The sequence below is a fragment of the Adiantum capillus-veneris genome, chromosome 9, assembly GCF_014529385.1.
Source record: "Adiantum capillus-veneris isolate H3 chromosome 9, ASM1452938v2, whole genome shotgun sequence".
Lineage (NCBI taxonomy): Eukaryota > Viridiplantae > Streptophyta > Polypodiopsida > Polypodiales > Pteridaceae > Adiantum > Adiantum capillus-veneris.
Window position 1 is genome coordinate 101,861,107 of NC_140939.1, and position 72,089 is coordinate 101,933,195.

A 72,089-nucleotide genomic window follows, 5' to 3' on the forward strand; every position below is an offset into this window, starting at 1 on the left:
CTGTGCTTGGGCCTCTTCCGCTTTGTCATCCTGAGTCTTCGTGGATGCGTCACCCTTTTCTTGTTGTGTAGAGGTAGAAAACGCCCTATTAGGAATTTTGGGAATTTCCACTCAATTTGGGGATGTTTCATAAAAATGAATCCCATGAATTTGGGAATTTCATTAAATTGGAACTAGGTAGGCTAGGGTGTTTGTGTGCTAACATGCAAAAATGGTCAAAGAGTGATAATATCTTTAATGGGTGGTGTTCATAAACACCTTACTTTTGATGATTGGGTCCCATAGGAGATACTTTTATTCAATAGACCCTTGAAGACTTTCGTTGGCTTTTAACGCAACCTTTGGTGGAATCTTTATTTTTTTTGGATTTTTTTCACTTTTTGTCATCCATGAGAAAACAATACTTTCTACTGCTTCCCATCGTTCAGGTTCGTTCTTATTACACGTCCAATATTTCTCCCAACAATTTGAATACACCTCTTGGATTGTAGCCTTTTGACGCCCACAAGTTGGCGCCCAATATTGTATACGTATCTTTTTATAGATTTTTGATTTTGGATTTGTGTCTATGTCACTTTGTGCAACTCTAAGCCATATAGGATAAATAATATCCGAAGGTCGAACAAGTACAAAGTCACTTTTATTCACATCCACCATTGGTTGGAATGCATCTTTTGGTCGCTTGCTCAAAGGCCCACAATAATGGTCATTCAACTCTTCAAGACCTGCAAACTGATCAATATCATCCACTTCTAAGGAGATTGCTTCCCCTTGTGTTAGTGGCCAAAAGTCCTTGAAGATAGTCTCCTCATTGAGATTTGGTGTTTGTAGAGCGTGGATCATGTCTTTCCAATAGTTGACCACTGGTGTTATAAAGTTTGTGAATTCTGCTTCTGGACCTTGTACATTTGGCCATCTTTCCCAATACTTCAAGTAGTCTTTAATTCCATTTACTACTTCTAGATGGTCTTTAACATAATCAAGCATTGGTAGTAGCTTTGCGGAACCCTTTGGAAGAGTAGTTTTTCCTTCCATATCCCTCTTCCACAATTCAATACCACCTTCCCTTGGCAGCCAATCAATTGACTTTGGATGCATCTTGTCTTGCATAACTGGCACATATCCTTGCATATAGAACCTAAATTGAAGACGTTTTGAGTGCCCAACAAGTGCATCCTTTGAATCGCACAAGTATCCATCAATATAGCTCTTGAAATCAGGTACATGTGTCAACAAAAAAGGGGCAGGTCTTGTGGTTTGACAAGATTGAAAATGTTGCATCAAGTGTGGAGAAGTAAATGTCATGCTTGTCCTTAATTTTTCTGAGAACTTGCTAAACATGGCATCAATGTCTTCATGTGTATGACCTACCATGAGGAGCCCCACTTGGATCATTTTAAATGCACCACGTGCAACTAATAGTGAAAGATATGCAAAAAGATAACGATTCTTATTTTCAGAACCACAATTATCTAGTTGTAATAGCAAATTCTCCATTAGTGGTTTGTACCCACTATGACCATCTTGCGCCACACCTTCATCCATACATCTAGCACTTTGTAGAATACCTTGATGATGATCTAATGCCCTCCTGGAGTTTAGCGCTTTGAGCAATATGGAAGGAGATCTTGGCATTCCATGTAGTTGCAAATCATCATTTTCATGCTTATCCAACCACTCTAAATGTTTGAAGCACATAGATAATGAGCCAATAGTAAAGTTGGGATCATGAGGCCACAAATCAAGAGCAAAATGATCATATCTACCTTGTCCATGTCCATGTGTTATCATTCCTGTCAAACAAACTGGAAGTTGAGTAGATCTCTCTGTTTCCTTTGATCTTAACCTCAACCTAGAGATTGCAGTATTTTGTTGGTCCATCTTGTCATGGATGATGCATAGGTTCTTTTCCAGATTCAATTGTAATGCTAATCGCCAACCGTAGTTTATGTTTCTACAACTTTGTTGTTGTAGCATGTGGAATCGACTCTTTGGCAGAAGGACATTATGCTCTTGAAGGCATTTTGTTGATGCTAGTTGTTCTTTGATCTCTGAACAAATGGAACACTTGGAGAATTCACTTGTTTTGGCAAGGCTAACATGCTTGAACTCAATGTTCCATATGCGATTGAAAGTAGACATCTGCTTGTATCCTAGTTCCTCTAATGTCCCGTTCAAATCTGTCCATGTATCTATTTGTTTATAAACATCTGGGATGACCAATTGTGTTTCCCTTGATCCATCTTCCATTGGCCTACTTTTATGTGTCATTTTCTTTGCATTCTTGTCTACAAATTCCCTTAGAATTGCTCTTTCCATTTGGGTGTGATCCCAAGATGCTCTAATTGCCCCTTTGTTTCCATGCATTGCTCTCCTTATACCACTCTCAAATTGGGACCTATACCTGTAAAATGAGGTCTTTGGAATACCATGAATCTCATACCATGCTCTTCCACCTATGGCCTTTCCATTGAAAAGAAAGGTATATTTTCTTGTGCCCACACTATCAACGTGACATGAAGACTCGAAAACATCATAAACATAGTTGGTACGGTCCTCCGATTGTAATCCCCAAAAGTGCTTTCGTAATTGGTGTAATGCTTCTCTATCTGCAAGTTGACAACATTTATCTGCACAACAATCAATAGTTGCAACTTGTGAAATAGAATCCATAGAGGTTCGTAAATTTGGAGCTTTGAGGGAAAGAATTTTGGGCTTTCTATTGGCCATACAATATGTTCTCTTTCAAACAAAATTTGATTTTTTCCCTGAAAGAAACTCATTCTCTTCATCACTCATGCTGTCCTGTGTCATGTCACCAAGTACGCAAGTGTCCTTCAACTCTTTGTGAAGCAATGGTGTTCCGTCCTCAAAGGTGAGCCTTTTAATGGGCCATCTCACCAAATTGATGCAAACTAAATTGTCATTTGTAGTTTGTTAATGTCTCTGCATCATACGTCATATCAACAACTACACCAACATCTTCTTCCCCTAACAAGTCAAAGTTGATTACATCATATGGGAAAGACAAAAGTGTAACCCCAGTGCCAAGGAATCTCCTGTTTCCTTCATTCCATAGCATGAGTGTGCGCTCCCTCCAGATTTCTCAAAGCCTTACCCCATCTTCAACATCAAGCATTCCATTTTGTGCTGAGATGGATGTAACTTTACAATATTTACCATGTACCTCTTGTGGAATCCTTCTTTCTTGTATAGCTTCAACATGTTGTATATCCCATTTTGTAAACCCACCAACAACTTCATTGACCATAGATGCATCACCCATTGGAAATGGAAAGCATGCCTCAATGTCAATGCATTTGTCAATTGAGACTGACAAAAATCCATCCCCAAGAATCTTCCCATGGCACAAGTCACTTGGTTGTGTAGCTTGCCCCCTTCCAATATCAACAATCTAATTTCCAATCAATAAGTATACAATGTCTCCACAATGAAAGGCTTGCTGGTCCATGATCCCTAAAGACATAGGGAAAGTAGCACAAGAAGAAGTTAGGTTTTTTTTCATTTTGTTAAATGTATTGTGCACAAGATAGTCATTATATACATTGACAAAAATGTATGGATATACGTATAATGATAATCATAAAATGGATATCACTCTCATATGAGTTTTTGCCACAAGGTTAAATCTTGTTACTTTGGTGGATTTCAAAAGGTGATTGATGGAGCACAAAATTGTATGGCCATAAACAAGTATAATCAATCAATGATTTGTACATTGTCAAATTTCTTTTGACCATTTGATTAAATGTCATGTACATGATGTATGTACTATGTCCATGTAAGTTTTGAACACTTGGCCAAGTCTTACCTACACAATATATGACTACATAGAGTAGATGAGTAGTGATCTAAATGTTGGTAGTTTTTGGACTCTTGGCCAATTCTTATGTACACAATACAGAACTATGTAGAGTAGATGAGTGGTACATTGTCACGCATGTTTTGACCACTTGGCCAAATCTTATGTACACAATAAAGAACTATGTAGAGTAGATGAGTGGTACATTGTCATGCACATTTTGACCACTTGGCCAAATCTTATGTACACAATACAGAACTATGTAGAGTAGATGAGTGGTACATTGTCACATATGTTTTGACCACTTGGCCAAATCTTATGTACACAATACAGAACTATGTAGAGTAGATGAGTGGTACATTGTCACGTATGTTTTGACCACTTGGCCAAATCTTATGTACACAATACAGAACTATGTAGAGTAGATGAGTGGTACATTATCATGCATGTTTTGACCACTTGGCCAATTCTTATGTACACAATACAGAACTATGTAGAGTAGATGAGTGGTACATTGTCATGCACGTTTTGACCACTTGGCCAAATCTTATGTACACAATACAGAACTATGTAGACCCAGATTCATGGTACATTGTCACGCAAGTTTTGACCACTTGGCCAATCCTTATGTACACAATACACAACTCAGTGTAGACCTAGATTCATGGTACATTGTCATGCAAGTTTTGACCACTTGGCCAATTCTTATGTACACAATACATAACTATGTAGAGTAGATGAGTGGTACATTGTCATGCAATTGTTAACCACTTGGCCAAATCTTATCTACACAACATAGAAATGTATAAAGTAGATGCTACGTGTCATGTACGTTTTGACCACGTGGTTAAAAATTAAGTAGAGGAAATGGTGGCCAAATGTATTGGGACAATGTACACATGGCCCTATATGTGGTGATCACTTGAGGAAATCAAAATTTGACCATTAACCCAAGCCCTTGGCACAAATAATCTACTTATACAAGTCATAATTTGGAGGTGCTTGATTATATTAATAATATAATTATTAATTAATAATATATTTTATTAATTAATGTAGTGATGTGTTAAATTTTGGTGGTATGGGGACATCTCCACTGAGAGGTTTGAGAGAGGGGGAGGTACGGGGATGGGATGCTCTTAGCAAGCGAGTCTTGGGAACAACACCCCTAGTGGGGATTTGGGCATAGCGTCTATAGCGAGGGACCATTAAATGACCATACATCCCATGACCATGTCCATGTGTTGTCATACATGTTAATGATACTTGCAATTGATATGCATTTGCATAGTCTTTTGAGTTCACACGCAACCTAGGTATGTATACATCATATGGCCTTATAGCCATAGAGTGCTACATTAAGAGGACATATATGTCGAGGGGCGGCAGCCCCCGCGGGGTTTGGGGCAACGCCCGAAGTTTTTTTTTTTTTTTTAAAGGTATGCTTTCCTTATTGTTATGACCAAAATTCTTCTTCCTACACACTCTTCAAGGTATCCTAGAGCCGCCCCCTTGATAGAGCCTGTCTCGTTTTTAGAATGCATGACTTTTGGGAATTTTGAAATTCCCCACTTTCTCTCTCTTTTGGGTGAAAGCATGTTAACCTTTCACATGTCACATAGCGGAAACGTGAAGAGAATGAAGTTTAAAAGATCCACGCTATAGAAAACGTGATCAAAATATAGTGAAAAACAAAACTTGAAAAAGGTTTGGCTATGGAGGAGAAAAACAAAGCTTGCATAAGGTTTGGCTATGGAGTAGGAGAAGAAAAAACTCAGGTCTAACAGAGGGGGAAACACACATGAAAAGAGGGAGGAATGAAGAAAGAGAAAGTGGGACACTTCAAAATTTCAAAAAAGCATGCACTCAAAAAACGAGACATACTCTAGGAGGCTCTAGGATACCTTGAAGAGTGTGTAGGAAGAAAACTTTTGGATTCCACAATTTTACAAACTGTGGGGTGTATCATTTCAACATTTTAGCAGAAGCCGGTTTTGCCACCATTTAAGATCACGGTGCCCCCTTGCAGCCATTTGCAATGACAACAATCCTACATTCAAAATTTTCAAGAGGTATTCTGCAACAATTTTATTTACATCACATCTATCATTGCTACATTAAACAGTCTAAGATGCTAATTGTCTAAACAAAAATTATGAAAAAATCACTAATTGAATTCTCTAAAATTAATCTCAATGTTGTAAAATAAATGTGCGCCTACCTTCCAAAATGATCTCAAGTAGTTGTGTAAGGGATTTTGAAGTGATTGTTGATTGTGTTATTATGTGTGTGCACTCTCCCGATGTTGCATTGGTTAACAATAGGCCATCAGATTCAAATTGGATGTGCAAATAAGATCCACAATGTGCAAAATAGCTTTTAGTGAAGAATAAAGTTATTTTATTACTACTATAAATATTAAAATATTTCCATGAAGTTGAATCATAATTGACCAAATGGCCAAATCTTTTATGGTCAATCCCACAAACAGACGACATAGAGTTAGACACACATACATCATACTAAACAATTGATTTTTTATTATTAAAATTAATTTACAAATAACACATAAAGATCTAGCCATGCATTCGAAGTCATTCGGATTTGGGACAAATCTTGTGTCCTTGTATCTCAATTTTGAAAAAGTTTCACCACAAGGTCAAATATTGTGTCCTTGTATCTCAAATTTGAAAAGGTTTCACCACAAGGTTAAATCTTGTGATCTTGGTTGTTATCAAGATACATAGCCATAAGTTCAAATGATAGAGTTTAGCACACATGGTTTAATCTTCAGCCCTTGTGAACTCATTATGTAAAATCCAGAGGCCTTGTTTGTGCCAAGACATTTGGCCACATGGTCAAATATTATGATATTGTGGTTGTCATGATGTAGCTTATTTAGGTTGATGTTTGACTAAATATTTAACCACAAGGTCAAATCTTATGTCCAAGTTTCTCATGATAGAAAAAGGTTTGTCCACAAGGTCAAATCTTGTGATCTTGGTGGTTATGAAGTAGTACATTATTGAGGCCATGGGCACGTGCAGGGATTTACCCAGAAGGTCAAAACATAGAGTTATTGATACCTTGTTTGTGCCTAAACATTTTGCCACATGGTCAAATATTAGGACATTGGGGTTTTCAAGAGGTAGCTCATTCAGGTGGATGTTTGCAGATAGATTTGTCCACAAGGTCAAATGCTATGATCTTGGTCGTTTTTAAGAGGTAAGTTATAGAGGCCTTCTGTGTGCTTGGAGATTTATCCACAAGATCAAATCATAGATTTCCTTTCATTTAGGTGGCTGTCATAACATAACTCACTACGGTGTTATGTGTGCCTAGAGTTTTGTCCACAAGGTCTATTCTTGAGACCTTAAGGTACTCAAGATGTATCCTCTAGAGTCCTTGTTTGCACCTAAACATTTGGTCACTTGCTCAAATACTATGACATTGTTGACATTAAGAGGTAACCCTTCTAGGTTCATGTTTATCTTATGGATGTGGCCAGAAGGTCAAATATTGTCAACTTGGTGGTTTAGGGTGGGCTAAGTTATAGGGGCCTTGGGTTTTCTTAGAAATTTAGCCACAAGGTCAAATCATAGAGCTCCTCTCACCTTTTTGGATATCATAAGTGGTCTCAACGAGGTATTAAGTGTGCCTAGAGTATTGGCCACAAGGTCTACTTGTTAGACCTTGTGGAACTCAAGGTGTAACCTATAATGGCTTTGTTTGTATCTAAATATTTGGCAACATGCTCAAATATTATGACATTGTAGCTGTAAAGAGGTAGCTCAATGAGGTTAATAGATTTTGCCACAAGGTCAAATCATAGAGCTCATCTCACCTTTGTAGATATCATAAGTTAAATTAGTGAGGTATTAAGTGAGCCTAGAGTTTTTGTAACTCAAGGTGTAACCTTTGGAGGCCATGCTTGTGCTTAAATATTTGGCCACATGGTCAAATATTTTGGCATTTTGGATGTTAGGAGGTAGCCCATCTATGTTTAGGGTTATTCTATAGATTTGGACCTTGCCGGTTATCAAGAGCTAAGTTATAGGAGGTTGGGTTTGCCTAGAAGTCTAGCCATATGGTCAAATCATAGAGCTCCTCTCACCTTGGTAGCTATCATATGTTAACTCAATGAGGTGTTAAGTGTGCCTAGAGTTTTGGTCACAAACTCCTCTCACCTTGGTGGCTAACATGACATAAATGACTGAGATATTATGTGTGATTAGATTTTTAGCCACAAGATTTTATCTTTAGACCTTAAGGAACTCAAGATATATCCTCTAGAGTCCTTGTTTGTGCCAAAATATTTGGTCACATGGTGTCACATTTTATGACATTGTGGGTGTTAGGAGGTAGCCTATCTAGGCTTATGTTTTTCCTATATATTTGACCACAAGGTCAAATCTCGTGATCTTGGTGGTTATCAAGAGCTACGTTATAGGGGCCTTGGTTTTTCCAAAAACATTAGCCACAAGGTCAAATCATGGAGATCCTCTCACCTCATAAGTTAATTCAATGAGGTATTAATTGTGCCTATAGATTTTGCCACAAGGTAAAATCTTGTTATCTTGTTGATTTTAAAGAGGTAATTTATCTAGGCCTTGTGTGTGCTTAGTGATTTATCCACAAGGTCAAATCATAGAGTTTCTCTCACATATCTCACCTTGGTGGCTACCATAACATAAATGACGAAGGTATTATGTGTGCTTGGAGTTTTAGCCACAAGGTCTAATCTTGAGAACTCAAGGAGCTCAAGATATATCCTCCACAATCCTTGTTTGTGCCTAAATATTTGGTCACATGGTGTCAAATTTTATGACATTATGGGAGTTAACTAGGTTGATGATTTTCCTATAGATTTGGCCATCAAGAGTTAAGTTACAGGGGCCTTGGGTTTGCCTAAAAATTTAGCCACAAGGTCAAATCATGGATCTCCTCTCAACTTGGTGTGTATCATAAGTTAACTCATTAAGGTATTAAGTGTGCCTAGAGTGTTAACCACAAGGTCTAATATTTAGATCTTATGGTATTATAGATGTAAATATAGAGGCCTTTTGTGTGCCAATAGTTTTGGCCACAATATCACAAGGTTGTTAATAGGTAGGTTATATATACCTAAGTTGTGCCTATAGTTTTTACCACAAGGTCAAATCATAGATGCTCTCTAATGTTGGTGTCTAACAAATGTAGCTCATAGAGGTCATGGGCTTGTCTATGGTTTTGTCCACAAGGTAAAGTCTTATGACCTTCTTGTTATCAAGAGGTATAACATAGAGGTTTTGCGTTTATCTATAGTTTTTTTCATAGAGGATACTCATCAAGGTTTTGAGCATGTGACTCATAGAGGTCTTGTGAGATTGAAGTCTATCTAGATAATCAAGGTTTGTTCAAGCTATGTTTACTTTGAATGGCTATCTTCACAATGTGCACTTGGGAGTAAGAACTTAGGAATGTGTCATGAGTTTTTCAAATGACTATAGCTTATGTCCATACTTCATTAACAAAACATGTCTCATTTTTCTCAATAGTAGTAGGGGCATATGAGAAAAATTCTTTTAAGCATTTGTGTATATGCTAATTCAATGTTTTTGGTTTTTCTCACATTCTTTGATAGATCTACAATGGCAAAGAAAAATACTACATCAAAGAGGGAGAGTCAAATAGTAGATGGGACTCGTGGTGGATTTTTGTATCCATGGTATGTGGATGTTTTTGATGGTCAAGGAAAAAGGACCAAAAAACTTCTTCTTTTTACTATGAAGGGTGAAGATTCACCTTTTCAGCAAGATGGGACCATAGAGGATGTAATAGAGGGCTCTGAAGGGAAGGAGGACATCCCTTGCAATGTAGTCACAATAAAGGGGAATAATATGACATTAAAGCTTGATCCCTCCTCTTTTGACTTCAAGCGTATCAAAGGGGATGGGTACAACTCTTTAAAAGCAATGGGATGGAGTCTTCGTGAGGAGATAACAAGCACAGGAGAGGCTATAAAGGCATTCCAATCTATCAAACACAATAAGCTGCTTTCCTCCACAAATGAATTGGATCAGCCACACAAAAGGATAAAGGTGACAAACAAAAAATCAGGTGCAATAACTCAAGGTTTGCCATCTATCTCAAATCCAACAACAATCCTTCTAGATGACTACCCAACACAAGGGAAATTGAATATTGTGTCCACAAGCTTATATGGAGAGTGTGATCCTTTACCTCTAGCTCAAGGTTCTCCATTAAGCTCAACACCACCCACAATCCTTCAAGATAGCTCCTCACCACAAGTTGAGTTACCTATTGAATCAACAAGCATGGATGGGAAGGTTGATCCTTTACCATTAGTCAGTGAGCTTGTATCATCAAATCCTATGGTTTCCCTTGAGGTCAAGGGAGTAGAGAGAACTTTTGAGTTTCTTGATGTCATTAAGAAGAAAGGAAAAAAGAATGACTTTGGTTTTCACACATTTGAGAAGTTCTTCCCATTTGGTTCAACAACTCAATACCCCATTGACGTCCAAAGTTTCTTTGAGGCACCCCCTTTGTATGCATATCGAACATTATGTTGGGATTATGTAGAGAAATTAACCAAATCTTTTGTAAAGAATCCAATGAATCCAGCCCACAACAGCATATCTTATGCCCTTTCTAGTGGAGAATGAGGCAAAGAGACCCATGCATTGTGATGAAGTGAAGGAAGATAAGTTAAACACTTATTCTTATTGGATTATATCAGGGCTCACTCAATTCATGCAGCCAAGATATATAAGCAAAGTCAAAATTCACGTTGTCTATCCACTAGACATCTATACTTGAAAAGGAATGCTAGAATTTTGGTGGATTGTATGTGCATTGAGCTATCTCGAATGACAAATATGGAGTCACATAACATTATGAAGAATGCACCTTACCTAGAGCAACTTCAACAACTACGTGATCAATGGATAGCATGTGGGTCTCCACCAAAGCCACACCAAGGACTTTCCAAGAAAAGCCATCAACGGGTTCCATGGATGGTAATGTTGCTTAACTTTCACCAAATTCATATGTATATCTCTCATCATGTTCTCATTCTTAATTCTCTTGTAATTCTAGATATTTTTGGAGTACATTGGAGCAGGATGTGCATCTCAAGATTGTCACATGATAGTAATCTCTCAAGCAATATTTGATGGGTGGGTGGATATCATGAAGAGATATTCAAAGGGTGAGATTTTAGCTCAAGAGGATAGTTTGCCAAAGAATTGAAGGCAACCTTCACCTGTTGCATTTCGTTGCCTTATGGGATTGAAAGATTTAAACATCCTTACACTACAAATAGAAATCAATTAAGGTCACATCATTTTTCTCAAAAACAAATGGGATAAAGAAGATGTGATTGACATGGAGACACGTGCCAAACAAATAAAGCAAGGTAGGGTCTTAAGAGAGGAGTTGGTCACTCTCTTCAATGGCTTTGTCAAAGAAAGTGGAAGTGCACTGAAGACTTGGGAGGAGCTTGCAAATGACTATGGTGTCAATGATGAAGTCTATGCAAATATTTTGGGTGTTTGTAGTGATTGGGTGTCTAAAAAGCTAACACGTGGAGCAGATGCGAGGCCCTTGCCAAGTGTTGCAAAGGATATTGTTAGCTTTCTAGTTGGAAAAAAGCAAAATCCACTTAAACCAACAACAATCTTGCCTTGGCATGTTTATGTTGTTGGATGTAGCCTTGAAACATTTGATCTTATGCACAATGCATATAGAGATCCAATAACCATTGGAGTGGTTGTCCTAGATGCAGCACATGGAGTGGAGGGCATGAAATGGGACTTCATCAAGTTTGGAAAGGTAGTATCCACATTGTTTAACTGGATGAAAAGTGAGCCTAAACAATTTCTACTATTGTCATTTGTCAATCGCAAACAGATGGTAGCTTTGGAGGATGCTCTTGAGAAAATGCCTTGCAAATACATCATGCAAGTTGGAAGCTTTGATTTTTTACCAAAAGTAAAAAGCCTTGGTTTTGGAGCTATAGAATACTTTTTGGCTTTCACATTGGTAACCATGGAGAAGAATTTTGTCAACTTAGATCGATATGTAGATAACATAAACAAGCCTTGGATCTTGGATATTGATAGCTTGGAGAAAGAGGAGGGCCTTGAAGAAGATGGTGATGAGCACAAAAACTTTATTAAAAGTGTCTTGATAAGGAAAAAAAGGGTCATCAAGTCTACAATCGAAGCTTTTAATGATGACCATGAGGTTGTATTTGATGTGTTTGCATGTGTCCTTGCATCCAAGGTGGCATTAGAAAATAATCTCAAGACAATTGCAGTGGTTTGCAAATCACAAGAGCAAAGGGAGGTTGAGGCAGCTTGTTGGAGGACCCATGAGAGAACAAATCCACATCAAAGTTCTCAAGGCGTTCCTCTTGCCATTGATGCAGTTACCATTCCAGCAAACAGAGGAGGTCATGGAAGAATCAAGCCAAGACATGGCAAGCCTAATTATGAAAGAGAAATTAAAGACCTCTTCAGGTGTTTAAGAACTCTTCCTTCTAGTTTTTTTAGTAAAGACATGGTGGTGTCTATTTTGAATTTGCTTAGAAGATTGGTATCTATGCAATGTATTTTGTGTTTATGTTTTGGGATACATTTGAGATAGAACTAATGCTTGAATGGCTGTTTTGGTGAAATATGATAGTTTATGATCCTTTATAAAAGCAATGTTAGTATGTTTGCTTCAAGTTCCATTTGAAATAACTATAGTGAAATGGTTTTTTATTGTTAGTATTAGACACAAAGATAATTGTTTGTATCTTAAGCACTACCTATATGTATGGATATGAAAGGTCCAAAAGATAGCTCACAAACACATATATCCTTTTCATAAGATCACTTGGTTGATTTTTTTTTCCGTTATTGTTTGGTTTGCAAATGAAATGTTTTATTGAATGAATTGATTTTTTAGTGCAAAAATTAACTTATTGAGCCTAATCATTTTCCATTGCTCATATTGAACCATATCATGTAAGTAGAACTATCTTCACATCAAAAGTTATTTGACATTTGAAGATGTGGTCTACATCCACTCACCTTCATAATCTAATTTGAAAATATAGTATGTGTGTATAAAGGTTCTACATTTTCACTTGAATATTTGACCACAAGGTCAATTATTACTTTAGAACCAAACCAAACAAATTTTTTTTGTAAGGGGTATAGTATATGTTCAAAGTAGAAAATGATAACACAACCAAATGCTATTGTGCACAGTGTAAAATAACAATGGAGGTTGTATGGTGAGGTTTAATCATAAATGCTCAATGAACTCACCTCAAAATTTTGGTGTAGAGCTTATACATTTCACCACATGGTAAAAGTTTAATCACTCTCAAAATATAACTCTACAATTGCAACAATTATAGAAAAAATGCATGGTACTAAAAAATGAGTCTATAGCTTAGGTTCATTTTTCTCTTATTTAGTCATTTTTTTGTTGTCACAATTAAAAATATGGTGTAAGTATTGAGAGTTGTGTTCTATTTGAGTTCTTTGTTGGAAAAAAATTATTACTTAGCAACATGCAACTCAAATGTGGAATTGTGTGTGCTTGAGGTTTGGTCACAAGGACAAATCTTGTGACCTTTTTGGTTTTTAAAAGGTAACACATAGAGGCCTTGGGTGTACCTAACGTTATGGACACAAGGTCAAATGTTATTACCTTTGGTTATGAAGAGATAATTCATAGAGGTCTTGAGACCTCAATGGTTATCAAAAGGTAACTCATAGATGCCTTGGGTGTGCTTAGATTGTTGGTCGCTCAAGATATAACTTCTAGAGGCCTTGATTGTGCCTAGACCTTTGACCACATGATCAAATGTTATGACTTTGTGGTTATCAAGAGGCAAACCATATAGGTTTTATCTGTGGGATAATTTTTTTTCATAGAGGTTTAAATCATTTAGCTCATAGAGGTCTTCAATGTTGCTAGAGTTTTGGACAAAAAGGCAAATGTTTGGATGTTGTGGGCATCAAGAGCTCACACATATACGTATTGTGTCCCTATAATTATCAAGAGGTAACACACAGAGGTCTTGTGATGATGTGTATTCATAGTTTGGCAACAAGGTCTGATTTGGTCACCCTTGTGGATATCATATGACAACTTGAAGAGCCCTTGGGTATGCCTAGATATTTAAACACATGGTCCTATATTATGACATCCTGATTGTTAAGAGGTATCTTGCAGAGGTCAAGTAACCTTTGTGGATTTCAAAATGTAACTTGTAGACACCTTCTGTGTGCCAAACGTTTTGGCCACAAGGTCAAATATTGTGACCCCTTGGTTACTAGCATGTAACTCAGAAAGGCCTTAGGTGTCCTTAGGGATTTTTCCACAAGGTCAATTCATCGTAGTCCTCTCACCTCAATGGCTAACAAGAGGTAATTGATAAAGGAATTTGGTGTGCCTATAGTTTTGGCCATAAGGTCAAATATTGTGACCTCTTGGTTACTAGTAGGTAGCTCATAAAGGCCTTAGGTGTCCCTAGATATTTTTCCACAAGGTCAATTCATAGTGGTCCTCTCACCTCAATGTATAACGAGAGGTAATTGATGAAGGACTTGGGTGTGCCTAGAGTTTTTTCCACAAGGTTAAATCCTATGACCTTGTAGCTATCAAGAGGAAACTCATAGAGTTCCTTTACATTTAGTGGTATGAAGTTGTCACTCATAGAGGTCCCAATTTTGAAAAATGTTTTGCCACAAGGTTATATCTTGCGATTTGGCAGTTATATGAAGAGGTAACTTATAGATTCCTTGGGTGTACCTAGAGATTTGATCACAAAGTCAAGTTATAGAGGTTCTCTTACCTTGGTGGCTATCGGGATGTATCTCATTGACATCTTAAACGTGCCTAGAGTTTTGTCACAAGGTCTAATCTTGTGACCTTTTGACACTAAAGATGTAACTTTTAGATCCCTTGGTTGTGCTAATGTGTAATGATTTATTGTTGTGAAACATTGTGTTTGACATAGCTATGAGATGAACTAAGTTTAACATGTTTCACCATAATATATCATGAACTTCATTACGTTTCACTATGTTAATGTGTAATGATTTATTGTTGCAAAACATCGTGTTTGACATAGCTATGGGATGAACTAAGTTTAACATGTTTCACCATATTATATCATGAAATTCACTACAATTCATTGTGCTAATGTTAGTTATAGCTAGATTAAACCTAGAGATTGTGTTTTGGATCACTCAATATCTTCTAAGATTTTACATAGACATCAATAGATGGTTTTTTTTGGTGTTGTGCAAAAGCCAAGCATTGTACTAAGAGAGACATACTTGACTTTTCAATAGGTTTGTCAATATCAAAGTGCATTGGAACACCTGAGGTGTCCTCAAGGAGACATGTTGGACAACTATGCATCATACTTGATCTCAATGGTCTTCTCTTGCAACGTTGCTTTGTAAAATCAACAAAGTTTCAAAGTTTTCGTATGGGCAAGCAATGGGTTGTACTTCGGCTTGGATGCACACAATTTCTTGAAGCCTTATTTGCAGTGTTCCATGTAGGGGTTTGGTCTACAGTACTAGAAAAAAATTTCATGTCAATTATTGAAAGTTTTGAGGTTTTCACAAAAAGGAAATTCCCTTTTTCATGGTATGGGGTCAAGAAAAATGTCATATATATCCATTGAAGACCATATATAGACCATACAAGATGGGAGTAGAAGCAATGTTCAAGCCTTTAAAGCATGTGTGGAATGAATTTGGAAATATGTGTGTTCATCAAAAGTCCATTCTCATCAATGATAGCCCATACAAAGGATGTTTGAACCCTATGGAGAGCTGAATCTACCCTGAACCATTCAATGTCAAACATGGAGACTCAATCTTGATTGATGAACTCTTACCCTATTTGACTCAATTGAGTGGATCCCGAAATCCACTAGAAGTTGTCAAGTGCAATTGGTATGGACAAGAGCCAGTTCAACTTGGACATGCATTATACAAACAATTCAAAGTTGTGATTGATGAATGGGCCGCATCAGGTATTGAAGGGGTTTCATCATCTACATCAATTAAACCCACAATTGCACATAGTCAGAATGGAAAGTTTATCCAGTCTTCAATCATCTCTTGTTTTAATAAACCAACTACATCACAAGGATCTTCATCAATGATTGCCTCTTGTCATCCATCATTGCCAGTGAACATCTCACAATTGTCGATACAAAAACATACCCCTTGTGAATACTTTGAAAGACATGGAAGCAATGCACCTTGCTCATCAATTAGGCTATGACAAAAATTTTATAAGTGGTCGAACAACTAGATTGTACTTACAAAATCTACAATAGTTGTAGTCACGAGAACTATAGTGATATAATAAATCAATAGTTTCATAAGAGTATGTTTGATGTCTTGGTGCAAATCTTCTTGGCCTCATAGCAAAGTTTATTTCTCCATTGTGGAACATGTCATGGGTGTTTTTAAATACGAACGTTGTTATTGAAAAGTTAAACTCTATTATCTAGTTTTACTATGTGGTCTCAATTTCATTTTATCTCTTTTTTATCGTGCAAACATCATGGTTACGGACAAGAAAATTGAACAGCTTATTAGATCATATTTGTGGAAAATTTAACAAGATCTCATTGTCAAATATATTTTAGTGTGGATTGTGCACTACAACTCCTTTATTCATACATTCTAGTGGGCTATAGAAAAAATCAGACAACTAGATTGGAGTTGTAAAATAAAAACATTGTAGTTGCATGAACTAGTGATGTAGTAACTTTGTTATTCTTTTTAACTTTATAAGAGTATGTTTCGACAATTATTTCCAAATTTCTTATTTGAGACTTTTGTTTTCAATTCTCTTGGCCTCATAACAAAGCTGCATGCTCCATTGTGGAGCATAATACTGGTGTTTTTAAACACCACCATTGTTCTTGAGAAGCTCAACTCTACTATCTAGACCTTCTTGTATACTGATCCAAAATTTCACTATATCTCTTTTGTACTATGCAAACACATGTATATGGACAAGAAATTTAACAATGGAAACAAAATGCTTTTGTCAACTATAATTAGTGTGCATTATGGCAATGAAATTGTATCATAAGATTTGAGCATTCTAATGTTTTGTGAGATTTGAATGTTACAGATGTCTTTCAAAGATAGATAAGTTTTTCCATGGTCATATCATCAAATTTGGCCATTCTAATGTTTTGTAAGCTTGCAATAGAGACATATTCTCCCAACATGCTAGTTAACTATAGCTATAATCATATCATAAGATTTGACCATTTTAGTGTATCATGGGATCTGCCTATTGGATGCATGTTCTTTAAATTTAGCATAATGATATTTGAGATCTTCATGCCCACAAACGTCACATTTGATTATCCTCCATCATAGAAAAATACTTGACAATTTGTTAGCATGTAACATCATAAGGCTATCCTTACAAATTAAATGAATTTGGAATGATTGATTGATAAAAAAAATGGTCCATGGAAACTCTTACGGATTAGATAAGAATTGACCACTTGACCAATAAACAAACAATCTAGAGAAATTATGGGATTAGATGAAATTAGACCCACTTATTCAATGAACAAACTATTAATGAAAATCATTTTGAAGGGTTTTACTCCATGAATTGTAGATTGGAAATGTAAGCCAAAAAATGAAAATAGAAAACCATAGCATGAAGAACACAAAGAATATAAGTTGTTCATTATATCACTAGACAAAGAACAAAGAAAACTTGGCTTAGAATTTAGGAGAAAAGGTATCAAAAGACATTTTGTAAAGTTGTAATGTCACAAATAAAATATAATATGGACAAAGTTTCAACTAAATACATAACTTTGAAATAATCATAGATTTTCAAACTTTAGGAGAATAGGATATCACCTTTGCCTACAAAAACCAAACCCGATGTTGAATTCGAAGAGAAAATCGTTAATGTCTTGAAAGTGGGACTTGGGAGACTCCCAAATTATCTAATATGGAGTTAGAAGGTGTCTCCTCGATATCCTCTTTTCTTGTTTTTTCAACCCTGTGCTGTCCTCTGGTGCAGGACTCGTTGCCGCCAGCTCTTTGTCCCTCTCTTTTTGTTTCTCTTGTGTAATTGAGTTGCCTGTTCTGTAGATTCAATCACTTTTGTTTGTTCAGGCTTTGTCTCCTTTGTGGGCTCAATTGTTGTGGTTTTACTTGCTGGTGAAGGTGGTGGGCTCAGCATGGGGTGATCATGTTGTTCAGAAGCAGCTGAAGAATGTCGGGGAGACATATCACTTTGTTCTTGTTGTGATTGTCCTTGTGTAGTTTCTTCCTCTGCTTGCTTTTGCTACTCCGCCGCGTCTTCAGCTTTCTATTGTGCTTCTTGTGCTTCTTTCAGCTTCAAAGCTTCTACTTCTTGATACATCTTTTCCAGTAGTTCTGTGGGATCATTTGCATGTTTCTTGGTATGGTGATTTGTTCATGTTCCTTTTAGTTCAATGGGCACCCACTTTGCCGAGTCCTTGCCTTGTGCTTGGCTGCTATGTTCGTAGGAGTGTTTTTATCTTTCAAATCTACCCTGCTTCTGTGACGGCTCCTCTTGAAGTGCTTCCATGGCTTTTCTTTTCATTTCCTATATCCTTGCTCTTATTTCCTTGTTATCAGAGCTTTCACTACTATGGAGTTCTGGCGATCTCTCAGCAGAGTCTTCATTAGTCTTGTATGTTCTCTTGGTAGATCTTGTGGCTCGAGGGGAAGGATGTGCTGACACTATCCAAGTGTTCTGATCTAGGGCAGGTGGTAGGTTCTCGGCCATGCCAATAGCATGGTAGGCAATTCTCGTCAAAAACTCTTGTGCTCCCAGGTATGTAATTTTTCCTTCTTTCCTTGTCCCCTTCAATGTCGAAAACACGTACTATGCATGGTCAATTGGTTGCCTAGTTGTTGATTTGAGAACTTTTGTAAAGGTTGTGGAAACCACATGATTTGGTGTCATATACCTTAGTGGTCTCTTGGTGAGGAAGTGGAAGTGCTGGTGGTACAATCTCGTAGGCTCTTCCACCTGTTTTTGGATGAGGTCAGCAAACATGGCACTGACGATTTCCTTGGTGAAAGTTCCTACGGTCTTTCTATCTCATGCCGTCATGGTCATTCCCTCTATTGGCTGTTTGAGTGCTTCTGCCACTATCTATTTGGTAATCATCACTTCAACTTTGTTCCCTTGCTAGTCAGAGATTTGAGCGGTTCCATCTTCTTTGATCGTGGACAAGAGCTCATAATCTTTTTGGAAGTCCACTTCACATGTCTCTTGTTCATAAAATTCTATGAGCCCAGGCCTTCTATTGGCTTCTTTTGTGTTGGGCTTTGCGGTGACTTCATAAACTTCTTTTGGTAGAAGCTGCAGTTCTACCTGATGTCCTTCTTTGCTCTTGTATCTTCCTGTGAACACTGTTGTGTTATGCTCTTCAAGCTATTCCTTTGACAAGTAGGTCACTTTGGCATTCTTGACTGAATCGGGGTCCACTTGGTATGGTGGTATCTCTTGCGGCTTCTCCTTTTGCGAGAGCTTCTTCTTGGCACTCTCTGCAGCTTGCATGGCTCATGTTGAGTGAATAGAGTGTCAAAGTTAGCAAATTTGGCATATTTTCTATAAAAGGTCTTCAGTCTGAAATGCTAACAAATTTGGTCCAATTTGCTTCAAATCAATTTTTGAACATTCATAGATGCATAAAAACATGTAAAGATCAAATTTATGAAGTCAAAACAAAAAATTGCAACAAAAGTAAATAATTGCCATTATCTACAGCTGAGTATTTTGTTCAACTTTTTGCAAATGTGACATTATAAGCTTGAAGTATATACCAAATAGATACTATGAGTGAAATTTGGGCTCATTTGGGTGTACAGGATGAGAATGGTGCCAGATTTTGGCTTTAGGTCTCTAAAACAGTAGATATAAAGGAAATTTGAGATTTTGAGGTCCAAATTGGTTCAAACTTGGCTAGTGGGCTTAGGACATCATGTACTTTGGTCCCATGATGGAAAAATTGCAAAATTCCCCCATTTTAGCATAAAAGTAAATAATTGTGATTATTAACTTTTTTTTATCAAAATCAATATTTTTTGGTACAACTTGGTTTTAGGCATGGTATAGACCCTGTGTATGTGATATGAGGTGATTTGGATTACAAAAATGTGGCTCATAACTCAAAAATTGGCTTGCAAAGACTTCTTTGCGTTTTTTGGCAATTTTCCAAGTTTTAATTGATCATTTTGGCTCATACTTGAAATTTGCCATGTATTGAGTGTGTACAATTGATACAATTGCAAAAGTAAATAATCGTGGTTATTTAGAGGAGTCCTCATTTTCTTGCAAAACTTGTAAATTTTGACTTAAACACATTCTATACACCTGAAACAAGTCCTAAATTGAATTTAGTAAAGTTTGGTCTTGGCGGCATCACTTTGTGCTTTTTCGACTCTAAAATCACCGATTTTTGTGACTACTTGGCCTATAGTCTTGGTTAGTCACTTTTAAAGCTTTGGACTTGTCCGCAACATAGTCGTGAAGCCACTTATCCAATTTTGGTCCATTTGGAGTCAATTTGACCTTGTATGTTGAATTTGACATTTTGTAGCCTTCGAGCCGTTTTTTGCTTTTTGAGGGCTTGGCTTGATTGATTTCATGAAAACAATCATGTACATTATATATAGACCTCGTATGCAAGCTGTCTTTGGAGTCAGAACCGAATTTTGACATCTGCCAAAAACCTAGCATAAACTGATGATATAGAAGTGTTCTATCATGTTGGGGCATGCTACAGTTCCAATCTCATATGATTTGGTTGAGCTGACAGGCCGCCATGGTCCATTTTTGGTCGTAGGTCTTCTTGCACTGCTCGGATTCTAGGGTTTTTTCTAAGGGTTTAGAGGATCTACCGGCCATAAAAAATGGATCATTGATGAGTAAAGAACTCACCCCTCATGTCTCGTGTGAGACAGCGCTGTAAAGAGGTGATTGTGTACTCCGAAAATCACGCGCGAAAGAGGTCGAAAAGTGCTCTCTCTCCAAAGGGAACAAGTGGAAATGAGGTGGTTTTAGCCTACCTTGGGTATCTATACTCGGACTTACCGAACCATTTTTCCCAAAATTCCCCTGTTAGTCCTACTAGGCCATGAAATCTATGTTAGACTCAAAAATTTCCCCAATCGGATTCCTGTAGCTTATTCTGCAAGAATTCTGCAAAAGTAGGTCCGGTTGCCTAATTTAGGCTTCCCGCTTCCATCTGTCGATTTGATTGAAAGTTTTTGTGCTTGTTTGCCTTGTCTTTTTTATCACCACCGTGTCCTCAATTTTTCCATCCGAGCTCCTTTGCTATTTATTATTAAATTTTGACCTCTTTTTTGGAAAAATCAAAGAAAATAATAAAATGCTCTAAAAAAGGAAAGTGAAAATCCAATAATTAAGAAAATCCATTCAAAAACACATTTTTTTTTAAAAAAAAATTCTACATTTTTAAGTCTCAATATCAAGAAAAATGATGAAAAATAACCAAAAAGGATGATTTTTTGATAGTATATACACTATTTACACTCATCGAGAAGATATTATCAGTGAATTTTTCCTTGTTGATGAATTATAAGGGCATTATTAGGTAATTTTGCAAAAATTCACACGTTCATATCGAACTTTTTCCTCCCACACTTTAAAATATGCTTAGTGCACATTATTTTTACTAACTAGAAATGGTTCACGCAAAGTGTTTCTCTCCAAAATTTTGAAAAATACATGAGTTTTATAGGGGCCCTACATGCTCCCTAACTCTAATGCAAAGCTATGCTCTCAAAAATATTGAAGAATACCCGAGTTTTATAGGGGCCTTGCATGCTCCCTAAGTCCAAACACAAAATATATGTGACCACCTTTTACTAGGACTTCGACCAGCTCTATCAACTATAAGTCCTCGACATGATGTAGGTCTAAGTAGAGCACTTGGTATTTCCGTGTTATGCACGAAAGTCTATGCTTTGATTTAGTCTCCCATGAGTCACCTAAAACTTTTGTTCTCTATTGCTATAGCACACATATTCAAGGGAACTTTAAGGTCATATTTTTACCCTGTAAATAATCAGAGAGAAAATTCTTTGCATTTCATAAAATAAAAAGAGAAAAAATTATATGAGACTAGATAATCAAGGTGAATCTCTAGCATTTAGGATTGGGCTTGCCACACTTTAACATCCAATGAGTGTCAATGTCAAACATGGTCCAACTTTCTTGATTAAATATTCTCCCTCTCACTCCCATAGGCCTCTCCATGTTGAAGATATGCCATCACCATATGGTGGAGTCAAAGTTTGCGTAGCATGGTTGTAATAGAACATGGGGGAACCGTAAACAAGGGTTCCCCCATTGTATGGTGCTTTGGGCTATCTTACTAGTAAATAAGCTACCCTTCCTAGAAACACATCAAGTCTTTACTTTGTTTGAACCATTGTGAAGCTACATTCTTGAACACTTGAGAGAATTGTTATATCGTATAAAAAGAAACTTTCCTAGGGCATAATAGATGAACCCCTCTTGCCCCTATTATTACCCTTTGTGGTGCAATCTAGTGTAGATATGTTGTCATTTGCCATGTTTTTTGTATTTGTCCCAGCATTTATGTTTTTTCATCACTCTTGCAACTTCTCCCATAAAAGAAAACCATGGCTTGTGATTCAATATATATGGTTCCTCTCAATACATTTGTGTCAAAGACCAACTATTGCATCAAGTTGGGCTTAGTCATAAGCTTATCTTGTTGGTGCATATCCTTGTGCTACTTTTCGTATGTTGAGTTTATTCAATCCATTTTCTCAATCTCCCAACTCTCTATGATGCTAAAAAAATCTTAATTCTCAAAGTTGGTATTGTTTTATGCCATTTGTCTTGTGAAGTTCACGAGTGTGGCCTATGAGTGAGAAGCCACACACAATCCCAACAACCTAAAGAGTCTCACCATGGAGGCTCCATCTATCACACTGCTTGTACATGAGATGTCTCCATTTGTCTCCTCTCAAATTCAATTGCCACAACCACTCATCAACTTTGACATTCTTGATGTACTTTTCATTTACCATTTTTAACACCAAGCTTACATAGCTTGAGAAGAATTTTTTAAAGTAGCTAAACGGGGGTTTAGTGCTTGATAGAGTGTAGAAGTCTTTCACTTGCTAGATCTATTTTCCATAGGTAAAGAGAGTTGTGAGTGAGATAGCCAAAAGAATCTCATTCTTCTATATCCTCATTACTTTTAGAGTGTTGTACCATTTTTTGTCATGACTTTATTTTCACAATGTCGCGCTAGGCTGTGATGAAGACAACGTGTCAAGCCCTCCCACGGGTAGCATTCAAGACGTCCAATGGGTGGCTTATGGAAAGTTGTACATTAACTTTTTGAAACACCCCTTTCAACACACAAATCACCAAGAACTTCCTTCATAGATATCCCTCATAGGTAGTGGTGAGGAGTGCTTTACTTTGGAGGAATTGCATCTTGACGGCATGCTAGAGTAAGCATAGGAGGTCTCAAGTGGTGGTCAACCTTGCCAATCAAAACACATTGAAGAAGTAGATTGTATGAGAAGTTTCTTTTTGAGCCATGCTAAGAGGTTTGAGATCATCAAAAATGGCATCCAAAATTGAAAATTTTGTTAGGTTTGAATTTCATATGTGGCCAATCATTCAAACATTGCCCATAATTACTTAGTGTCCTTCCACCCCTCCTAAATGGCGTACTTCGGGATGACTATGAGCATGGGTTGAACAATCGTGTCTTATGCATAGCCCTGGTTGGCTCTACCATGCTTTGAAGATCAATGCAATTCAAACCAATATGTTGTGCAAGAACTGGGTCTTTAGTAATTAACTCAAGGGTTTCTGATGTTGTCTTCCAAAGAGAAAATATTGTATCTTATGTGCTCTTTGCTGGATTGTACCATCGGGATGCTTCAGCATGCTGATTACCTTAGATTTTGGTATCATCAATGGTTGTTGTTGACATTTTTCTCGCCATTGGTAGCTTGGTTTTCTTGGTGCAGAATGATGTAATGGAGTCTTCTGAGACTTAACTCTCAATTGGTTGATTGGTTTTACGGTTTGTGGAGAAGATAAGTGCTTCTTTTTCTTCCAAATCCATTTCATGTTAGGTTCCTTGCTCGGAGGTGCGCGTCTCTATGTTTTGATCTTTGGAACCTCCACTTGGTTTTGTCGAGGATGTTTTGGGCACCCAGACTTGATTTGTCTTGTCCTTAAGCTCTGTTTTTGGTACCCAAATTTTCCTGACTCCTTGCATGCTACTTGTAGACTTTGCATGTTGATAGGATGGAGAAGATTGATTGCTTCGTGGTTTGTTTTGTTGATTACTTACTTTCCATTCCTCCTTGCTTGGTGCAATTGGAACAATGAGTTGTCCGACTTTAGTGATAGTTTGAGCTGATTTGTATCCCAATCTGGTACTGCCTTGTATGTCCGCATCCATGAGATTGCAAGAATCATTGTCTCATTCATGTGTTTATCTGGTAAGAACACAAACTAATGAGGACATGAACATCCATGTACTATCACATTTAAGTTGACTACTCCCAATTTTGTTATTGGGTTCTTGTTGCATCCTTTGATAGTCACTATTCCTGTCGTCAATGCTTGACTTCTTGCTTTCTTCTATGTGGAATAACAGACTGCATTTACCCGAGCCCCTGTGTCTACCAATGCATTCGTGCTATGATTGTTGAGTTGTAATTTGATGCAAAGGTCCATTCCATCTAACCATTCATCATCTTTTGAGACGACATCTTTTTACAATTCCCATTGTTGGTCATCTAATTCCAGAGTGTTGATGGAAATTGGTATTTAATGATTCTTGAGAGCATCTTTCCTTTTGAGCACCCAAAGTAGAGCTTCCTCTTGGGCTTCATCACAATAACATGTTGTCGTTTTATCTTTCTTTGCTTGGTTGCATGCATCCTTTCTAGCAATTCATTGGTTAGTGGAAGATTGTACTTGTTTAAATGACATCCACTAATCCAATTAGCCATTGGTTCACCATCTAGGGTGGACAACTTAACTGCTCCACCTGGAGATACATCTTCAATGATAAACGATCCGTTTCTCTTTTTCTTAAACTTGGGAATGTGTTGCTTAAGGGAATAGACTAAAACTAAGTCCCCTCTTTTGAATATTTTTGTAATTAGATGGGAATAAAAAAACTAATTTTGTTTCCGCTTTTGTGCAAAGATGTGAGCTACAGCAGTTAGCCTTTGCTCATCTAGCTTTTCTAAATCTTCAAGTCTTTCTCACAATTCATGTCCAGTCCACTCAAGATTCTTAGCTACCCTGAGTGTCGGCAATAGAATTTCTATTGGCAGTATGGCATCAAGACCATAAACAAGATTAAAGGGTGTAGCATTTAAAGCTATTTTGAATGAAACTTGATAAACCCATAGAGAAGCATGGAGATTCATTTCCCAGTCTCTCCTTCTTGAACTAACCACTTTAGTCAATACTGATCTAAGAATTTCGTTTGTATGCTCAACTTGTGCATTTGCTTGTAGGTGATAGGGAGCTGATTTGTTATGGATGACCATAAATTCATTAAGAAAATACTTGATTATATCATTAATGAAGTGAGTTCCCCGATCACTAACAATTTCTATTCGCATTCCATATCTTGTGAATGCATACTCATATAAGAATGCAAAAGTGGTTCTAGCATCATTCTTTTGAGTTGCTTTAGCCTCGGCCCACTTGGTCAAATAGTCCATAGCTACAATGATATATTGAGCTTGGGCTCTAAAAGCAGGTGGCTCTATTGACCCATTTTGCAAAAGATCTAGCCCCCATCATTGGTCTTAAGGGTATGCTATCTACACGTGGTTTTCTTATGCATCACATCTCCGAACATATTATTTTGCATCACCAAAAAGTGTTGTCCACCATGGGTGGAAGCATGACTGGATGGTACACTTTTATGGGTTGAAATCTCTTCTTTAATAGCCACTTAATAACTATGTCATTAGCTGTTAGCGCCTTTGAAATTTTTGGATTCAAAAAATACTCCAAAAAAACACCAAAGCTCGTACGTGCGAGAGAGGTCTCAGAAGCTCGTACTTGCAGGGGTGTTGAGCACACTGAGCGCATTCATGTAGCTTCTCTTCATCTCTAGCAAGAAGCAATAGCAGCAGGGCACGTAGTAGTAGGGCATCATGTCTCTCAAATTCTCTCTCGCTCTCTAAGGTAGGGTGGTCAATATCTGCCATCCCTCTCTCTCTTTCTATGTCACACACACACACACACACATGCAGAGCTGAAAGTATTGCATGTTTGAAACATGGTAGCTTAGTCTCAAGCTTGCCACCTTTGATTGGACATGTTTTGCTTGCTTTTTTCCCTGTCACCATTACAAGGTGCTTCATGTCCCGATAGCTTCACCACCCAACCGTGACCATTGTATGTTTCTTTTCCAGTTTCATTTTGTTCCATGATGCATATCCATGGATATATATATGAACACACACACACACACACACACACACACACACATATACCTACACACACAGAGTCTTGTTTCAGCATTATGATTTGTTATTGGTGTAAAAATCCTTCCTCTTAGGAGATTTTATCTATTATTAGTTACTTCTTGTGGTGAAATGATGATTAAAAATGTTATTTGGATGGGTCATTTAATTATAAAACTTGTTTTATATGTATATTTCAGGTGGAACCCAGCTCCATTTACTAGAATCTAGAATACAAAACTTTGCATTTCAAGACAAGACTTCCATGAAGTCTACAACCTCAGCCTCGACGGGGTTGAGAACCCACACATTATGGATGTTACAAAGAAAGACTAGTTGTCCATTTTCACGGTGCTACGAACCAAAGAGAAGAAGGTGAAGCTTCAAACCATACGGTCAGAGCTTTACGATAAACTCATGATGTTGTATCAGATGGTTTACCGGGAATTACCTATAAATAGTGAGTGGGCTGCCTGGTTTGCCAAATCATTTGCATTTGAAAATTTCTAGAGGGCAGACTTGTCTCTTGACAAGTCCAAATACCAGGTAGCTTGGGCTGTTGTGGCTGAGAACTCAGTTACTTGAGTGGGGGCACATAAGCAAGGGCTCTCCAACAAGATGTCCAGAGTAATGACACACATGACTGACGAGAAAATAGTGTGCAAGTCAGTATTGGTAGCTCAGTCATCAAAGGCGAGTGTGGATACCTCAAATAGTCGGGATGTAGAGCTGGCACATATCATGCGATCTGATGTACAAGCTAAAGTTAGGCAGCTTGTGAGTGAAATAGGGTAGATCTCTAAATAAATGCAGCAAGCACAAGTGGAAGTGCAGGTTCAGTCAAAGGCAGACACTTTCTTGAAACAGTTATGGGAAGCACGAGAAGAATTAGCCACCCTTGAGGATAGTGGCAATGTGCCGTTGGAGAGGGTGTTGACGTTGCAAGCTGTGATTAGTACTAACTTGCAAGTTCTCGGTGTTCTTGGTGTCGTAGAGGGTGGAAGAGGATGTTGCAGCCATACAGGTTGATTTGCAAACACCAAGAAGATACTATTGTTCCTCTTATTTTGTGTTTGAACAGTTTTGCTAAATTTTTTTGTCCGATACAAGAGAGGCTGCAGCAAAATAATGTGCTCTTAGCGAGACTCAAAAATCAGGAGGCTTTTGTTGGCAGTGCAATTTTACAATTGCAAGAGGGCAAAGAACATGTATTCTCTCCATCACCTCCAATCATGTCAAATGTACGTCGACGCGTTATATTTATTGATGATCCATGCACAGCCTGTGAGTTGGAACTTTAGGATAAAATACCCATGCCAACACCCCTATCACAATTTTTGTTTCGCAACTTTGTCCATGCTGAGTGATTCCTGCTTGGCATTGGGATGCGGCATAGAGATCCCTGCTTTGGTGAAGAAGATGTTTGGTGCAGAGACAATGTCTGTGGTAGAAGAAAAAGTTACTCCAATAGGTATGTTCCCACTTTTGGTTACTCAAGCTCCAAAGGAAGGAAAAGCTGTATTAGTAACCAAAAGTATTAGTAGTAAGCTCTATTAGTAACCAATAGTTGTCAAATAGCTGTATTAGTAGTAAATTATATTAGTAACCAATAGCTGTCAATATCTTGTAACTAGTGGTAAGATGTCAAATCGCTGTCAAATAGCTTGTAGTTAGTAGTAAGCTGTATTAGTAACCAATAGTTGTATTAGGTACAACTATGAGTTAGCTATTTGATAGCTATTGGCTACTAATACATCTTATTGTCCAATTACCAATAGTTGGTTATCACAAGCTTTTGAAAGGCTATTATATACAACTTTAAACCAGCTATTAGTTTGCCAATGGCTTCCATAGGTAGTGGGTGATAGCTATCTACTAGGTTTAGAGAGAGCTACTAGTTGGTAATAGCTACCTGGATCTTGTTAAATAGCTCCATAATGACTGTTAATTGTGTGAGTAAATACTTTCTCAATCACTAGTGGCCAGTATTACTAGCTATTAGAATTTAATAGCTCTCTAATAGCTGGGTACTAGCTATTATATATTTGCTGGTCCCAAAGCTTTTGACCCGCTATGAGGTAGCTATTGACTTTCGTAGCTGTACACTAGCTATTGATAGTGTGTAGATATTATAGACCCAAACTTTGCTAAAGTTTCTTCTTAGACAGTTTTTGACCAGCTATTAGGTACCTATCGTCTCCAATAGCTAGTGGGTGATGGCCAATTAGCTGGAAGTACCTATTTGACCTACTATTAATAGCTGTGTGACCAAGCTTTTAATCAGCCTATGAGTTAGATATTGGCTTCCATAACGAGTGGATGATAGCTATTTTCCATAGCTAGTGGATGATAGATATTTTCCATAACTAGTGAGTGATAGCTATTTTTGCAGGTATGGAGACCTATTAACTGAAAGTAGCTATTGATCACAACTACTGTCTTCCATAGCTAGTGGGTAATAGTTTTTTGTCTATTTCGAAGAGCTATTAGATGGAAGTATCCATTTCATGCTGTTATTTTAATAGCTTATTGATAGTGCTTATAACCAGCTATTAGGTAGCTATTACCTGCCATAGCTATTAGGTCAAATCTATTTTCCCAGTTTTGAGAGCTATCAGCTGCTAGTAGCTATCTGGCCAACTATCAATAGCTGCTTGAAAAACAGCTTAGAACCAGCTATCAGGTAGCTATTGTATTCCATAGCTATTTGGAATATTTTGAGAGCTACTAGCTGGAAGTAGCTATCTCACCAGCTATTAAGAAGCAATTTTCTTCCACAATTAGTGGGTAATAGCTATTTGGCAGGTTTTGAGAGCTTTTAGTTATTTTAACAGCTATTAGGTAGCTATTGTGCAAGTATTAACCAGCTATTGGATAGCTATTGTTTTTCATAGCTAGTGGGTGATAGCTACATATTGTGTAGGTATTAACTAGCTATTGGGTAGTTATTGTTTTTCATAGCTAGTGGGTGATAGCTACCTGCTAGGTTTAGAGAGCTACTGGCTGGTAAAAGCTACTTTATGCTTGTTAAATAGATCCACATTAACTGTTGATTGTGTGGTATATAATCTTATTGACTATGTGGCGAGTATTGCCTAGTTATTTACAACCAATTGCTGCTCAATAGCTTGCAAGCAGATAGGCTATAACGGCTTCTTAAAAAGCTTTTTACCAATTATTAATAGATGCCTAATAGATAGCTCTAACCAGCTAGTGGGTGATAGCCATTTGCTAGGTTTAGAGAGCTAGTAGCAGGCAAATGCTACTTGATTCTTGTTAATCAGCTCCCTAATAGCTTTTGACTGTGTGTGGTAAATCTTTTCTCGTTCACTATGCAACAAGTATTTCTAGTTTTTAACAACCAAAAGCTGTCCAATAATTTGTTGAAAAGTTTGACTTTGTTTCCAAAAGGTTGACTTCATTTTTTAATTGCTGCTTGGCATCTTTCTGTAACAACAATTGATTGTGTTCCGACCACATGTATGTTCACACCATCAAAGACATTTGGTGGAGATACAATGCAGCCAACAGGATTCACAGTCGGCTCTGATTGTTGGGGATAATCCCCAGTAAAGTCTTCTTGCAGCCCCTTTAAGAATTCATAGCTACCAGTAATCCGAAAAAGTAGTACTTGTGACGTTGTTGCAGGCTGTTTCACAAGTCCAAAAGATGGTCTTCAAAGCAAAGGTGAGGTCCGAGAGTTTCTTGCTAAGCTTCAAGTTTTGTACCTCTCCAAACATGCTATGGATACATGTTGTTAGCAAAGTATTACAAAGTTTTAGGTGGTGCATGACAACTGTTAGCCAGATAATATTATGTTATTATCCACCTTCTAGATTTCTATTAAGTATCTTTGAAGGTACTTCTAGTTTAATCACATCTTCCATTGCATCTCCAAGGATCTCTGAGACACTTGATGATGTTCCAGAGGCCACAGTTGGAGACATAGAGGACAAGGTACATTAGGAAGAGAATGGGGTCTAGGAGGGCCTCTTTATTTGGCAGTTTAAGGAAGTCAAACCTTTTGTATTAGGAAAGTAATTAGAAAACTTTGCATTTCAAGACAAGACTTCCATGAAGTCTACAACCTCAGCCTCGACGGGGTTGAGAACCCACACATTATGGATGTTACAAAGAAAGACTAGTTGTCCATTTTCACGGTGCTACGAACCAAAGAGAAGAAGGTGAAGCTTCAAACCATACGGTCAGAGCTTTACGATAAATTCATGATGTTGTATCACATGGTTTACCGAGAATTACCTATAAATAGTGAGTGGGCTGCCTGGTTTGCCAAATCATTTGCATTTGAAAATTTCTAGAGGGCAGACTTGTCTCTTGACAAGTCCAAATACCAGGTAGCTTGGGCTGTTGTGGCTAAGAACTCAGTTACTTGAGTGGGGGCACATAAGCAAGGGCTCTCCAACAAGATGTCCAGAGTAATGACACACATGACTGACGAGAAAATAGTGTGCAAGTCAGTATTGGTAGCTCAGTCATCAAAGGCGAGTGTGGATACCTCAAATAGTAGGGATGTAGAGCTGGCACATATCATGCGATCTGATGTACAAGCTAAAGTTAGGCAGCTTGAGAGTGAAATAGGGTAGATCTCTAAATAAATGCAGCAAGCACAAGTGGAAGTGCAGGTTCAGTCAAAGGCAGACACTTTCTTGAAACAGTTATGGGAAGCACGAGAAGAATTAGCCACCCTTGAGGATAGTGGCAATGTGCCGTTGGAGAGGGTGTTGACGTTGCAAGCTGTGATTAGTACTAACTTGCAAGTTCTCGGTGTTCTTGGTGTCGTAGAGGGTGGAAGAGGATGTTGCAGCCATACAGGTTGATTTGCAAACACCAAGAAGATACTATTGTTCCTCTTATTTTGTGTTTGAACAGCTTTGCTAAATTTTTTTGTCCGATACAAGAGAGGCTGCAGCAAAATAATGTGCTCTTAGCGAGACTCAAAAATCAAGAGGCTTTTGTTGGCAGTGCAATTTTACAATTGCAAGAGGGCAAAGAACATGTATTCTCTCCATCACCTCCAATCATGTCAAATGTACGTCGAGGCGTTATATTTATTGACGATCCATGCACAGCCTGTGAGTTGGAACTTTAGGATAAAATACCCATGCCAACACCCCTATCTCAATTTTTGTTTCGCAACTTTGTCCATGCTGAGTGATTCCTGCTTGGCATTGGGATGCGGCATAGAGATCCCTGCTTTGGTGAAGAAGATGTTTGGTGCAGAGACAATGTCTGTGGTAGAAGAAAAAGTTACTCCAATAGGTATGTTCCCACTTTTGGTTACTCAAGCTCCAAAGGAAGGAAAAGCTGAATTAGTAACCAAAAGTATTAGTAGTAAGCTCTATTAGTAACCAATAGTTGTCAAATAGCTGTATTAGTAGTAAATTATATTAGTAACCAATAGCTGTCAATATCTTGTAACTAGTGGTAAGATGTCAAATCGCTGTCAAATAGCTTGTAGTTAGTAGTAAGCTGTATTAGTAACCAATAGTTCTATTAGGTACAACTATGAGTTAGCTATTTGATAGCTATTGGCTACTAATACATCTTATTGTCCAATTACCAATAGTTGGTTATCACAAGCTTTTGAAAGGCTATTATATACAACTTTAAACCAGCTATTAGTTTGCCAATGGCTTCCATAGGTAGTGGGTGATAGCTATCTACTAGGTTTAGAGAGAGCTACTAGTTGGTAATAGCTACCTGGATCTTGTTAAATAGCTCCATAATGACTGTTAATTGTGTGAGTAAATACTTTCTCAATCACTAGTGGCCAGTATTACTAGCTATTAGAATTTAATAGCTCTCTAATAGCTGGGTACTAGCTATTATATATTTGCTGGTCCCAAAGCTTTTGACCCGCTATGAGGTAGCTATTGACTTTCGTAGCTGTACACTAGCTATTGATAGTGTGTAGATATTATAGACCCAAACTTCGCTAAAGTTTCTTCTTAGACAGTTTTTGACCAGCTATTAGGTACCTATCGTCTCCAATAGCTAGTGGGTGATGGCCAATTAGCTGGAAGTACCTATTTGACCTACTATTAATAGCTGTGTGACCAAGCTTTTAATCAGCCTATGAGTTAGATATTGGCTTCCATAACTAGTGGATGATAGCTATTTTCCATAGCTAGTGGATGATAGATATTTTCCATAACTAGTGAGTGATAGCTATTTTTGCAGGTATGGAGACCTATTAACTGAAAGTAGCTATTGATCACAACTACTGTCTTCCATAGCTAGTGGGTAATAGTTTTTTGTCTATTTCGAAGAGCTATTAGATGGAAGTATCCATTTCATGCAGTTATTTTAATAGCTTATTGATAGTGCTTATAACCAGCTATTAGGTAGCTATTACCTGCCATAGCTATTAGGTCAAATCTATTTTCCCAGTTTTGAGAGCTATCAGCTGCTAGTAGCTATCTGGCCAGCTATCAATAGCTGCTTGAAAAACAGCTTAGAACCAGCTATCAGGTAGCTATTGTATTCCATAGCTATTTGGAATATTTTGAGAGCTACTAGCTGGAAGTAGCTATCTCACCAGCTATTAAGAAGCAATTTTCTTCCACAATTAGTGGGTAATAGCTATTTGGCAGGTTTTGAGAGCTTTTAGTTATTTTAACAGCTATTAGGTAGCTATTGTGCAAGTATTAACCAGCTATTGGATAGCTATTGTTTTTCATAGCTAGTGGGTGATAGCTACATATTGTGTAGGTATTAACCAGCTATTGGGTAGTTATTGTTTTTCATAGCTAGTGGGTGATAGCTACCTGCTAGGTTTAGAGAGCTACTGGCTGGTAAAAGCTACTTTATGCTTGTTAAATAGATCCACATTAGCTGTTGATTGTGTGGTATATAATCTTATTGACTATGTGGCGAGTATTGCCTAGTTATTTACAACCAATTGCTGCTCAATAGCTTGCAAGCAGATAGGCTATAACGGCTTCTTAAAAAGCTTTTTACCAATTATTAATAGATGCCTAATAGATAGCTCTAACCAGCTAGTGGGTGATAGCCATTTGCTAGGTTTAGAGAGCTAGTAGCAGGCAAATGCTACTTGATTCTTGTTAATCAGCTCCCTAATAGCTTTTGACTGTGTGTGGTAAATCTTTTCTCGTTCACTATGCAACAAGTATTTCTAGTTTTTAACAACCAAAAGCTGTCCAATAATTTGTTGAAAAGTTTGACTTTGTTTCCAAAAGGTTGACTTCATTTTTTAATTGCTGCTTGGCATCTTTCTGTAACAACAATTGATTGTGTTCCGACCACATGTATGTTCACACCATCAAAGACATTTGGTGGAGATACAATGCAGCCAACAGGATTCACAGTCGGCTCTGATTGTTGGGGATAATCCCCAGTAAAGTCTTCTTGCAGCCCCTTTAAGAATTCATAGCTACCAGTAATCCGAAAAAGTAGTACTTGTGACGTTGTTGCAGGCTGTTTCACAAGTCCAAAAGATGGTCTTCAAAGCAAAGGTGAGGTCCGAGAGTTTCTTGCTAAGCTTCAAGTTTTGTACCTCTCCAAACATGCTATGGATACATGTTGTTAGCAAAGTATTACAAAGTTTTAGGTGGTGCATGACAACTGTTAGCCAGATAATATTATGTTATTATCCACCTTCTAGATTTCTATTAAGTATCTTTGAAGGTACTTCTAGTTTAATCACATCTTCCATTGCATCTCCAAGGATCTCTGAGACACTTGATGATGTTCCAGAGGCCACAGTTGGAGACATAGAGGACAAGGTACATTAGGAAGAGAATGGGGTCTAGGAGGGCCTCTTTATTTGGCAGTTTAAGGAAGTCAAACCTTTTGTATTAGGAAAGTAATCAATGGACATCTTTTGAATTCAAACAGGCAAAACAGCTAGTTTATTTGAATTCAAAGTTTCCCCCCAAAATGGAATTTAAAATCTAACGGGTAAAACCGTATCATTTAGCATATCTATGGAAAGAGCTTGGTTTGTATATTGTAGATTTATGATCTCTGCTCAAATCGGAGATCATATGTGGGAGTTATGGAAGGCCAAAAATTATTAAATTTCCCACGTCCTTTTTGGGAGGAAAAGTGCATCCTTTGACCACTCTTACACATTTCTTACACACCCATCATTCTTGCACACATGGCATACACCTATTTGTCAAAACGTTAATCACCTACATAAGCTCATGGAAAATAAAGAGGCCCTCGTACACTCCATCCTCTTCTTAATGAAAATAGGGAAATCTTGCAAGAGGTGGCAAGCATGGGCAAAGTATGTCTAGGAGGTTGACAAGAAGGTCTGTAATTGCACATGGAACTGACGATGAAGATGCAAATAGTGATACATTGTTTCAGAAAGGTATGCCTTAGTAAATTTAGTGTCAGCCTACTTACAGGTGGTCGAGTTTTTTTTCTTTTTGAAGCACTTATTGATGGCATAGAAACATGCCGAATCTCTTGTCAATAAATATTGTGGAGACACTCTGGAGAACATGTTGGTAGAAGCTAAAAAAAAGAGGCAAGGGTCAGCAAAGCCACCATCCAAGAGGATGAAGAAAACTGTGTTCGGCAAAATGCCTCCAGATGCTAGGAGTGGCGGTGAAATCCCTTGCCCAAATGTTGAAATACAAATGCATGCAAAGGATGCTGGTGAAGACCCTACTCTGCCTCGGGTAATTGACCTGACAATGGTTGGTGTTGAAGGCCTTGCTCTTGATACAGTTGTTGATGCAAGCCTAAACAGTGAACTCCTTGTTCATTGTGTGAGCATTGATGGTACCGTGCCTTCTCTTCATACAGTTGTTGATGCAAGCCTAAACAATGAAGTCCCTGCTCATCGTGTGAGCGTTGATGATAGTGTTGATGGCAGTGTGCCTGCTCCACAGGAAGTTCATCAAGCAAACCCTTTGCTTGATTACCCTAATACCACTAACCAAGATCATGGTGTTGGTCTGTTGTTCTTTGATGCATCTTTGTAAACTTTTTTGTTTCAAGGACATAATATGAATGCTATTTCAAGGTGCTTTTGCAAATTTTTTGTTGTTTTTTCTCGCAATTAGTCAACTTATGTAGACAGTCTTGTGTATGTAGTAATTCATAAGGAATTAATCTTTTCTCGTTCACTATGTAGCAAGTATTTCTAGTTGTTGACAGCCAAAAGTTTTCCGATAATTTGTTGAAAATTTTGACTTTGTTTCCAAAAGGTTGACTTTCTTTTTTAATTGCTTCTTGGCATCTTTTTGTAACAGTAGCTAATTGTGTTCCAACCACATCTATGTTCACAACAGCAAAGACATCTGGTGGAGATACAATGCTGTCAGTAGTATTCACAGTTAGCTGTGATTGTTGGGGAGAATCACTAGCAAAGTCTTCTTGCATCCCCTTCAAGATTTCACAGCTACCAGTAATGTTAAAAAGTAGTACTTGTGACGTTGCTGAAGGTTGCTCCACAAGTCCAAAACATGGTCTTGAAAGCAAAGGTGAGTTCCGAGAGTTTCTTGCTAAGCTTCAAGTTGTGTACCTCTCCAGCCATGCTATGGCTACATGTTGTTGGAAAAGTATTACAAAGTTTTAGGTGGTGTATGATAGCTGTTAGCTAGTTAAAATTATGTTATTAGTCAGCTTCTAGATAGCTATTAAGTAGCTTTGAAGGTAATTTTAGTTTAATCACATCTTCCATTGCAGCTCCAACAATCTCTGAGACACCTGACGATGTTCCAAAGGCAACAGTTGGATTCATAGAGGACAATGTAAAACAGGGAAAGCTTGCAAGAGGTGGCAATCATGTGCAAAGTATATCTAGGAGGTTGACAAGAAGTGTTAGGAAATAACACGTAGCTAAATAGATAATTGAGTAGATTACCTAATGGAGAGAGACAGATTTATATACACGAGATTATAGAGTAGAGAGAGAGAGAGAGAGAGAGAGAGTACACACGATATACGTGGTTCACCCAATGTGGGCTACGTCCACGGGAAAGCAGCCACTCAATGGCTTTAGTACTTCAAAACAAGAAGTAGTTTACAAAGGGATTATACCCTTAATGGAGCTCCCGCCTTGCTTCACTCTCACCACCTCACACTCACCTTGTTGCATCAACTTCACACTATGAAATGTGTGTAGAAATGGCCTCCTTTTATAGGCCAAAAGGGCTACCCTCTCTTATGAGAGACAGCCATGTGTAGCCGCCCTTGTGCGAATAAGTCCAAATCGGACCCTCCAATCCACCCATGTGTGGCCGCCCTTGAGAAGAAAAGTTCGCTTTTGAATTCGGCCACCAGCCATTGAATTCGGCTACCGGCCACCGGCCATTGACTTCCGACCACCGGCCACCGGCCATTGACTTCTGACCAACGGCCATCGGCCATTGACTACCGGCCACCGGCCACCGGCCAACCGACTGGTTGTTTTCCGACCACTTTCCGGCCGCCGTCCGGCAACAATATTCCGGCGAAAAATAATATTCCGACGAAAAAAAAAGCCTCGGGGGCCTCCACCCCCGAGGCCTTTAAAGTTGCCCCTGATTCTTATCCGTGAAAATTTTGGTTTCCGGTGAGTGATTTTCCTTCACGCACAATGGCTTCTCCTCATAATGGGGGCCTTACAAATGTGTGCTTTTACCATAGAAAATTACAAGGGTAAATCAGGCTCCATACTTAACAAGAAGGTCTATAATTACACACGGAGCTGACAATGAGGATACAAATAGCGATACATTGATGTAGAAAGGTATGCCTTAGTAAATTTAATGTCAGCCCACTTACACGTGTTTGAGTTTTTTTGTCTTTTTGGAGCACTTACTAATGGCATAGCAACATGCCGAATCTCCTGTCAATAATGTTTGTGGAGACACTTTGGAGAACATGTTGGCAAAAGCTAAAAGAAAGAGGCAAGGGTCAGCAAAGTAGAAAACTCTGTTCAACAAAACCCCTCCAGATGTTAGGAGTGGCGGTGAAATCCCTTGCCCAGATGTTGAAATAGAAAGGCATGCAAAGGATGCTAGCAAAGACCCTAATCTGCCTCTGGTAATTGACTTAACAATGGTTGGTGATGAAGGCCCTACTCTTGATACAGTTGTTGATGCAAGCCTAAACAGTGAAGTCCCCGTTCATCGTGTGAGCATTGATGGTACCATGCCTGCTCCTGATACAGTTGCTGATGCAAGCCTAAACTATGAATTCCATGCTCATCGTGTGAGCGTTGATGGTAGTGTTTATGGCAGTGTGCCTGCTCCACAACAAGTTCATCAAGCAAGCCCTTTGGCTGATCACCCTAATACCACCAGCCAAGATCATGGTGCTGGTCTATTATCCTCTGATGCATCTTTGTAAACTTTTTTGTTGCAAGGACATAATATGAATGCTATTCCAAGCTGTTTTTGCAAATATTTTGTTGTTTTTCCTTGAAATAAGTCAACTTTACAGTGTATGAAGTAATTCATAAGGAATTAATGTTGATGCTAGTAGTATGCCCACCATCAGAAACGAAGCCCAAGTCAAGGCCAAAAAAACTCGTGATAGATCACTCGTTTAAAAGGTGGACAGTACATGGAGCTCAAGCAGATGTACCACATCAGGCTAGCACATGTGTATGCATCCACCTCATGTTCATGGGCTTTCCCAAATTGCAACAACCCGAGCAAGATGCTTGCATCAGCTGAGGAGGATTATCATGTTGTCCCAGAAAGTGTTCAGAATGATCATGGGGCTCTTATTTTGGACATGAATGGTCTTTTGATTCATAAAGTGGATTTGGAAGAAGATATGTTTTTCCCTACATGGAATATACAATATGACCAGGTACTAGAGGAGAGGCCAATAAGAATATACTTCCTTGTGCGGCCCGATGCAAGGCAGTTCTTATTGTGGGTAGCAACTCATTTCAATGTATTCATTTGGAGCTCAACCATGGAACATAATGTTGTAAAGCATTTCCCGTGAATGCTTTCTAGGTTTACTAGGACTCATAGCAGGGTTCATTTCACAGACTTCCCGTGATGTGCTTCATAATCACAAATGCAAGGTCAAAAAACCCATTTTCTTCAAGCACCCCAATGATTTCTGGAATAGGTGTAATGGTCAGTTTGGTCCACACAATACGCTACTGGTTGATGACAATTTGTACAAGTGTATATTTAATTTTTCTAGCAATGGCAGCATTGTGCCAGTGTTTGGCTCTCTCCTAACAATACAGCTTGAAGGCCATTCCTTACACGTAAGCTTGCCCCATGGGTGTACAAGTACCTGAAGGCGGGGGATAGAACACAGTTTGTTACCAGAGGAGGAGATGTATTTGGCACCTGGGGAGGTGAAGAGGAATTGATTGTTAAGGATCTTATAGAGTTGCATGGGCAAAGAATCCTAGAGTGTTGCCATCGTGTTAGATGGGGCAAAATTGAAAAGAAGACCTCTAAGGAGATTCACTGGCAGGCATCTGACAAAGTGGGGGATTGCCTAGAGCAAAAGGAGGCCTACAAGGTGGTGTGGGACCCTAATCTTCATAAACGGCCTGGACAGACATGCTTGGGCATATTGGTGGATTGCGTTTGATGTTTGGACAGCCTGCTTTTTGTAACAGCTAGTGGATGTAGCTTCTGTGCAGATTTAGAGATTCCCCTATGGTCATCCTATTTGTAACACCATAATTTTTTATGGTTCTTGCTCATTGCAAAAATCTGTAATATAATTCATCGCTCAAAGCGACCATGTACTATTTTTTTCCTAAGAAGGTTATTAAGTTCCACTCTTATGTTGAGTACATTATACAAAACCTGGCTTTATGAGACATTGCATTGTTTACTTTTGTGCAAAGCTTATTAAGTTCCGATCTTAAGTTCGAGCACATAAACATCATTTGTTTAGGATTTGCTCAATTTCCATGTTTTGGTGCCGTGAGAGTTGTATTGATAGAAATAGGACAAATTACTTGTAGATTTGGTAGCGAATGGTAAAAAATTGTACTTGTTAACCCTGCATAATTGACTAGCAACGCATGTAGACCATATGAATAGAATGAAAAGACTTGTTTGCTCATATCAAAACCAAATGATTAAAATTACATCTCCCATGGCATGATGTTGTATATAGACTCAAAGACCTCTAGAGAGATTGTGTACAATCCCCTAGCACTCTGGACTACTGTCAGCGGGATTTTTATACACCTGAGAAGATGGGAGTACATGAAGACTCTGTTTCTGCCCAAAAGCTTGTAACAATAATCAGTGACCTGCTTATAAAAGAGGCCTTTCAAAATGTGCAACCCTGCTTCAAACACACTGCCCCAACCGTCAACGTCGTGTGCTTTGAGATTCTCCAATGTACTTGTGCACTTGATCAAGTAAAAGTCGACACCTTCTTTGTTCCCCTCCTTGGCATTGAGAGCAAAGTTGTCACCTACCTGAATCGCATCACTCAATGCTTCATAGTGCCCTTCATAGACAGGCTCCTCAGATTTGTCATCACTATTTCCACCATCACTTTAAGAGATTTTGTGGAAACTCTAGCTAGACACTATGTTTTGTTGCTGCAATTCTCTCACTCGTTGTGCATGCATGCACTACAATAGCAAGACAGCTGCTTGTGTGCGATGGAGGAGCCATCTTGTTTTGAGTATCCCTGAACAGAATGTATGGAGCGTGCATTAGGGATAGCTTCACAATCCCATCTATTCTCCCAGGATACTTATTCAAGCTTGACCTCCCAAAACACACGCTCTACTTGCCTATTCTTCGAAGGGTAGTGAGAAATGGACCCACCGAACAAATGCTCGCGAAGAAATTTCACAACATCAGCTACAAGTTTGAGCGTAGCTCCATTGCTCTTCAACTGCTCATGTGTAAGTGCCCTTTTCACAACTGCTCCTACCCCATCATGTTCTCCTTTCTCATGGCCACTTCCAAAGAAGTTCCACACCATCACTTTCTCTGTCAAAGAAGCATATCTACCAAAAAAATAGAAAGGCCTTTTTGCCTTGAACTGCGATGCTGCCCCATCTGACCAAACCCAGTGCAGGCTAACATCCAAGCCTCTATCTTTTATCCATTGTCAATGTAGCATAAACAAGTGTTGGACAAACAAAGTGTCGTGATTTTTATCATCAAAAATGAAAATTTTCAATGTCTTTTTTATCTCAGGTCCAACACGATAGTAGGTAATGTGTACAAAAATGGTGACTTGAATGGAGTACCAATGCATCGACTAGATCTCATTCTGCTCCTTAAATGAATATTTCTCAGCAAAATCGACCACAGATACAACAACATCCTCAGGAAAATGCGTGATGCACACTTTGACATGTTCAGCCTGCCATCGATACACGAAGTCATGTTTGATGGGAAATTGGAGATCTTTTTTGAATACCTGTAGCAAATCTGTAGCAAATCAGTAGATCATCTCCTCGCATAGAAGTTCCTTCCTTTTCTTCTTCTTTCCACCTTCACATTTGCATGTTTCCACATCCTTAAATACTTTGACTTTGATGGTTCTTGCATCCTTTAGCATCTCCTGTGGACAGCATACAAATTTCTCTGCCGCACATTTTGTACATTGACCTATGTGGCATTTTAGACCATGGTAGGTAGAGACAGCTTTCTTGGGACACAATAGAGAATCTATAAGCTTTGAAATGCTCTTCACATTGTACTTTGTAGCAAAACATGTTCCTACAAGTGATGAATCATTGAACACAGCTCATGCACATTTGCACAACGCACCATGCATTCCAAATGCTTGACTACGCATATGATTCACAGCCTCCTTCAAATATGAAATTTTCACATGGTAAATACAACATCATGTCACCCTATCCTTTAGCTTTTGCACAAAGTAGGGCTTCTCTGATTCAAAAGCACAAAGCTGGATTGCTACATCCGGATTGGCATCCTTGAAACGTTAGTAGAGCTCAGCCTACATTCCACAACAAGAAAGCTTGAATGACGAAGAAATCATGTGTCAAAGCTACCCATTAGCTATCAATAGTAAATTGTAGCTATTAATAGCTCACAAAAGCTATGAAAAAAAAGCACTAGCTATAAATAGCTATCAAACAACTACTAGTAGCTTTTCGTATACAATCACTAACTATAAATTACCTTTCACCTAAAGCAAACACCTCTTTAGTCACTATCAATAGCTATTAGTATCAATAGCTATCAAAGAGCTACCAATAGCTATCAAATGGTAGTTATCAAAAGCAATAGCTATAACTATCTATGAAATATCTAAGAAGTACTATCAATATTTGAGAGTTAGCTATCACCAGCTATAAACAACTATTAAAGATATGTCAATAGCTATCAAAGATCTACCAATAGAAACCACATAGCAATCACTAAACACTAGCTATGAAACAATAATCACTAGCTATGAAAAGGTATTATAGTTATCAAAGAGCTATTATTAGCTCGAGTAGCAATCACTAGCAATAAAATGGCCTTGGCTATGAAATAGCAAACACTACCTATGAGATATCTATCAGAAAGCTATCAATAGCTATAAAACAAGCACTATCTATGAATAGCTGCCAATCGCTAGCTATCAATAACTATTAAACGACCACTAGCTGGGAAAAGCTATCAAATAGTAGTTACCAAAGAGCTATTAATAGCTATCTAATAGCAATTACTATCTATAAAATAGCTATTAAATAGTAAACACTAGCTATGAAATAGCTATCATTAACTATTATAGATATCAAAGAGGTGTTCTAGTAGCTATCCTGTAGCAATCACTAGCTATGGAATAGCTTTGGCTATGAAATAGCATCCAACACTAGCTATGAGATATCTATCAAATAGCTACCAATAGCTATGAAACAAGAAGCACTAGCTATGAACAACTATCAATAGCTATCAAACATCAATCACTAGCTATGCAATAGCTTTAACTAAAGAAAATACTTGATTATTAGCTATTGATAGCGATCACTAGCTATAAAATGGCAATCATCGGCTATGAAATATCTATTATTTAGCTATCAAATACCAATAAATGGCTATAAAAATAGCAACTGCTAGCTATGAATAGCTATTGATAGCTATCAAAGAGCTACCAATAGCTATCAAATAGAAATTATTACATATAAGATATCTTTCAAATAGCAAACACTAGCTATGAAATAGCAATCACTAGCCATGAATAACTATCAAATAGCTCTGACTAGCTATGAAATACCTCATCCTAAAGAAAATACTAGCCATGAACAGCTCTCAAAGAGCTATCAAAGAAAATACTTTTATTAGCTCTCAATAGTCATCACTACCTATAGAATGCCATAGACTAGTCATAAAATATCTATTGATTACCTATCAAAAAGAAAAATTTGGCTATGAAATAGCAATCACAAGCCATGAACAGCTCTCAAAGAGCTATCAAGAGAATTTTATAGAAATCACTAGCTATAAAATAGTTTCGCCTAAGACAAATACCTGAATAATAGCTATTACACAACTACTAATAACAGAACAGTTATTAGTATCTATCACTATCAACAAGTAGGTAATTACAAAAATAGTCATTATTGGCTATCAATATCAATACCAATCAGAAGTTATGTAACAACACATAGCTACCGGTCAAACTTTGACGGCTATCAACTGGCCAATATAGTGAACAACTATGACATATATTTGACTAGTTATAAGATGGTACAACATAGCTAGTGGGTGGCTATGAAGTAAATTGCATTTGATAGCTATTAGTGTGGAAAGAGTTATCTATAAAACACGGATAGCTACCATTCAAAATTTGACAGCTATTATCTAGCCATTGCCGAAGAATAACTATAACGAATAGCCATGAAACACATAATTGGCAGCAAACAGATAGATAATGATCAATAATTGGCAGCTAAACCCTGGCAATAGTTATATAAGTAATTCAAATAGTTGTGCAATCGAAAAGCTTCTACCTGGCAAGAGTATCTAACAAATACAAAAAGCCACTACATGGCATACACTTTCTTCCATACCTATGATACTTCCAATAAATGGATGGGATGTTCGATATACTCCTTCCGAAAAATTCTCTTTCACCATATGTCTTTTTTGTTGGGGGATACACGAGTCTCAAGCATCCAAAAGTTGACTATTAGCTCCTTTACCTCTTCAGGTATGCGACTTTTTTGGCAAAGGACAAAGTGGTCTTCTTAGTTTGTTGGAGTAGCCGATTCTTGGCTCCATACAAGTTCCTTCTATGAATAAAAAGTAGCTTGGAGACAAAATTAAAATTAAGGCCTTGTGCCTCCTCTGGGTTTTTTGAGTTCAGAAGCATCATCATGGTAGACCTCTTGAGGAACATCTCATCTTCAATTTGTGTCCTCTTCAAGTCTTGAAGTGTGTATCAAATATTTTGTATCAGTGTATCTGCAAAATAGGATGTTGATGCTTTGTCGTTCTGGATATATTTCAGTGAAGGGTGTTGAATCATCCGATTGAAGATGTCTTTCTTGGTGTCCATGTCCATTCCACTTGTGCTTTGAAGTACATATCGTGCAATCCCTTTCGCTATCTTTGCTCTTTTTTCACTCTCGACAATTTCTCCACAGTCCTGTGCCTTTGTTAAGTCTTCTATTCCTTTGGCTACTTCATTCCCTTCTCTTTCAACAACCAAAACTACATCTGCTCTTATCTTCAATGGTGCTCTTTGTTCTCTCTTGCGGAAAGATTCATATTCCCTGATCACCATTGCCTGCTTCAAGTCCTGGAATGAACCAACCATAAAAACATAACACAGTGACTTATTTACAATCATCAACTAAGCTACAAGGAGATTTATATAGTGCAATCATAATCAAAAAGAGACTTTAGGGCAACAACCCACCAAGGCATCTTCAGACTCACATAAAAAAGTGTTTCCAAAGCAAGTAGGAACCCAAAAAATGTTCGGATAAGATAATGAGCTATGATGACATAGACAGTAGGTATTGCCAGGATCAAATTTTCACAAGGAATGCAAGGAATGGGAACCCCGAACAGAGAAACTTAAGGATTCTCACTTCTACAGCTATTTGTGTCATTTCATTGTGTTGATGTCATGTATGTTTCTCTAGACCACCATGTGGTGTTAAATGCTTACTATCTACATTGAATGCCTCCTTCCCATCAATACAATACAATGTAGCAACCGTAGATAAATTAAAGAAAATCATAATATCCTTGGTCGTGTAGATAATAACCACCAATCATGTCACTAACCATATGTACATATCTCCCCAGATTTTACAATACAAGGCAACAACTGTGAATAAATTAGAGACTACAAATCGTGTGACTGACCATATGTACATATCTCCTCAAATTCTGCCCTCACTCCCACCCCAAACATAACAAGTGCATTTAAAACAAACCTGTCCAAAGCACAACAGTTAAAAAGAGAGGGAGAGAAACAGATATAATGGCAAGGCACATGCTCCTTATCCTCCCCTTCCAAAGATTCATGTTCCACCATGAGTTCTACTCACCTACAAAGCAGAAGGAAGACGCTTGGAGTGAGTGAGAGAGCAATACAGAAAGAGCTGCACACAGAGAGAGAGAGAGAGAGAGAGAGAGAGAGAGAGAAATAAACAGAGTTGTAGAGAGAGAGATATCAATACACAAAGCTGTAGAGAGAGAGAGAGAGCAATACACAGAGCTGTAGACACACACACACACACAAAGCAATGTTCCATAGCTGTGAGAACACATACGCCGGAGAGTGCGGGATGGTCATTACTTCACCACGTTCAAAAAAGTCACTTGCCATAATGAAATTATACTTCGTGAGTCTGACAATGTTTTAAAAAATAGTAATCCCAAAAAATAGAAGTTTGGTCCTAAAAGTCATGTCGCGGACGCAGTTGTTGTGTCCCCCCACTCATGCTTCCACCCCCATATGCCTGCCATTAAGATTGCTCTTGTGGTGGTCTCACTAGAAAAGTGACCTCTAGCTAATCCAACATTAGCTTGTTCTATAATTGGAATATATTCGTATTCATTTGCGCAAAGACGCATATGTTGATGCTTACCTCTCCGATACAATTGGTCTCCAATAAGAGCATAGTCTCTTGATTCAATTTCAATGTCTCTTTAATGGCATTTACTCATATCCTTAGGAAATGTTTGGCTTGATAAGTAAGTAACTAGGTAGTTGCTCCACTTAGGAACATGCGACATTTGGAACAATGTTACATGAAGTATGGGTGTTTGTTTTTGACATTGAGGAAAATCCTTTACAAAAGAGCAAACATCACTCCTCATAGTTGGCCAAAATACTCCGAGTCTCAAGATTCTTTGCATAGTTTGGTCTTCTGCAAAGTGAAGTCCTACTATGGTAACATGTGCTTGACTTAGGTATTGGTTTTTCTCTTCCAGATTAATGCATAAGAGCAATATTCCATCTCAATTTCTTTTGTATAGCCTACGGGCTAGTAATTGATACATAGCCGATTGCTCAATTAATCCAATTGTAATAGGAAGTGGTATTTGTGAGTCCACTTGAGCTATTGTCATCAATGATACCATGTTTTCCGACCATCGAGGTATCATTTCCACGAAGAATAAATAGGCATCTGGTAGATCATCGTCTACCCATTTAGGTGATTCTCGTGAAACAATCCTTGGCAAATGATCTGCTCTTTGGAGTTCCATTTTTTACAACCACAATGAAATCAAATTCCAGAAGAATGATGAACCATCTCACTATTCTTCTTGTGCAACATGACTTGTTGACCAAGTACAACAAAGCTTGGTGGTCCACAAAGAGCACAAATTTGTTGGCTAATAGGTAATGTCTATACTTTTTAACGACATAGATCATCCCTAATCCTTCCCTTTCAATGGTGGTATAATTCTTTTTTTCCATGTTCAACTGCCGGCTAGCATAAGAAATAGGAAAGTCAATTTTCGCGTCTCCTGGTTGAGCTAGTGTACAATTGATGGAAAAACTGGAAGCATATACATGTATGTGAAATATCTTATTCCAATCTGGTGCTTTCAATATTGGAGCTGAGGTGAGAGTTTGCTTAAGCTTCATGAAAGATTTGTCACATGCCTCGGTCCATTCAAAGTGTGTAATCAAGCTATACATGGGTTTTGCAATTATAGCATACATGTAAATGAACCGTCTATAATATCCACAATGCCCCATGAAGGCTTGAATCTTCTTGACTGTTGTCGGTCTAGGCAAATCAGCAATGACATGAATCTTATCCATATCAGTAGCTATGCCTTTTTAGGCACTATATGTCCAAGAAATTTTCCTTGTCTACCCAATGTGCACTTTTCAAGGTTTAACACTAGGTTGGTAACCTAATAGGACATAAAAGTGTCCTTTCAGGGTTTTGAAAAAAAACTCAAAAACCATAGTAGATCCACTCATTTTGTAAAATCCTTTCATGAGGTTATAGTTCAAGGCCTACTGCACATGTAAAAAATAAGAAACTTGTAAAATTTCTCATCTTTTGGTCACAACAAGCCTCCAAAGTTGATGGACTAGTACATTTTCATCAAAACAGTCATTTCCTACGTTTTGTTGCATAAAAATAAGATTAGAGATTTTTGTAGGACTTGAGATAAATTCCCTTGTTAACTTCAATGGGTTGGTGATCAAAACATATGATTGCTTCTCACTCACTATTTTTTGTTTTGCTAGAAGAAATAGGTACAAAAATGTTGAATTTTTACCATTCTGCAAACCTATCATCAAAGTTTCTATAGCCACGCTCAATACAAATAATATATGCATGTTTTCTTAGTTCCCTATTGTGCTTTAGGTTCATAAGGAGCCATGGAGCATGTCAAAACAATAATATATCTCTTACCAAGGGGAGTCTTGGGGACAAAGACGAAGTACTAAATACAGCAAACATGAAAAAATAGGGTTCAACATTATGAGTCGTAGAATCCCATAGAAACTATTCAATATCTAGCCAAATTGGATCCTTATGACTAGATATGGTTACTACCTACAAAATGCAAGTAGTTGTCACAAGAAACTAACAATATTGAAAAAGCTATACTTGATATACTATAATGTTTCTATTTCTTCTATAATTGAAAAAATCAACCATCGTTGTCTACTATGCAAAATAGGGTATTAGGTGCCCCAAAACTCAAGGAATATTAGCTTTATGTTACAATATGCGACATAGAAAATCAAAACTGCATTTGGATATCATGAAAGCCACCAAAAAAATAATAGAAGAGCTAAAATTGGCTAAAAAACAGGATTTGACAATTTTTTTAATTTGGTCATAACTTACAACTTTGACATTTATTTTTCCCTAGAAGCATCAGGACATGTTGAGGACTACTAAAGATAGTTCTCTAGCATTATAGACCTCATAAACATGAATTCTAGAGTGGTATAGTTGCAAAAAGTTGAAAAAAAGCCTAAAACAGGACCCATTTTTTCACACAGTTTAGGTTGTGAAATGTTGTGCAAGGACAAGGTTAAAGATGGAATTGATATTCCAAAAAAATGTCAAGTTTTTTTCAGCTCATGAGACAACTTTGTACACAGATAGCACCTCAAAATCCATTTTGAAACTCTTGACATAATTCAAGGAAAATGGTCACTTAACAGGACATAAAAGTGTCCCATTACCAACCTAGTGTTAAGCAAATCTTATAAAGTACACATTTTTCGAATACCTTTTTGAGGTGTTCAAAATGATCAGCCATGATTGATGAATGTATGCATACATCATCCATATATACTTCCAAGAATTTCCTTGGATTTTATTTAAAAGCATGGCTCATCCATCTTTGGAAGGTGGCATGAGCATTAGTTAACCCAAAAGGCATAACCCGATAGGGAAAAATACCCCATTATGTTGCAAAAGCAGTTTTATGTTGATCTTTTGGGTGAACCAAAAGTTGATTGTATCCCGAAAAGCCATCTAAGAAGCTGTAAGATTCTTTTCCTGCAACTCGTTCTAAAACATGCTCAATGATGGAAAGAGGAAAGTTGTCTCTAACGGTAGCTATGTTTACTTTTTTGATATTTACACACACTCGTAATTTTCCATTTTTCTTGGGTACTACCACAATTGGAGATACCCAATCTGTGTGTTCAATTTCATAAATGAATTCGGGTTCCTTTAGTTATTCAATCTCTTCTTTCATCTTCTTGGCAACTGTCTCATTATATGTGTATGTCCTTTGTCTACTCGGTTTCGCATCATCTCTCATGGGTATGGTATGTTGACAGATTTCTGGATCAACACCCTTGAGATCCTTGTAGGACCAAGTAAAGATATCATGGTATTCTTTTAGTAAGCTTAACAAAATCTCTTCTTCTTCTTCTATTAGGTCATTTGCAATGTAGGTAGGCCTAGGCTCTTCTCTTGGTTCAGCTAGATCTATCTTTTTGGCATTTTTAGGCCCTTCATACGACTTGCCTTGTTTTCGTATTTTCCTAACAGGTCGTTCGACTATGATTTTTTTATCTTGGAGAGTATATTTCTTGTAATGGGATGGAACACTCATTACAGCTTTACTATCCTCTTCTGTGGTTTCCATTTTGGTTGTATATATCTCTTTCAGAGCTTTTCTAAACTCTTGCTATTTCTTTTTCCGCTCAACCCGTGTCATGGTTGATTCCTTTTCTTGTTTCTTCGGTTTTGCTTGAGTATCCTTCCTTATTTTCCTTGATGTTTTTGTCATTTTTGTATTTTTGTTTGAAGGATATAGACCAGTGATTTTGTCCTTGACACAATCATGTGCATCTATCTGCATCAGGAATTGTGTTCTACTGGAGGCTGATGGTATAGGTTTAGCTTTCATGTTTTTGGTGTCTCTTTTTTGTCTATACAGTTTCTGTCTTCTCGATTTCTGGTTAGGAAATTCAAAAATCTTTTCCTCCCCTCCTTTCATGAGTAGCTTAGCTCTCACATGTTCTTTTTTTGAGCTCGAATCATCTTAGCTGGTAGCTGAATGGTCTTCTAACTCATCTGTTGCATCGTAGTAGAGGTTTGAAAAGACTTGTTGAGATTTCATCAAGTCCTTGGTTTTCTGAGTTTCATCTTCAATGTGGAGGGTTGATATCATTTGTATGGCAATTATATCATAGCTATCCTCATTGCAAAATTGAGTAGGCATAGACATATTCACACATACATCCATTGTCACTAAAATTTGAGTCCACTCAAAATGGCTCAAACAAATACTCTGGAAATGGTTCAGGTACATAGGATTTGACTATGCAATCCCTTTCTAAGATACATTCTTCTCATTTCATTAGGAAAATTTTGGACTCACAAAGGGGCCTTATAAGGAGTTCGACTTCCTCTCTCATGTTGAGAACGGGCGTGCGGTAAACTTTTTGCAAATCAACTCTAAACTTGGCGGAAATTTTACAGTTAGAATCTACTCGTCAAGCTCTTTCTATTGATATATAGCACGCCACGAGATTCCTAATATTTGAAAGATTATATTTTTGATTCTCGAAATTCTAGACGGAGTTGTCACATCACAAGATAATCAAAAATTCTAGACGGAGTTGTCACATCACAAGATAATCAAAAATAAAATTTTTCAAAATATGAGGAATATCATGGCGTGCTATATATCAATAGAAAGAGCCTGAAGAGTAGAATCTAACTGTCCAGTCTCCGCCAAGTTTATAGTTGATTTCCATAGATTTTACCGCACGCCCATTTTGGACATGAGAGAGGAAGTCAAACTCCTTATAAAGCCCCTTTGTGAGTCCAAATTTTCCCAATGTAAGCTCCCATTTTTTGAAGCTCCGCACATACAAATAGCAGTGTCTCATAACACAGTCTCTAGTGTTGACTTAAGAAAATAGTATGTTGTGTACCAGGGAAGACAATATCCAAATATAGCACAATTACCTCACAAGCACGATACAAGTGATGGCCCATAAAGTTGAGGAAGCAGAATGAGAGCTTGAGACTCTCAGTAAGACACTAAGAGAGGCCGAAAGCGAATGAGACAATCTGACACTGCAAATGGCAGAGGTTTTGTGTGAAGTAAATGTTAGGTTTAGAGTTAGGTTTCCAAGCTCGTGAGACAAGTCTCAAGGCATGCATATAAGCTTAATGTTGAGCTTATATGTGAAGCTACTCAATATATGGCACCCAGGTCCCCTCTATATATACATCATTTCATGTGTGTATTCTACACACTTTGGGGTTCTATTCCTGTGCTCTCTCTCTCTCTCTCTCTCTCTCTCTCTCTCTCTCTCTCTCTCTCTCTCTCTCTCTCTCTCTCTCTCTCTCAACATAGTATCAGAGCAGTACGTTTTTGTTTTCAATTTTTCTCCTGATCAAAACAGATTTTGCAGAAACTACACTACAGAGGGATTGGAATCGATGTGGTCTACAACTTTGCAGAAGGAAGTTTTTTCAAATTCTGCACCAATTTTGAGTTATCGTTCACGGACTGCGTGCATACCTGAAAAGCAACTTTTGCTTTTTGTTTTTGATTTCTCTGCTAATTAAAAATGATTTTGCAGAAACTATCCGCTATAAGGATCGGAATCGATGTGGTCTACAACTTGCAGAAGGAAGTTTTTTCAAATTCTGCACCGATTTTGAGTTATTGTTCACGGACTGCATACATACCCGAAAAGCAACTTCCGCTTTCTGTTTTTTAGTTTGTTCGTGTTGAAAACAATTTTGCAAAAACTACCCGCGTGAGGGAATGGAATCCATGTGGTCTACAATTTTGCAGAAGGAAGTTTTTTTTTTTCAAATTCTGCACCGATTTTGAGTTATCGTTCGCGGACTGCGTACATGTCCGAAAAGCAAGTTTCGTTTTATGTTTTTTATTTTTCTGCTAATTAAAAACGATTTTGCAGAAACTACGCGTACAAGGGACCATAATCGATGTGGTCTACAACTTTGTAGAAGAATTTTTTTTTCAAATTCTTCACCTATTTTGAGTTATCGTTCGCAGACTGCGTACATGCCTTAAAAGCAACTTCGCTTTTTGTTTTTGATTTTTCTCCTGATTGAAAACAATTTTGCAGAAACTAGCCGCTGTAGGCATCGGAATCGATGAGAAACTATTTGCTTAAGCCATCGTAATCGATGTGGTCTATAACTTTGCAGAAGAAAGTTTCTCTAAATCGAGTTATCGTCTTGGACTGCGAATATGTTTGAAAAGCAAAATTTTACTTTTTGCCTTTGATTTTTCTCATAATTGAAAACTTCTCAATTATATTTTTTCTTCATCAATCATATATTTGTTACTGACATAACTTTGCTGCAGAAGCCAGTTACATATTGTTCCGATTCAGTCGAGCCGTTGATGATCGTCCAAATTCTATCGAGCTACTATTGGTACATGATCTTTTGTTATATGATATACTCGTTCATTGATTCTCGTATAATTATTCTTTTAGAGATATAGTTTACGTCGTTTTATTGATAATTTCTCGTGAATACCATAGTGATTTTGATGGTACCATGATGATGTTTTGTTAGTACTTTGGTCATGGTGATTTTCGTTGATACCATGATGATATTTCATTGATACCATGGTTATTCTCGGTGATGTCATGATGATGTTTCGTTGATACCATGGTTATTCTCAGTGATTCCATGATGATATTTTGTTAATTCCATGGTGATTTTTGTTGATACCATGATGATGTTTCGTTGATACCATGGTTATTCTCGGTGATACCATGATGTTGTTTTGTTGATACCATGGTTATTCTTGGTGATACCATGATGTTGTTTCGTTGATACCATGGTTATTCTTGGTGATACCATGATGTTGTTTCGTTGATACAATGATTATTCTCGGTGATATCATGATGCTTTTTGTTGATTTATTCATTTTTATTGATACAATGATGATGTCTTCTTAATACTTTGATGATATTCATTGATCACTATGTTGATAAATGTTGTTTTATGTAGTATATACACATATCATTTGCATCACGTAATCACACATCTTGTTCTTTTACGTTCATACTTTATGTACCATATGCTGTCGTGTGTATATATGTCGTCAAAAGAGTGGCGTCGCGAACCATCTCTTATGAAATTGTGAACGTAATTATTTCACTAACGATGCTAATAATTTTCATGACTATGTTTTTTTTTGAGTCTATGATCTATGTAGGATTGATCAAAGAATTGATTTCATGAAGAAAAACTTGGTGACAATAAAAGATTTATGAAGACATGTTTGGTGATGCCATATTGATGACAACATGAAGATATGTTGGTGATGCGATAGTGATGACAAGCTACACAGCAAATTCTTGGAGACACTTCTGATTACGAGCTAATCGATAGCCTTTACACCTCTTCATTGAACCTTTATATTCATTATTGTATTTGATAGGATAGGAGTAATGTAACTCCTCATAAAACATTCATTGTAAAAGGAGTGATGTAGCTCCTCATAAAATATTCATTCTAAAAGGAGTGATGTAGCTCCTCATGAACATTTGTATAATCAATGATTTTAATAATATCACGATGGGTGTATATAGAGTTGTGGGTTTTTCCCTTGATCCCCCAAGGGTTTTTTCATCTTATTTGAGCGGGGGTGTTGAGCTTATATGTGAAGCTACTCAATATATGGCTTCTCTATATATGGCACCCAGGTCCCCTCTATATATACATCATCTCATGTGTGTATTCTACACACTTTGGGGTTCTATTCCTGTGCTCTCTCTCTCTCTCTCTCTCTCTCTCTCTCTCTCTCTCTCTCTCTCAACACTTAAGTTCAAACTTCACTTTGCATGCCAACTTTGCATGGCAAGCTATATATTTAAAGGCTTTCATCATAATACAATAGCGTGTGATTTTGTTCTTCAAGTTCTCTCTCTCTCTCTCTCTCTCTCTCTCTCTCTTTTTCTCTTGTTCTGCTGCACCTCCACCTTCCCATGGTGAACCCACACCGGCTACACCCCCCATAGCCTGCAACCTATGAGTAAAGAATCTACAGGAAGAAAAATAAAGATGAGTTGGAAGTAGCAAAAGATGAAGTGATGGAGCTAAAAACCAAATTAAGGCTCCAGGACTTGATAATCTAGAGACTTAGAGAAACCCGAAGGGCTGCACAAGAAACTGCAAGATCAGATAGCCAATCTATACAATATTTGGAAGCACAAATCATTGCTCTACAAAAGAAATTACATATAGAGCAAAGATAGAGAGTGCATATGGCAGAAGGGTCCCTATCCATAGAGGAGAGAATGATGGACCAACACCAAGAACTCCACAAAGAAAACAAAAATCTCCAACCCTAGTTAAGAATTCTACAAGAGATGTTGGTTGATCAAGCAGAAGAAGCCACAAAAAAAGATAGACTTGCTTAACAATAGATAATAGAACTACAAAAAGAAGTAGCCAAAGCAAGGATACAAAAAATAGAGTCAGGGCCTAGTGACCTTGGCATTAACGCAAGAGATGAGACCATGGAGGTTACTAAAGGTGTAGAAGACCTACAACACCTAGAAAAATAGGTACATACACATACAGAGGGAGAACAACCTTTAACACTAGGTTGGTAACCTAACAGGACATAAAAGTGTCCTTTCACGGTTTTGAAAAAAACCTCCAAAACCATAGTAGATCCACTCATTTTGTAAAATCCTTTCATGAGGTTATAGTTCAAGGCCTACTAATTATGGAAAAAATAAGAAACTTGTAAAATTTTTCATCTTTTGGTCACACCAAGCCTCCAAAGTTGATGGACCAGTACATTTTCATCAAAACAGTCATTTCTTACAATTTGTTGCATAAAAATAAGATTAGGGATTTTTGTAGGACTTGAGATAAATTCCCTAGTTAACTTCAATGCGTTGCTGATATGAACATACAATTGCTTCTCACTCACTATTTTTTGTTTTTCCAAAAGAAATAGGTACAAAAAAGTTGAATTTTTACCATTCTGCAAACCTATCATCAAAGTTTCTATAGCCACGCTCAATACAAATAGTATATGCATGTTTTCTTAGTTCCCTATTGTCCTTTAGGTTCATAAGGAGCCATGGAGCATGTCAAAAGAATAATACATCTCTTACCAAGGGGAATCTTGGGGACAAAGATGAAGTGCTAAATACAGCAACCATGAAAAAACTGGGTTCAACATTATGAGTTGTAGAATCCCATAGAAACTATTCGATATCTAGCCAAATTTGATCCTTATGACTAGATATGGTTACTACCTACAAAATGCATGTAGTTGTCACAAGAAACTAACAATATTGAAAAAGCTATACTTGATATACTAGAATGTTCCGTTTTCTTCTATAATTGAAAAAATCAACCATCGTTGTCTACTATGCAAAATACGGTATTAGGTGCCCCAAAACTCAAGGAATATTAGCTTTATGTCACAATATGCGACATAGAAAATCAAAACTGCATTTGGATATCATGAAAGCCACCAAAAAAATAATAGAAGAGCTAAAATTGGCTAAAAAACAGGATTTGACAATTTTTTTAATTTGGTCATAACTTACAACTTTGACATTTATTTTTCCCTAGAAGCATCAGGACATGATGAGGACTACTAAAGATAGTTCTCTAGCATTATAGACCTCATAAACATGAATTCTAGAGTGGTATAGTTGCAAAAAGTTGAAAAAAGCCTAAAACAGGACCCATTTTTTCACACAGTTTAGGTTGTGAAATGTTGTGCAAGGACAAGGTTAAAGATGGAATTGATATTCCAAAAAAATGTCGAGTTTTTTTCAGCTCATGAGACAACTTTCTACACAGATAGCACCTCAAAATCCATTTTGAAACTCTTGACATAATTCAAGGAAAATGGTCACTTAACAGGACATAAAAGTGTCCCATTACCAATCTAGTGTTAACTACAGAGAAAGACATGCTTCCAAAGTTTGATGGAACAATCTACAAATGAAGATAGCGAGGCATCCTTGGAATGACAGAAGCAAATGATCCACTTAATAGGAGTCCAAAAAATCGCAACAAATGTACTTAGGGAGGAATGGATGCAGCCTTCACTCCCCTACCCTCTCCTAAAGTAAGAAAAACTGGCGATAAAGAAATAAGTTGAGGCAAAAGAAAAAAAGCTAGTTTATGAGGGATATGTCAAATATTCAAAAACTGCAAAGAAGATAGTGGACTGCCAATCAAAATGGAGAAAAGTGTGGCTCCTCAAGTACCCCAGATTTCTAAAGTACTTGGTGGAAGCTCCCAAACACATCAAGATGGCACTCTATTTTCCCCAGTCCCTTGTGTACGACGCACCTGGGCAAACCACACATAAATCTTGAAGACACATCCAAGGTGGCTCAATTACCCATCCATGCCACCGCCCAAGGAAGGAAAGAGAATACGTGTATCTTACATTGTGAAAACCTTGAAGGCCATCATTAAGATTTTCACTGGCTCCCATGACTTGACATGTGAGATGATCAAGAAGATATGCATGACCCTCTTGGCATGCATTGAAGTGTTCACAGCATCCAAAGCTATGGACTCAACCTTACTGTCAACAGGAGACACTGTCACCAATAATGACATTTGATTTGTCCAAGCAACCATCCCCAGAGGTGTTACATCTATTCTACCAAAGGATAATGTTCTTACCAAGCTACCACATGCAAGCCTTCTACATCGGAATCTTTACTTACGATAACAAAATATTTGGCCCTACAATCACCTTGGGGAACATAAGGTACGAGTCATACTTGAAGCTTCTCAAGCCACAGGGCTTCCACTGATTCCAACGTTGAAAATTCTTACAAGATTATGAGATCAAGACCCGTCATGTCAGGGACCACATGGATGTGGAGGGGAGGAGTGTTGATGGCTATGGCTAACACAGTCAAAGAGACCAATTTTTGTAATACTTACTCTCACAAACTCCTTGTAATTATTTCAAGACTTGATTGAGTTTCTAGATTGTAATTTAGTAAATATGTGGAATCTCTAACCCCACAATAGATGGTAGGATGTAATCTTGGTGAGTTAGAACCTCCAAGGCGGAGGTATAAAAGACAATTTTTGTAAACCTAATACAACTTTTGATTGAATCAAGTTTTGAGCTCAACTAAGTATACGTTGTCGGGATGTGTGCGGTCTAGCTGGGAAGCTGCGGAACCTATGGCTGTGAGAGTTTGTGATGAGAGTCACAAACACATTATGAAAAAAAGTTTATGGAGAATCACCAACCCTCTTCCTAAGGATGTTTTTAACTCTAAGAGCATTGGTGACAAAAATGTCACAAACCCTCTTTGCTATTGTGCTTGGAATTTGCTTGTTTTGGTAGTCGAAATTATGATGAAAGGACCATCAAATCACATCCAATTTTACTTTAAAAGAGCAATAAGGAACACTAAATGTTCAGCCATAAAACTTCAATTCAGATACAAGCACAATTCTCCATCAAAACCCAAACCTCTTTGGTGGTATCATGTAGCCTCGCCCCCAATTACATAGTCGTAGCATCAAACAGTTGAAACGATACACAAGCTTCCACCTTCACGGTGACAATTTTCTGAGTTTGAAGAGATATAAGAGCTTCTAAATTGAAGCCCACACACCATTTTGATAAGGGGAAACCCTAATGCACTCCCTCACAAGCTCAGATACAAGATTGCAAAGAGGCGGGACTATAGCACACATAGATTGGGCATCCATGGAAGCTATTGAACAATAGTGATAAATTGCAGGTTTTTTCTATAAAAATCCCCCTTCTCTCTCTCTTCCCCACGGCATTCTCAGATGATGTGTCAATTTTTGGGCTATTTTTCCACTTTGGACCAAAACTAGTCCATTTTCAACTCATTTTTAACCCAAAAAATGTCATTTTTTATGCGAAAAATCCCAAACGGAGTCAAGAAACTCCCTAAATTTGTGGGATCACTTGCATAAGTGTAAAAAGCGTAGATAAGCATCATTTTTCATCATTATACCATTTTGGGTCACTTTCCATGCAATTCTGCAACGACTCCTTTTAGCTGCTATTTTTGACAGTTTTTGCCCGCATTAGTCTTTGTAGGTGAGATGAGTGTGCCACCATGAAACACTTGGACTATGTACATTATCTAAAAAAATTAAGCATCTTATGAAGTGGGAAAGCACGCAAATGCGCCACATCCAAGGCCATGACTCCCGAGATAGGTATGTACATGATAATGACCGTAGTAGACGCTTCAACATATATCACATTATGTACATGATTGCTTTTATTTTCATACATCGAGAAGTGTCAAGAGTGAGGAAAATTTTGTTATTTCACACTATGTACATTCCACGGCATGACATACACCCCCTCTGAACCTGCACATCCTCCGGTATGTGCCACAACAACATTTGTAAAGCATTAAAACTCATGGTGAGACGCCGCATCCTCACTTTCATCCTCAGTTTGCATATAGTTGGATTCATCATCCTCTTCACTTGGTTGTGCATCCAATGGATCAGCATCTCCTCTTCTTTTGAATAATTTAATTCTTTTTCCTGCAATGGGAATTTTCGTATCTGTCCCATCGAGTTCACGCAAGGTGTAAGTTGCATTTCCATGCACATGTTTGACAACATAAGGACCAAACCACCTCTTTGCAAGCTTCCTTATCGTAGAGTGCTGGTTTTCAAGGCTACTATCATACACCAACACCCAATCACCTTCTTCAATGTCTTTTGGTCTGAGCCTATGCCTCTTGTCAAATATGTCTTTGTTTTTCAACCTTGCATTTCTTAGGCGAGCTTTTGCAAGCTCAACGTCTTCAGGCCTTCTTTCTAGTTGCCGTATGTGCAATGCAAGAAGGTCTTCTCTACTCATTCCATCTTCCCATGGCAATACATTCCATGTAAGAACTACATCTTCAATTGGAATCACAGGTTTTTGAACATACATTAATTCAACAGGCATATAGCTAGTGTGACTGAACTATGTGTTGTACGGTCAGCCCAGAATGAAAATGGCAATAACCTTGGCCACTCTCCAAGATTACCTTCACAAGCCTTAGCTAAAGCTTTGATTATTGGAGGATGCCCTCTTTCAATTTTTCCATTTCCCTCTGGGTTATGAGCACAAGTTAAAGCTAGTTTGATGCCCATTCTAGAGAAGAATTCCCTTGCTTCATCAGCATCTAGTTCTCCTCTATCTGTAGTTATCTTTTCCACACACCGATAGCGACAGCTCACATCTTCAAGAAGAAATTTACATACAGCTTGTGTACTCTTTTTCTTCAATGCACGCCCTTCAACTTGATTAGACAAATATTCTCTTTCAAGCACCAGATACCTCATTTGCCAAAGTCCCAAAGGCATTGTGACCAAGTCCACAACCCATTTGTAATGCATGGCTAATGGATAAGTAGTATGTAATCCATCATGATGCCGTACATTTGAATACATTCGGCATGTCTTACAAGACTCAACAAACTCATCCACATCCTTATACATCCCGTTCCATCAATACCTTTCTTTTACCTTGGCAGATGTTGCCCATACACCTCGATGTCCTGCCCATAAACTTTTATGGAACTCCTTGATGATTTGTTGCTGAGTAACCTTATCGCATACTACGTGCAATGGTGTTCCATATCTTTGTTTAGGATGATTCCATGAGTAGCCATCCCTCAAGAAATATCCATATGATTTTCTTCTTATCCTCTTAAATTCTCACTCAGTCCAATCATCCTGTTTCTGCAGAGTACTTAAGTAGCAACATTCAAGAGCCATTCATCCTCATATAGTTCCTCTGAAAAGGACACAAGTGAAGACACAAAACATGCATGACTACTCTTTGCACGATCAATGGTGTAAAACTTTGTGCCTACATCATCTCCCTCAATAATCATGTCATGTTCATCTTCATACCTTGCCCTAGATAGAATATCTTCCATTGGATTGTCTTTTCCTGCAATATGCTTGAACTCAGGATTCAAGGACTTTATGTAGGCTATCCATCGCAGCATTCCAAGAAGAGGCAAACAATCAGTTTCCACAACAATTGATGCCCCCATCAAGTACTCCTTGTCACACCTCAATGATGTAGCCACCCCCCATAGATCCCTTTTTACTTGTACATAATCGCATTGGTGAGAACTCAGAATTTTGGCTCCAAATCTCACCACATACCTTTTTCCTTCATCATCATCTTGCCGTACTGCCCATCCTATCCCTGTAGGACTCGTGTCTTACATGCATAGTCTACCTTTCTCAAGGTTGGTGATGAAAGAAGTAGCTTCTTTAGCTTTCTCATGGATTTTGTGTGCTCTCCATCCCATCGAAACTTCTGATTCTTTCTCAACAACCTAAAAAGGGGATCTGCTACATGTGCATAATGTGGTATCCAAATAAGATAGAAGACGCAGGCACCAAGAAATGTTTGAACTTCAGTTATAGTTGTACATGTTTCTGATTGCATCCATCTTTTTTGGACAAGGCCTTCTACCATAAGGAACACACATATGCCCCACAATCAACACTTCAATAACACAAAATACAGATTTTTGCCCTAACAGGGTAAGATTAACTTCTTCCAGCTTTGACAAAATCTTCTCACAATCTTCGATATGGTCTGCAACAAAATTATGACACCCCCTTGAATCCATAGGATCATCTTTATCATTGTCTTCACATCCTTTGATGGGCACATCATCAAGAAATGGCATTGTGATATGAGTTATGAAGTCACATAGAGCCTTCTTCATCACATTCATCATATGTGCAACTGAATTTGTTGCTCCTTGAGGTAAGGTACACATCCTTACCAGTCCCAAAGGTATTTTCATAGTTGTCAGTTCTCTACTCTCAATATCCAACTGAAATTGATCGTACCCTGAATAGAGATCTTCCATTGAGTAAATTTACCTTCCTGCAAACGCCTCTGTAAATTCATCCACTATAGGTCCTGTACCCACATTTCTGATGGTAACCTTGTTTACAGGTTGCATATCTTGTATGAACCACCAGGATCCATTTTTCTTAGGCACTGTGAACCACCTGTTTGAATATGGCGCACAAGAAGTCTCCAAGATACCCATGCTAATCTTTTCATTGAGTAGTTCTATTAACTTTGGCAAACGTGCTTTCAGAACCGGAATTGGGCGTAGATTCCAAGGTATATGAGGGATAGTCTAGATTTTTTCTGCAATCTGATGGTAAAGGTAAGGCCACTGGTCTCACTTTCTTTCCCACCGTTTTGTACTTGGTCTCCACATGCACTTTCGGTCCTCATTAGCATTGAAATCTTTCTGGTCTTTAAAAGACTCAATCACATCATACATTTCCATAGACCATACTTCCACAATATGGGTTCCATCTTGCATGCTAGAGTCCATTATAGCCTCGAGCTCAAGCATAGTATCTACATGGGAAACTTGTTCAAAGAAACCTGAAATGCATTCACTGTCCTCTATGAAACCATTTTCTTTCATGTATTTTTGTACACTATATACATATTGTCATGCAGTTCCTTTCATATCCTCAAGATTCATAAAACATACTGACCCATGCTCTGTTAATCCCTCGAAACTTGTAGAAGGAGCTTCTTCTCGCTTTGGGTCAGGTGAAAATCTTTTTCTTCTTGTACCATTGCAATCCCATTTCACAATGGTACATGACCAAAAACCCTTGTCTCCCTATACTCTTTGAGCTCTTTGTTATCTTTTGGTATAGGATACTCACGAACACTATTGCGGTTCCTCTCGTGATTCTTACTTACAGTCAAAAATTGCACAGCTCGCTTCCCATCTCTGCTCTTTACCCTAGCATAAGCAGAACCATCATCCAAGACCTTTGTTTCCATGCAAACGGCTGTGATGTATGGTTGCCCAAGGATAAGAGGATAGGTATACATCTCCTGCACAAAGAAGTTTAGCTCATCCTTCACATTACCAATCATCACTTTCGCATTTGGGCTAGCCCCATACAACTCCCCTGATGAGTTATTTGCAGATCTAATCATCCACCCATGGTCTGTGTCTATCGGCCACTTACCCTTCATGTAAAGACTCTTGGACATAAGATTGATCTCAGAGCCATGATCTATCAATGCAACATATGGATCCTCAAGATCACCCACCTTGACTAAAGTTTCTATTGTAGCTCTTGCCCAATGACTTTTGGAGTAGTGGCTTTTAAAGGAGGCTTCATCTTCATCATCATCATCTGAAAATCTAGCATGTGCATCTCTTCGAGAATACTGGTAGCATCCTACCATACTGTCATCACAATCACTCTCTTGGACATGTATCCCATGTGCCTTAATTGACTCCCCTTCACACTCAGACTGTGGAGGAATAGACTCAGTGAGAGTTTTCCTCTTTCTTTTTATGATATCTAGAGTTTCTTCATGAAACTCACGTTTAGCAATGGTAAGAACCTCACCCAAGGTAAACTCAACTTTGATATTCAAAAACCTTTCCTCCAATACCTGCTTTAAGTTTGTTGCAGCTTCAATGTCAGATTTTAGTTTGTATGTAGGGCTTTTTGCTTTAGCTTTTCCTTGCTCTTTCTTCTTCCCTGTAGGTGCCTCCTCCATAGGAATCTCATGAGGAGGAGGCACATTTGGTGGAGCCTCATAAGAAGGTCCTGGATCCTTTCTTCCACCTGCTCTTGTAACCCTCTTCGAAGTAGAAGGACCTGCATCTCCATTCTCACGTCTACGCTTCTCTTCCACAATTGCTTCATTGTTATAGCATTTTGCAAGACAGGCATGCATTGATAAAGAGTCCATAGGGTCATCCCAACCTATTGTATGGTGTATGCAACCACCAGATTCATGTAATACCTGTTTAGTTACCTTCCCTTTTTTGGCTGAGGCTACTGCATCAACCTCCTCCAAATCATCTGGAGTATACTTTAACACTTTATTTGAAATTAGCTCTATCTTTGCCCCATAGGTAGCAACCTCCACTATAGAAATAGCATGACTAGTTGCCATATCCTCCACTAACTTTCGCATACCTCCTTTTCCAAAGTTAGTTCCTAATGGAATAGCTGTCTCCCACAGATGGATCTTGCCATCCTAAAAAAACACAAGATCTCTTTTTAAGGAATCACTAAAGCTATCACAATCCCTTCTGCCATGGTCTGTTCCATCACACCATATGCATCTGTGCACAAATCCTTCTTTTCTTTGGGATTTTTGTCTTGCAGCAGCATGTTGTCCCTTCTCTTCAAGCCTTGTTAGTTTTAACTTCATTTCTCGCATGCCCTTAACATGTTCATTAAGCATTGAACTGTCACCTTTTGGGCTCACAACAGTACGATTTGGCGGAATCTCTAATGTTCTAGGAGGAGAGGTAGTACCATTCACCACCATCTTGTCCCTACGACGTTGCCTCTTAGCAAGCAATGAGACTGCATCTTCAACCTCTTTCCACTCACCCTTCAGACCCTGTTCTGTATTCTTGTATTCAAGGAGTAGTTCTAGCTTTTCTTGGAGCTCATGACCTGTAGCTTGAATGAACAATTCGGTCTTTTCACTATCCAAAGTAGCCCGCTCTGTTCCGGATAGTTGAGCATAGCGCCGCTCAAACTCTCTCAACAGTTCGGTGATGGAAATTCCTTCTTTTGGCTTTGCAACCCATTCCAAGAAGGTCCTTTTTGTAACCCTTTCAGAGTCCTCCATGAAGTATTCCTCCTTTAGGGCTAATTTGAATTGCTCCGAACCTTCTCCATGCTCCTCACTGATTCCCCTTACATGGTCTCTAATCTCGGGGACCACAACAAGCTCAAAACTATGAATCATGTCCACCTCTCGAACCCGTTGTAGCTCCATCTCATTTACATAACCACGAAGAGACTTTCTAACATCTTTCCCTTCAATTTGGTTCATTTTGTTCACAATAGCTTGAAGGGCTTTCGTTGCTGACACCTCCCTTCTTTCTGCAGCCTGTTGTTGTTGCATAAACATGGCGAATGCTTGAAACATTTGCATTGTGCCTTGATCAAAACACATGCCTTGTTGCTCTTGCTGATACATAGATTTAATTATTTGTAATTAAACCTTTCAAAACAAGTATTTGGACCCCCACCCCACCTGCTTTGCGTCGGGTTCACCAGAAATGTTGGGATGTGTGCGGTCTAGCTGGGAAGGTGCGGAACCTATGGCTGTGAGAGTTCGTGATGAGAGTCACAAACACTTTATGAAAAATCATTTATGGACAATCACCAACCCTCTTCCTAAGGATGGTTTTAACTCTAAGAGCGTTGGTGACAAAAATGTCCGAAACCCTCTTTGCTATTGTGCTTGTAACTTGCTTGTTTTGGTAGTCGAGATTATGATGAAAGGACCATCAAATCACATCCAATTTTACTTTAAAAGAGAAATTAGGAACACTAACTGTTCAGCCATAAAACCTCAATTCTCATACAGCACAATTCTCAATCAAAACCCAAACCTCTTTGGTGGTATCATGTAGCCTCGCCCCCAATTACATAGTCGTAGCATCAAACAGTTGAAACGAATACACAAGCTTCAACCTTCATGGCGACCATTTTCTGAGTTTACAGAGATTTAAGATCTTCTAAATTGAATCCCACACACCATTTTGATAAGGGGAAACCCTAATTCACTCCCTCACAAGCTCAGATACAAGATTGCAAAGAGGCAGGAATGCAGCACACATAGATTGGGCAACCATGGAAACTATTGAGCAGTAGTGAAAAATTGCAGGTTTTTTAATGTGAAAAGCCCTCTCTCTCTCTTACCCACGGAATTATCAGCTATTGTGTCAATCTTTAGGCCATTTTTCCACTTTGGACCAAAACTAGGCCATTTTGAGCTCATTTTTAACCCAAAAAATGACATTTTTTATGCGAAAAATCCCAAACGGAGTCAAAAAATCCCTAAATTTGTGGGATCACTCGCATAAGCATAAAAAGCATAGATAAGCATCATTTTCCATCAATATACCATTTTGGGTCACTTTCCATGCAATTCTGCACAACGACACCTGCTAGCTGCTATTTTTGGCAGATTTTGCCCACATCAGTCTATGTAGGCTAGATGAGTGTGCCACCATGAAACACTTCGACTATGTACATTGTCAAACCAAATTAAGCATCTTATCAAGTGGGAAAGCACGCAAATGTGCCACATCTGCGGCCATGACTCCCCGGATAGGTATGTACATGATAATGACCGCAATAGACGCTTCAACATATATTTGTACATGATTGCTTTTATTTGCATACTTAGAGAAGTGTCAAGAGTGAGTCGAATGTTTTTATTTCACACTATGTACGTGCCATGGAACGACAACGTGACTCTGTGTTGTGTGTTGAGAAAGAGTGAGGCCTTCTTCTTCTTTTTATGCGCTCTACAGTGGCTACATTGCGAAGGCTACACCACCATTGTGTTAGCAATGTCAAGAGCTACACTTCAACACCAAGCTTGCAAGGTTTTGGTCTCTTTGCAAAGAGATCTTCCACGAGATTTAAGATGAGTTTTCTGTTCAACTGTGCATCTGTTTCGTGATTGCTATATGTCATTGCAACCATGGCAGGATGAGCTACGCCTTAGACCTAAGCATGTCGAGAATCGATGACCTGTAAATTTGGGCCCGTCTTTATACATGATTTTTGCGTCGGGTGTTTATGGGTGGTAAGTTGGGCTAGAGTCCATGGTATGGTGTCCTCTAGGTGTATAGAGGTTAACACTTGAGTTTTGTGACGATTGGACAACATTAGCTTACGTTTCGGTGAGCATTGGCTTCATACGATGAGGTAGTGGTTGCATTTTCTTAGTGTGTTTCAGTTGGTTTCCATTGGTAGTGATTTTCTGAGAAGGTCAAGTAGGTGATTGCTAGCCATCTATTTGTTTTCATGAGCCTATAGGTCAAGCTTCGTTCTTGGGGGGGAGTGTTGACGGCTACGGCTAACAAACTAGAAGAGCCCAATTTTTATAATACTTATTGTGACAAACTTTTTGTAATTATTTTGGGACTTGATTGAGTTTCTAGATTTTAATTTAGTAAATATGCAGAATCTCTAACCCCATAGTAGATGGTAGGATGTAATCTTGGAGAGTTAGAACCTCCAAGGTTGAGGTATAAAAGACAATTTTTGTAAACCTAATAAAACTTTTGAATGAGTCAACTTTTGAGCTCCACTAAGTATACATTATTGAGTTATGTGTGTTGAGAGAGAGTGGCATCTTCTTCTTCTCCTTACATGCTCTACAATGGCTACATTGCAAAGACTACGTCACCATTGTGTTAGCAATGATGAGAGCTACACTTCAACGCCAAGCTTGCACGGTTTTGGTCTCTTAGTGAAGAGCTCTTCCACAAGCTTCGAGATTATTTTTATCTCCAACCGTGCATCCATTTAGTGATTTTTATATGTCATTGTGCCACCATGATGGGATGAGCTACGCCTTAGACCGAAGCATGCGAGAATCAGTGATCTATAAATTTGGGCATGTCTTTATATTCCATTTTTGCACCGGGTGTTTTTGGGTGGTAAGTTGGGTTAGAGACCATAGGGTGGTGTCCTCTATGTGTGTAGAGGTTAACCCTTGAGTTTCATGATGATTCGACAACATTAGCTTACATTTCGGTGAGCATTAGCTTCATAGGAAGGGTTAGTGGTTTCGTTTTCTTCGTGTCCATCTGAATCTCTTTGAAAAGCATGTACTTGTAGCCAAATTGGTATTGTATGCTTAGGTTTCGACCTAAACTACAAATTAACCCTTTTCATTTAAGGAATTGAGAAATATTGGACATCATAATACATATCTAGCTCAAAATGAGTTTGATTTTGGTAAAATGGAATTTTTTTTCCTGACTTTGTGTTGTTAGCTATTGGGGGGTATTAGGTGTCCCAAAACTCAAGAAAGATGCAATACATAATAGTGATGAGTCTATATTCACACCATAGGCAAAAAGAAAATCAAGTTTTTAAAGCTTATAAGCCATCTTTGTGGATATCAAACATTGTAAGACCTCATTAACACTAGAATGGTAACCTAAAAGGACATAAAAGTGTCCTTTTAGGGTTTTGGGAAAAAATTCCAAAACCATAGTAGATCCAATCATTTTGAAAGTCCTTTCATGAGCTTATAGTTCAATAACTACTACATATGGAAAAAATGAGAAACTTATAAGTTTTCTCATTCCTTGGTCACTACAAGCCTCCAAAGTTGATGGACCAATGCATTTTTCCCAAAACAGCAATTTCTTACAGTTGATTGCATATAAAGAATGGAGATTTTTGTAGGACATGAGATAAAATGCCCCGTTAACTTCAATGGGTTGGTGGATATCAAACATTGTAAGACCTCATTAACACTAGAATGGATATCAAACATTGTAAGACCTCATTAACACTAGAATGGTAACCTAAAAGGACATAAAAGTGTCCTTTTAGGGTTTTGGGAAAAAATTCCAAAACCATAGTAGATCCAATCATTTTGAAAGTCCTTTCATGAGCTTATAGTTCAATAACTACTACATATGAAAAAAATGAGAAACTTATAATTTTTCTCATTCCTTGGTCACTACAAGCCTCCAAAGTTGATGGACCAATGCATTTTTCCCAAAACAGCAATTTCTTACAGTTGATTGCATATAAAGAATGGAGATTTTTGTAGGACATGAGATAAAATGCCCCGTTAACTTCAATGGGTTGGTGACCAAAACATATGTTTGATTTTACCCCACTATTTTTTTTTGGCCAAAAAAATAGGTACAAAAAAGTTGTATTTTTGCCATTCTGCGGACCTATCATCAAAGTTTCTATAGTCACACTCACTACAGATACTATATACATGTTTTCTTAGCCCCCTTTGGGCCTCTGGATTCAAAAGGAGCCATGGAGCATGTCAAAAGGATAATGGATCTCTTAAAATTGGGACCTTGGGGGCAATGATAAAGTGCTAAATACAGCAAACATGAAAAAACTGGGTTTAGCATTATGACCTCTAGAAACCCATAGAAACTACTCAATATCTAGCCAAGTTTGTAGTCTATGATTAGATATGGTTACTACCTACAAAATACACACAATTGGACTAAGAAACTAGCAATATTGAGAAAGTTATACTTTCTACTCTAAAATGTATCGTATTCTTCAGCAATCAAAAAACTCAACCATCATTATATACTATTCTATATAGCATATTAGGTCCCCCAAAACTCAAGGAAGATTAGATTTATGTTATACATTACACTTACACAATCAAAATTGAATTTGGTATCAAGAAAGCCACCAAAAAAATCATAAAAGTGCTAATTTTGCCCAAAAAACAGGATTATGCAATTTTTATAAATTGGTCATAACTTTCAATTTTAACACTCAGCTCTCCCTACAAGCATCAAAACATGTTGAGAACTATGAAGGACTAACATCTAGCCATCTAAACCTCACAAACATGAAGTTTAGAGTGGTATAGTTGCCAAAAATTGAAAAAAAGCCAAAAAGAGGATCCGTTTTTTCACACAGTTTAGGTTCAAAAATGTTGTGCAAGAGTAAGGTTAATGGTGAGATCGATACTCAAAAAAAATGCTAAGTTTTTTTCAGCTTATAAGGCAACTTTGTGGATATATGGCACCTAGAAATTCATTTTCATACTCTTCAAATAATTCAAGCAAAATGGTTACTTAACAGAACACAAAAGTGTCCTGTTACCATTCTAGTGTTAACAACCGTTGCAATAATTCTAAAAAATTGCTCGGCTAAAAGGACAACTAAAGGAACAAAATAAAATTGCTCGGCTAATCTCGCTGCATTGAATTGAATTGAGTCTGAGGATAAGAGAAGATAAAATATTTTAATCTCGCTATATACTAACAAAGTAATAAGAACCTAGAAGAGAAAATCTTAGAGGCGCGCGCGCGCGCACGCGAGAGAGAGAGAGAGAGAGAGAGAGAGAGAGAGAGAGAGAGAGAGAGAGAGAGAGAGAGAGAGAGAGAGAGAGAGATTTTATGCATTGTCTTCCACAAATCCTATTACCTTAAGTTGACATGGTCTTGTGTTTACAATGCCACGATCGTCATATCACCATGTTGTGTCTAAATATGTCCTTAGTTTTTAGATCTTATTGATTCTTTAATTTAGTATCGATCTATTGTGTGCATGATTGTCATTTGTGTCAGTGTGATCGTGTCATTTTAAGACTCAACAAAAGTATATATCCGTGGAGAAGAAAATGGAGAGAGAGAGAGAGAGAGAGAGAGAGAGAGAGAGAGATACGTTTCACCAAAGCAAGTTTGGTTGTTTCTTGATTGGAACCATGTTACGATTGTGTTGCCCCAATTTGAGTCATGTACATTGCAAAAGAGCCATAAGAAGGGTTAGATTTTATATTTAGTGATGATATGGATGGTCTAAAATATTTTCACTTTTAGATGTTGTTCCCTTTTTATGTTTGGAAAGAAAAAACATGCAAGTATCCTTACATGGGGGATTTTTCACAATCCTCCCCAATTTTTATAATAAAATGGAACATGCCATTCCCATGACAACGTGAAATGTTTAGTGCGTTCTTTTCACTGCATTGGTAGTAATAAGTGTAGAATTTAGAGTATTCTACGTACCCTTCTGTTTTGACATCCAATTGTCAATTGTCTTAAATGAACACGATGATTTTGGGCTAAATCTTTTCCAACATGATGCTTATCCCATTGGTATATCTTTCAGTCTGATCGTCGATTCTCATTCGTCTGAAGGTGTTGTGTAAGGCCACATACTTTCAAGGAGGTAAGAGATGACTAAACTTCAGGAAGTGTTTGAGAGAGATATTCCCTTAAACTAGCCCAGAGCTTTGTCGCAATAGCCCAAGAGATTTTGTCTGAAGAGAAACCCTCACCTCGCTTACTGATCTAAATTATCTTGCATGGGCAGGATGGTCAGGAAATCTTCATCTCGGTGATGAACCACCATTCACATATATATTGTAGCATCATTTGAAGAAACTTTCGGTGGAGTCTGCAACTACTATCCAGAAATTAATCAAGAACCATTGCATGCCATCTTTCTCCAATAAACCTTGAACGATGACTCGTCATGAATTATCTCACCCATGTTGATTTCCTACGTAATTAAGGCCACAAGGTTGAAAGGTGCAAGTATAGGTGATTTGAATTTGAAGACAACTCTTTCTTTCCCATTCACTAGTGAAAGTAGCGCAATGTTCCCTTGCCACATCCATAACGAGCATCCTACAATCAACCCATTTTCCAAGAGATGACATTTCAAATTTACATATCCATAAGCGCACGATGCATCTCAATATGGATTGTGGCATACTCTTTCAATGCACAAAATTATTTCACTGCATTTGGAAAAACATCCTCACATTGCATTTGCTCAACAGTCTAGATCAAATTGACCTTGTCCTTCATAGGTTTAACTCCCCAAAAACCACAAGGAGAGTTAGAGTTTTATCAAGCTCAATGTTCGTAATTATACAAGATGTCAATGTTATTAAATGTTTGTTGTTCCATTTCTATGTTTCAAAGAAAAAAGAAGACATGAAAGTCTCCTTGCATGGAGGAGTTTGCATAGTCCTCCCCAATTTTCATAATACAAGGGAACAAACCATTCCCACAGTAGCGTGCAATTTTCAGTGTGTTCGTTAACTGCGTTCTGAGTGTCAAAAATCAAGAAATGGTAATGCTTACTCACCATGCAATCTAATGACAATCATCGATGCACGCAAGTTGCATTTAAGCTTCTACATGACCGCACTTCTCCAAACAAACATGATAAAGGAGGTGGAGTAGACATTGCAAAGCCTGAAGCTCCATTACCAAGCTTTGCTATGGAAGAGCCAAGAGGGCTCTTGAAGCTGCAAGCATGTGTGAATGCATTTGAAGAGAAGAAAGGTTTTCCCTTTGTATTTGGTTAAAACATCTCAAAGATTCCTTTATAGAGCCATGTTTTTGACTCGTTGTCATGCTCTTCATGTCTATGATTGATTTGTGTTGCAAGTATTGCTACTTCCCTAGAGTTGCTAGCGAAGTTTTTGCCTCTATGGTTATTTTTTGGTACCACAATCGGCATACATACTGACCAGCGTACAAACTCACCATTATGATCCTAAATATGTGACTTTATGATGTGAAGCAGTGCAACTCACTATTGAATTGGAACAAATGCTTCTTTTGAGCACTTGCTTCTAGTTCAAATGCATGAAGACCATGATGAGGACTCCAGAAGTTTTTGTGCTTTTTGAAGTGCACCACATTTGGCATACGTATAGACCAAGGCAATGCCAAGCATGAAATCTAGTTTCAAGAGCATCTTGTGTAGAGCCACGTGCCTTCAAGATTCACAGGTTAGTGATAGCATCTAGAGAAATTCCCTCGCTTTGCACATGCTAAAAATAGCCTAGAGTTTCTTGGACCAGTCCTTGTCGGCGGGCATATACTACAATCACTGTGTTCCAAAAGACAACATCCCGCACAGGAGCACCACATTTGGCATACATATCAACCAAGGCATTGGCAACCGCAATAGTCTTTTGCAACATCCCCTAACTAACAATATAAAAGTGAATTTTTAAGCCCATATCGGCATTTTGTATACAACCACATGCCTTCAACATGCACCAGTATGTGATTGCATTTGGATATAGCCAAGAGCTTTTTAGTCCTTCTCGTGCATCTCTCAATCAATGCACTCCAAGAGCCGGCATGCCAGACATGAAGCTATTCATGCATATCTTGTGCTTTCAAAAGTGCATCACATTTAACATACGTATCGACCAAGGCATGGCCAAGCCAGAATTTTTTTTGCAATAGCCCTTGACTAAAAATATCAGAGTGAATTTTTAAGGCCATATCAACATCTTTCATAGAGCCACATGCCTTCAAGATGCATGCGTAGCTGATTTCATTTGGATGAAGGCCCTCACTTTCCATCCGCTAAAAAGAGCCTAGAGTTTTTTGTCCATGCTCCAGTTGTGTGTATTTTGCAATCAGTTAACACCTTTCCAAATAGTAGGCTCCTCAATCACCTGCTAAAAATGGCCCAGAGCTTCCTCGCCAGTATATTCTCCAATCATAGCATTCCAAAACATAACATCCCGCACCACATTGACCAAGGCATTGCCAAAAACAAAATTCTTTTGCAACATCCCCTCATTAACAATATCAATGTGAATTTTCAAGCCCATATCAACATCTTGCGTACAGCCACATGCCTCCAAAATGCATACGTATGTGATTGCATCTCGAGATAGGCCCTTGCTTTTCATAAGTTGAAAATAGACAAAAGATTTTTGGCCTTCCTCCTAATGCACATATCCCGCAATCAATGCACTCCAAGAGACAACATTTGACATGGGAAGCTCCTCATGCATGTTTTCTACTTTTTTATGTGCACCACATTTAGCATACATATCGACCAAGGCATGTCCACTTCTGTTGTGTGTATCGAGCAATTAACTAATGTCATTTCAAATAGTAAGCTCCTCAAGGACCTACTAAAAACAGCCCAGAGCTTCTTGTTGGGTATATACTATAATCAGTGCGTTCCAAAAGACAATATCTTGCACCACATTTGGCATACATATTGTCTAAGGCATTGCCAAGCACGTCAATTTTTTGCAACAATCCTTGACTAACAATATTAGAGTGAATTTTTAAGCCCATATCCGTAGATGTGAGGGCTATTTTTAGTGGATGGAAAGTGAGGGAAATTTTTTGCAATAACCCTTGACTAACAATATCAAAGTTAATTTTTAGGTCCATATCGGTATCTTGCGGACAACCACATGCCTTCAAGATGCACGCTGATGTGATTGCATCTGAAGAGAGGCCCTTACTTTGTATCTATTGTAAACATC

General features: G+C 38.1%; 2 pseudogenes; both read left to right on the plus strand.

Moving 5' to 3' along the window:
• Positions 1 to 11,107: 11,107 nt before the first annotated feature.
• Positions 11,108 to 11,656, plus strand: LOC147450908 (uncharacterized; annotated as a pseudogene).
• A 78-nt stretch (positions 11,657 to 11,734) lies between these two features.
• Positions 11,735 to 12,353, plus strand: LOC147450909 (uncharacterized; annotated as a pseudogene).
• Positions 12,354 to 72,089: the final 59,736 nt, after the last annotated feature.